This window comes from Myotis daubentonii, chromosome 3 (assembly GCF_963259705.1).
Source record: "Myotis daubentonii chromosome 3, mMyoDau2.1, whole genome shotgun sequence".
Taxonomy (NCBI): domain Eukaryota; kingdom Metazoa; phylum Chordata; class Mammalia; order Chiroptera; family Vespertilionidae; genus Myotis; species Myotis daubentonii.
The window spans coordinates 154,205,839-154,277,927 of record NC_081842.1 but is presented as its reverse complement, the minus strand read 5'-3'; positions in this window follow the sequence as shown (position 1 = coordinate 154,277,927).

The following is a 72,089-nucleotide window of genomic DNA, read 5'->3' as shown; positions in this document are numbered from 1 at the left end:
CTGAGCAGTTTTTATTGGTCTGCCTTTCCTTGTAGCAAAGCTTCATGGCAGGGGAAGAGAGGAACAGAAGGGCATGGGATTTGTTTCTTTTTCTCTTTTTACTCGCAATGTTTTTTAGCACTTTTGGCATTCTACTCAAGTAATACTGAAAGCATGATTTTGCATAGAGATTTCATATTCCTGGAGTTGCTTTGCGTTGTTTCAAGGAGGGACTGGGCTAAGAGGTTAGGCACCACACTCCTGTCATTGTCTTTAGCTGCTTTAAAGACCTCAAAGAACGCACGTTTTCATGTTAAAATAGCAATCTCAAACTTGCCAGTGGTTTGACTTACCACCTATACAACTGACGGCTCCCATATTTAAAATTTGAACCCAGACCTTCTTTTTCTAAAGCTTTAGATCCATATATCCAACTATAATAATACAACCTCATACTCACCAAGAACAAAACTCAACAATTTCCTTCCCTACAAGCTTGGCCTTCCCTCTCTCTGCAGACACATTCTATTTCTTGTTAAAAAGTAGCATTCTTCACTTGGAAACTCAAGGCAGAAATTTCAGAGTCATCTTGAATCATCTATCTCCCTTGCCAACGCATCTAATTGGTACTTAATAAATAGCTACTGGATGAGTGTCCTCACAATTTCTGGAAGAAGATGAAAAAGACGCAACACTTCTGTCTCTTGATGACACATGGCATAAGTCTCAGTAGTGTGTTCTTTGCTACTTAGGTGTCGATCTTGCTAGTGGCAGTAATAACAGCATAGAACACTTATAATTTGATGAGGCATTTGTATGATGATAAACTTCTTATTTGAGTCCAAGATTTTGGAAGCAGGAACGATGTCTTTTTTATCTGATAATTTTTCACAATATTTGGCAGAAAGCTTAATAAAGGTCATTAGGGATATTTTAATTAAATGAATGTATGACTATGATATCATTTGTGATAATATCACACATTTACTAATGCAAAGAAGAAATGGTCTTAAAGACTCAAAATTTTACATGCATTCGGAATGACACAAACAGTTAAGAACCCAGACAAACTGAAGACTCTAAAGGAGGGCTCTTCCCCATTTTTCGTGTGTGCCATGAACTCTGTTCACGTTTGGAGAAGCCTTTGGACACTGCTGAGAATAATGCTTCAAAATGCATAACATAAAAAAAAAACACGAAATCACAAAGGAAGCCAATTACATAGAAGTATAATTATCAAAGTATAAAAAACACACAAATGTGTAATATATATACATTATATATATTTCTTTACTACTGCATTAAACAACAAGATCTAGCAGCCAGAATAATAACCACCATATTAGCAACTAGTGGTGAATAGAAGCAAATTTTCAAGTTATCTACAACCACTGTAATGTGATATGAAAACCTCTGTGATTTGTGTTGGTGACGCAGTTAAGGCACTACTGATCCCACAGTAGTTTCTTGCCTATTTTATAATTGAATAAAATGATAAATTTCATGTAGACATTAGTAAAAATGAAATTGTATTTTCCCCAATCCAAGTTCATGGCCATCTGAATTCTACACACATGCTTACATCCATGAATTCCAGGTCAACAACCCCTTAGAAGGTGCAGCTGTTACTTAACACTGTCTGATGATAGCCCTGAAGAACTGGGAGCCTAGTGGCTTATAGGTCCTCAGTGACTTATGACCTAAACCTCTATGAAATTATGGGTCCATCATCTTATATTTGCTTTATAAGAGTTACCTTTATGGTAGAAAAATTAGGCTGTGACAGCTGAGTTGTCCCTTGGCAGACAGAAAATCCCATTTTGCCCAAGATAAAATGGACTTAAATTTTGCAAAGTTATAGATAATATCCAAAAGCCATTCTCTCTGAACACCAGTATTAAGGAGCTCTCAGAGGCTGGGCTGTGACAGAGGAGGGTGTGGAAGGTGATGGAAGAGGGCTGGAACCTGGAAAACACAGTCTACAACCTGTAGATAATAAATGAAAAGGGTAGGAACTTCCCACTGGCTGAGAGAAAGAAAATGTCACAAACAAGAAAACAATAAAGCTGAGTTTGAGTCCTTGGTGCCTTCCCTTCATGATTAATGATTGGTCTCAAATAGGATGGGTAAGGGAAAGTGAAGTTCCCTTGAAGTAGCTTTAAAAATGCCACCGCTTAAAAAAATTATTGTAACATCAATTTAAGGGGAAAAATGTAAAGGTCAAGAAAGATTTGGCTGTTTTTAAATGCTGTCTTGAAGAAATTCTCATAAAGGTTAAGATGTCATGTAGTTTCAGAGTTATGGGCATAGGAGGGGGGCCCTGGACAAAAGCAGTGTTACTGGGTGGCCCTTGGTAACTGTGACCCGTGCCAATAGTGTGTCACTGTGTCAGTGGGGAGACCCAGACACTGCTCTCTCAGAGCCTTTAACGGCATGGGCACATGTCACTCCCAGAGCTCTGTTCTGATTACACACAGGCTTTAAGATCATCTGCCCCCCACTCCTCCCCCCATACTCCTAAATAGCAGCGCTCAGAGCAGCACTTAAAGCCCCCAGGTGAGGGGATTGTAAGCTCCTGCTGTCTCTCTTGCCTTCTCTCACTGGGCCCTGAACTACCCAGCCCTTCGGCAGTACGTTTCCACAGAGAGAGCCTCTCCTGGTTTTTAGATGTGTGCGCGATGAAAGACTCTCCCGAGGTCGACATACAAAGTGCTCTGTGGAATGGCAGAGGTGTCCATGACTGCACCTAAGTGGGCTGGGAACAGGAGGCATCCATACAGCCTCAGGTGTTCTAGTCACAAGTTAACAGACCCCGAAGGGATGTCTCCTGGTCATGACAATCCTCCCTTGGGAATGCAGAGTAGCGTGCCTACACACCAGTGCATCTGAGCAAGACTCCACCTCAGGGATGTGGGGTGCCACCAGGTCATTGGAGGGTTTCTCAACAATTCCCCAGGAACAGGACACCTAAGTTACCTGGAAGTTATCCAATTGCACTTTTTTTTTGTTTTTGTTTTTTTGTTAATTCACTCAAGAATATTTTTTCCATTGATTTTTAGGAGAGTAGAAGGGAGGGGATGGGGGGAAGAGAGAGAGAGAGAGAGAGAGAAAGAGAGAGAGAGAGAGAGAGAGAGAGAGAAGGAGAGAGAGCGTTTTGTTGGCTCCTGCATGCTCCCCTACACGGCTGGGGGGATACAACTGTTGACCCTTTTGTAGGTATGTGGGCCAACACTCTAACTATTGAGCCACCGGCCAGGGTTCCAATTGCACCTTTTTAAAAAAATATATATATATTTTTAATTGATTTTTTAAAGAGAGGAAGGGAGAGGGATAGAGAGTTAGAAACATCGATGAGAGAGAAACATCAATTCAGCTGCCTCCTGCACACTCCTTACTGGGGATGTGCCTGCAACCAAGGTACATGCCCTTGACAAGAATCGAACCTGGGACCCTTCAGTCTACAGGCTGACACTCTATCCACTGAGCCAAACCAGTCAGGGCCGATTGCACCTTTTAATGTGGTCTGTGGAGCAGCAGCTTTGGCATCACCCGGGCGTCTGTTAGAAACAGAATCTCAGGCCTCACCCCAGGTCTACAGAACCAGAATCTGCATGATAACATCATGCCCCAGGGATGTGTAAGCCCATTAAAGTCTAAGAAGCACTGCTTGCTCAAGACATGCCTTCTGCAGGAGTGAGCGCATGCACACTGTGGCACGTGTAGTGCCTCGCCCACTGGGAAACTCTGTGGAATGACAGGAGCAGGTCATGGCCCTCAGAAGAAAAGGCTAGACACCGCCTTTGTAGAGCGTTCCCGCCTGTCAGGCCTCCATCCATGGAAGGAAACCAGAGCACCTGCTGGGGGTGGTTTTCACTGTGCACCCACCATGGGCGGTTACTTCGCCAGCTTTACCTGGGTGATGTGGGCCTTTGAAGAGCAAGCCAAGTCATTTGACCCCTCACACCACCTTTCCCCAAAGGGCTTTGTGACGTGAACTGATCTTACGTGGTAGGGTGAACTTTCAGGGAGGGAGCTAGACCTTCGCAAAACAATTTGTGGAGCATCCGAAAGCAACTATTAAAATGCACTCTAAGTGTCATTTTACTTGTCTGGAACCTGCCATTAAAGAACCAATCCTTTGGGTTAACTTAGTTTTCATTAAGTGCATAAGCCCTGCTGTTGCTGCTCAGGGCGCTATCCCTAGCACACTTTCCCATTCTTCTCCTCTGGTGTCTGTCCCAGACTCTCTTCCAAAGACAGCTTAATTGCCCTAACACTTCCTACTTATTATTGCTTTTGTTTCTGATTGTATGAATTTTATATATTCCATTCATTTAGCACTGAAAATATACTCTTTGGCTATTGCACATAAACCTGTCTTTCCAACTGTATTTTTAAACCCAAGGGCAGAGACATATCCTATTTCTTGTAGTCAAGCCCCAGATGAGGGTGCTATATATAGGAGTGGTCTCATAAACTTAAAACATTTAAAGTATCATCACCATTATTAATGGTCCTTGGTGTCAGTGCTTTCCAGGTGCTGGGCATGTCACACATGTCAGCTCACGTGATCTTCACAATTACCCCAGGTGGTTCCTGTGATCCCTGATCCAGGAGGAGGCTACCAAGACTCAGAGACCACAGGAGACTCTGCAAAGTCACATGGCTGGTGCAGGGCCAGGCCAGCTTTGAACTCAGATTTACCTGAATGTGTGTCCCTTCTTCATTAACACTGTTGTGGGAATGAGTTTTCCTTCTGCTGCCTGCTGAGTGCAACTCACATAAAGGCTCTGGAAGGAGGAGACAGCTTGGGAGAGAGATGGAACAGTAGTTCTCCACCAGCAGTCATCCCAGGTATGATAGTGGAAACATGTTTCTTTATCCACATCCCAGCTTCTCAATCTGTACCATGAGGGTGGTTATGCCTAGCTCACCGGGCACCTGAGGAGTTCACCACTCCAGTGGGGTTGAAGAAATATCAAGAAGGGAAAAGGCCTTGAATGCGAGAGCCACTCTCAGGGGCAGCCCTCAGGATTCGGTGTTCTTCCACACTCCCAGGGAAGGGGGCTATGTTACAGCCACCCCAGTTGCAGGAACTTGCTTTTTCTCTTACTCCTAGAGCAGTGATGGCGAACCTATGACACGCGTGTCAGAGGTGACACACGAACTCATTTTTTTTGGTTTATTTTTCTTTGTTAAATGGCATTTGAATATATAAAATAAATATCAAAAATATAAGTCTTTGTTTTACTATGGTTGCAAAGATCAAAAAATTTCTATATGTGACACGGCACCAGAGTTAAGTTAGGGTTTTTCAAAATGCTGACACGCCGAGCTCAGAAGGTTTGCCATCACTGTCCCAGAGTGTCAGCAGATCTCGAGGGCAGCCCTCACACCATGAATGAGCTGGCAAAGGTCTCCCTTCCACCTTCTGACATCAGGAAGAGCAGCTCTAGTCTTTACACTCAGGATGTGAAAGCCAGAAATTGCTCATTTACGAACCTGCTCACAAGGAAACAATTCATCTAAAGGGGCCTGGGTTACTTCTTTGACATTCACCGCAAAAACCTTTACTTTTTAAGACATCCACAAAACAAAACAAAACAAAAATCCCACAACACCCTGGATTCAGAAAGAATGTCTTTCTTCCCAATTAATAGTCAATGAGGGATTTTAATTCGTGAACACAATTACCATGATTACTCTGACCTATGGAGTCACTGCATTTTACTGCTCTCCCGTGGAACTGGATTTCCATATTTAGGAAGGAGAGCAAATGACATCAGGAATCTTGTGTAGCTACATAATATTCTTTCCTAAATATGTAGTGATTTACTAAGAACTCTTTCTGACTAAATGGGTCAATCCAATATTAAAATGTTTCACTAATATATAACTTATCACCCCAATCAAAACTTTAAGTAAGAGGAAACACAATGTTTACTCAGAACTGCTCCTACTGCACCTGAATGTGTGCGTCTTCTTTGAGCTGGCCTTAATGAGGGAGACTTGGGTTTGAAACAATTCTTACCATTGGACAATTTATTTGGGTTAAGGTATTGTCTCTAGAAGGAACCTATTAAAAATACAGGTTACTTGGGCTTAATAACACAGTTCCCACAATAACCATTATTCTAGCTGCATGAATTACTTTATCAGATTAATTAGCTGTCATCCATCAGACAATATGGCTCTGAGGAAATAAGGCATATTTTAATGGAGATCATTGTCTGAAATATGAAGCAGTTCTATGAGGGACAGACCTGCTTAGGGGCTCTATGCTGGTGGTCTGGGAGGCCAGAGGACAGAGAAAGAGGGGAGGAGAGGAAAGAGAAGTAAATCAAACTTCTGTCTCCTTCACCATTTTGTTTCTGGTCACCACAGTCTTTTTTTCTGTTTAAATGTTTTTTTGTTTTTTTTTTAATAAAAGTGACCGTATGATCTCTACTGGCCCAGGTCTCCAAAGTATTTGTCCTACTTGTATCAACATTAGAAGTGAAACGATACCCCTGTCCATCCCTCTGGCAATGTTCACCTATATCTGGTTCTCTTTTTTTGTCCTGGGCCTACGGCTCAACAGCATTTCCCAGCCCCGTATGTCTAGATGACCTAATGTGTCTGAGAACTAAACACTGGGCTGTGGTGGCCATTAAACATTTCACATGGACTTCTAACCATTCTCTGTTCCACCCGGGTGGCCAGAAACCAACAGCTGGAAGACACAAGAGAGATGGGAGAAGCTCCTTGACAGTAGATTCCTGGATCCCTGAGTTACCACTTGGAGGAGAGAGGTTCTTGCCAGACCGTGGCACTCACCTTGGACTCATCATCAGTGATAAAACAAACTTGATTGTGCTAAGACACTGAGATTAGGGTGTCTTTTATTATGTCCCAGAGTATTATTTACCCTGGCTGCTAAAACTTACCATCTGTATTGATATTTATCATGACTAGATTGCAGAATACTTAAATCTCCTGAACAAAATGGGGCATTAAGGTGATTTTTAAAAAGGATAGTGTATATTAGCAGCTCTAGTTAGCTAGGGGCTTTCTATCAGGTACTTTGAGTGCTTTGAATGCTTATTTAATCCTTACAACACTCTTTTGAGGTAGATTTATTATCTCCATTTTAAAGATGGGGAAAATGGACCTAGAAAGATTATTAAAGAACTTGCTCTAGGTCATAGTGCTAATGAGTGGCAGCATTGCGACGGTGATCTCAGACATTCAGTGCTGAGCATCGAGCTCCTTGCCCATGTGTGATTCTCAGAACTGCTCTGGGAAAACGGATCAGACCCTGGAATGACACAGCAAGGTCACACTGTGAACTGAGAAAAAGTCTTGGCCTTTAAGAGGAAAAGAAATTATCATATCTCCCTGCCCACAAAATAGTTGAGAGAACATTTCCTTTATCTCCATTCCACACCTGAAAAATCTTGAATTGATTTTCTGTGATTTTCCTTTTCTGCCCTCCATTGAAAGCCTTGATTATGCCCCAGTTAAATGCATAGGGAACATTCTTGATGGTGAGTTATAAATTCTGCAGATGAGGAGGTTCTAACTAGATTTCAACCGTGGGATATTTATCCCTCCATTGATCCATGCGTGTAACTCCCCTCAAGGGGGAGTTTTTCTTAGAGGAAACAGCATGCTGTTTCAATAGAGGCAAACGAGGGGAAAGGTGGACACAACGTGTGGTGGAAATATGCATCCTGAAGGGCTAGGAAACAAAGAACGAAACTAAGCAGAGGTAGTTACTGGCTGTTCTTGTAGCTAAAAAATGTCAACGTTCAAGTTTTCTTTTTGAAGCAGAGAAGGCAGAGTTTTGCCTGCCAACCCCTATAATGATTGTTGCCATTTGAGAGAATTCTTATGGAAGGAGCTTCAGCAAGGTATGATGCACCACACGTGATAGATATTCTGCTCACCGAAAACGGTTTGGCTCAGTGGATAGAGCGTCGGCTTGCGACTGAAAGGTCCCAGGTTCGATTCCGGTTAAGGGCATGTGCCTGGGTTGCGGGCACATCCCCAGTGGGAGATGTGCAGGAGGCAGCTGATCGATGTCTCTCTCATTGATGTTTCTAGCTCTCTATCTTTCTCCCTTCCTCTCTGTAAAAAATCAATAAAATGTATTAAAAAAAAAAGATACTCTGCTTGCAGCCTCTATTGATAGAAAATTAATTTGCATGTGGCACTGTGGTAGGTGGTCCCCCAGGAGCCCACAGCCCGATAAGATGAAAAAGAAGAACATGGCGGTCTAGAACAGGGTATGAGGCAGAACTATTGCCCGCACAATAGTTCGGGCAAGTTTTTAATCTTTCCAAGCTTCAGATTCCTCCGTCGTGAATGAGGAAACGTGTTATCTCTCTCATTGTGTTTTGAGAATGACACAGGATAATACATATAAGCTCTCATGAATTGTCACTTGTTTTGAGGATTATGATGATAATATTGACTCAGACACAAAAGACAGAAGAAAGATAAACTGGCCTATAATGAGGGCATCTTTACTTATCTGAATTTATTATATGAGTGAGCATCAGTTTCATAAATTGGAAGGATAAAAACAAAATCAGGCTAGAATCCTAGAGCGATTTAGCCAGGCGATGAAGCAGACAGCGGGTGTATACGGCTCCCTGCAGGAGTTGGGGCAGACTCGTAGGGTAGTAAAAGGAAATCACAAGTGAATCCAGTAATTTTTGCATGACACTTATTGTAGCTTGAGAGCTGGTCCAGGTCCCAGCAAGAACCAGCTCATCAGAGAGGGAATAACTTCTCCAAAACACAGCTGGAAGCAAAAGTGGGCTTGTAGAGGAAGATAAGGCTCGGTGTTGGCAGAGAGAGAGATGGATAACTCTGAGAAGAGTCTTGTAAGATCAGTTGCAGGTGTAGGGAGGGTTGGACCACCCTGGGCTTGTCCTGCAGGCCAATCCTTCATGTTCTGGTCATTTAATGTCCATCTTATTATAGGGACCATCATAGTTATTAGAATTCAGAAACAAAATTTCCATGTTGTTTATGCTGGGATTTGTCTTATCTTTTCAATATTCTACAAATTTCCCGCCAGCCTACTAAAGAAGATCACTTCTTTAAGGAACGGAATGCTGGGCTCTGATACTAAAAGTAAGATGTTTGTTTTTGAAGCAACATAGATTCAAATAGCAATAACAATTCTTTGTGGAAAATAAAAGCATCTTTATATTTGTTTGAGTAAACAGAAAAATAGCACCATTGAAATGATTTGCCACCTGCTAAACAACACCGTTTCCTTTTGTAAGCCGTGTTCCATATACGAGGGTGGTAAAAGCGCAGCGCTGCGCAAAGGGAATTGTGATGCATGCAGCTAGCGCAGCCACTGTGCCTGTCCGCAGGAGTCCACCTGGCTCCATTATGCTCCACCTCAGCCCACAGAGAGTCATCCTGCAGCCCCTGACTGACAGGCTCGGCTGCTTGGCAAAAGGTGTCAGTTCTCTTCTCCGACGGCCAGTGTTTTCCTTGGCAGGCAGGGGATTTGTGAGGCCTTCCTGCCTGTTGAATTGGGCCTCCACTCGAAGCTTAACTTCAGAGAAGCTGTCATGCAGCCCAGATGAAACCAGAAGTATTTACTGCAGCTTCTCCGGCGGCCAGACAGTTCTTGTCCTAGGAAGGGTTTGGGATTTTCCACTGAGGGGTGTGCTCCTACGTTGGGAGGCTGGTAGGGAGTACTGTACCTTCCTTCTCTTCTCCAGGTTCTCTTTACAGATCTGGCAAAGTTGACCCACCGGTTCTTCCCAGGATTCACCAGGCAGAACTCTGAAGGTCACAACGGTGACCTTTTACATCCTCACATTTGTACTATTTTCACTCCTCAATTTTTAGGCTTCCCAGACCTATCCAGAGACTCTGACTATCTCCTGGCCCCTGAGCCCTCTGCCAACACAGTGCCTAAGTTTACTTTAATTAAAAACAAACAAACAAACAAACAAACAAACAAACAAAAAATTGTACCATGGCCGGTATACTCAGTGGTTAGATCCCTGGCCTTAGTTGGGGTTGGGATGTATATGGGAGGCAACCAATTGATATTTCTCTCTCTCTTTCTCTCTCTCCCTCCTCCCCACTACCACTCTCTTTAAAAATCAATGGGGAAATATCCTTGGGTAAGGATTAACAAAAACAAACAAAACTGGTAATCATAACAGTCACGACAATTGCCATTTATTGGTTCTGTTTTACATGCCTGCCATCATGCTAGGCATTGTATTCACATTATCTCCCATGACTTTCCTTAGCGACTATATGAAGTGGCTACATATGTAGCAAATACTGTTGGTATTCTCTACCTCCTTGGCCTACCCCAGAAGGTCTCCTGCAAGCAGGCTGGTGTCCTCCATGACAGCCGTGTCCCTCTGCCTGAGGTGTGCTCTGACCTCATGGGAAGATGCTCAGCTCCGTAATGAGCTCACCTGGAAGTATCTGAGAGTCCCTGGCCCAGGAGTGCCCCTCAACATTGGAGGGATAGGAGTTCTTGCATAAATCTCCCAACTTCCTCTGCTTTGAGCAGGACAATTCTGAGCAGATCCCCACAGTCTCCCCAAGGTCCTCAAAGGGATTGCGAGCAGTTGACTACAGTGGTAACCTCACATTGAAGCCACTCCCTCCCATCTCACTTCTCAGCCCCTCTCAGTGTGCCCTGCCATTACCATCCAAAGGTGCTTCCTACCTTTGACTCAAAGTTTGCCCTCAGCAGAATCCAAAACAAGATACCACATGATTGTTCTCACATAACAGAGGAAAACTGGAGGCTTGGTGAGGTTGACTTGCCTGCTGACGAGTGGCCTATGAAAGGCCAGGCAGGACTTGAACCAGGAGTGTGCCCTCTGATTACATTTTCCTGCTTCCATCAGAAATGATCTCGACCTATTTTTCTAGTTTATTAATTAAATTAATTAATATAAAATTTCTTTTCAAAAGGACTTGAGGCTGAGGAACCCTTCTATTAGAATGTATTTGTCCTGTGTCCAGTTCCTTTGAGAGTCAGGATGTCACTACAATGTCATTAGAGACAAATTTAATAAATGAATTAAAATTGCAATGCTATTGTCTGGAAGCGACTAAATGTGGTGTGCCTATAAAGGTGTTTACACTTGTAGGGGGCTGTTGAGATTGTAAAGCCATAACTTAAAGAAAGGGCTCTTTGCAGGGGAATTTCCAGCATCGAGTGCTCGAGTCCTCCTTTCTGTGCCTGTGATGGGAATTTTCTCGAGTTGTTTATTTCATACATTTAGCCATTTGCTTACTCTGCCTACTGACGTCAGTGCTCTATGTAATCATCAACAAGATTCCTCTTGAACTGGAAGGCAAAGTTCAACCCTGAATGTGCGCTAGCCTGGCTCCTTCTGAGCGGCCAGAACATGGAGCCCTCCCTTTTGTGACTCCTGTTTCACTGGGGACACAAAAGACCTGTTTACCTGCTTTGGTTCCCCAGCCTGTAAAAGGAAGATAACATTTGCTCCAACTTGCTTCCCAGGGGGTACCGTGAAGATAAATGCGAGAATGTCTACAAAGTCCTTCGAATTCTTGGGGCGAAAGGCACAATGTAAAGAGGACAGTCGTGAATGCAGCAGCTCTCGGGCCTATAAAGGGTGTGTGGTCTGGCTGAAAGGCAGGGTCTCAGGGTTGTCCCCTCTAATCATTGCCCCCATGAGTCCACCACACAGTCGCCACATATTCAAAGCCCCATCCTTTCTGCTCATTCAACTTGGCTTTTATTTTCAAGAGTCCAGTTATGCAGCTTTTGCCCTTCACAGTCTTCAGATTTGGGGTCATGTTTTAGAAAACATGTATGTACAAACATACATGTGTCACCTAATAGGTGAGCCAACTTCTGGAGGGCCTGGGGGTTAAATCAGTAAACAGACATTTAGATATAAATTCTACTTTGAAAACAATATTCTTGACCCTCTGTATGTTTGCCTGTGGCCTGGTACACACTCAAGCAACTTTTCAAAACATCAAGCTATACAGTTTTCCTTTTTGTTACAGAATTGGAACTGATGGATTTCTCAGCAAAAGCAAAACAAAGCAACCATAGAAAAACACCACCTTTTTTTCCTCTCAAATTAATTCTTTCAGTTTATGTTCCCAACTCTATAAAAATGTGGTTTAGCTTTTGAAGTTTTTATTAATATTTATAATGCCCGTTTGTTGCCCTTGAACCTCACAGAAACAGAGCCTGGATATAAATACCCAGCTTCTAGGTGGTAGTATACTCAAGTTCAACCATAAACTTTAATGTGTGTGTGTATATATATATATTTAGCTTTGCTTTATTTCTCCTCTCTCAATGTAGAAGAGTTTTTAAAAATACTTTTAAAAATGCAAATTTTAATAGATTATATTTTAATTTCAAAAATAATGCATGCTTGTAAAAAAATACAAATGTGCCTATAGAAACAAAGAAAAATGCCCCTCTTTCCTGACCTGTTTCTAATATCCCAGTGCCAAGAAGTAAACCATGTACTTTCAAGCCTTTTAAATTCGGATCCTGTTAGTTTGAGAGATGGAAACTATCTTAAGAAGTTGTATAACCAGTCATATTTCTGTATAGGAATGTAATAAAAAATTGTAGAAAGTTTCAAAATTACAGTGAACTATAAGAAATTAAAATTAACCATAAGTCCACTGCCCCAAATAACCAATATTTAATGTTTTAGTGACCATTACAGAATTTTCCTCGGTAAATATGAATAACAATGGTACTCTACTTTCCCACCTCCTCAACATTATATTGTGACAATTTTTCAATGTCAAGAAAGTCTCCAAATATATATATATGCTTTTGAATGGCTATGAAATATTCTATTGCAATTGCTTCAGATTAAATTGCTTCCAAATAATAAGATGGGGTGGAATGGGGAAATCTATCTCTCACTTCTTGTTTCCATGGTAGGGGTGGGCCTGGGAGGGCTTCCCATCCACTGACCAGGAAGGAGACATAGAAGCAGAACACTTGCTTGTCACCTTTGGATGTCAAGGTCAAGTTATTCCTCTGGCAGGTGACATGAAGGTATCAGCTTGGTCATTCCTCACCAACATCCTGTGAAGTTCTGAGGCTTCCAGGTTCTGCCCCTCCCTTCTTAGAGCTGTTAGTGTCCAGGATGGTGTCCTTTTGTTTCTCTTGTTTTCCACATAAGACTGACTTTTTGGCTATGATTTTGACCACAGTTGAAGTACTGGTAAATAGGGGTTGTTTAATTCTGAAGTAGTGGTAGGCTTGTGGCCACAAGTTGAGCTGTTTTTCTAATCTGGTTTAATAACCATTAGGATTATATATAGGGACTCATCAGCTGAATTCTTATCTCTCCACCTGGTTTTTAACCCAGATGGAGAGAGACAGTGAGTCAAAAGAACATGTGTAATTAATTATACTCCTCTGCCCAACCCAATATTACTATAGTTAACATTTATTTAGTATTTACTCTGTCCCAGGGTGCATTTTCTCATTAAACTCTCATCCTAACCTACTGCCTTTCATCTACTCCATCTTATATAATAAAGAGGCAATATGCAAATTGACCATCACTCCAACACACAAGATGGTCACCTCCATGTGGACACAAGATGGCCACCACAAGATGGCCAGCAGGGGAGGGCAGTTGTGGGCAATCAGACCACTGGGGGAGGGCAGTTGGGAGGGACCAGGCCTGCAAGGGATGGCAGTTGGGGGGGACCAGGCCTGCAGGGGAGGGCAGTTGGGGGGGACCAGGCCAGCAGGGGAGGGCAGTTGGGGGGGACCAGGCCAGCAGGGGAGGGCAGTTAGGGGTGACTAAGCTGGCAGGGCAGGGCAGTTAGGGGAAATTGGGCTGGCAGGGGAGGGCAGTTAGGGGTGACCAGGCTGGCATGGGAGGGAAGTTAGGGGTGATCGGGCCAGTAAGGGAGGGCAGTTGGTGGTGACCAGGCCTGTAGGCAAGGACAGTTAGGGGCAACCAGGCTGGCAGGGGAGGGCAGTTTGGGGCAATCAGGCCGGCAGAAGAGCAGTTAGGCATCGATCAGGCTGGTAGGGGAGTGGTTGGGGGATGATCAGGCTGGCAGGCAGAAGAGGTTAGGGGCAATCAGGCAGGCAGGCAGGCTAGTGGTTGGGAGCCAGTAGTCCTGGATTGTGAGATGGATGTCCAACTGCTCATTTACATGGGCAGTCGGACATCCCTCAAGGGGTCCCAGATTGGAGAGGTTGCAGGCTAGGCTGAGGGACACCCCCACCCCCACACGTGCATGAATTTTGTGCACTGGGCCTCTAGTATCATAAATAATACATGAACTTTTTTGTACATAAATCTATTCTTATTTTCCTTTATGATTTATTTCATCTTAACTTTTTTGCTCTTGGCTTGTGTGTTTTGTCTTTGCCTACGCCAATAGATTTTCACCTATATTTTACTTTAAATTCCTATGGTTTTATTTTAAAAGTATAACACTTACAATCCAGATATTATTTGGTATATGAGAGCCCTTCGAATTGTTGGTGTTTTTTATTTTATTTTTCCAAACGGAAAAAAAAAAATCAGTTGAAACTTTTACAAGGAGTTTTTTTTTTTAAAGCCTTTGAAATTAAATTCCTGGGACTTCTTGGTTTCTAGAGTTAATATTAAGAATTTAATTTTCTGACTTGAATAAATTGTCAAATGTCTTCAAAGTTTAAAAAATCACAGTTGAGTCAGTGCCATTGTTTCTCCGCTTATTTATGATGCATATATTTGTTTTTGGTCTCTGGTTTCTTCCATATGCTGATTTTTTTTAATAATCTCATCCTGTTTTTGTTTTTTTGTTGAAGCTTTATAGTATATTTTAATATTCAGAAGGATTAAGTCCCTCCTCATTACTCTTATTTTTAGAAATTTGTTATCATCAGGTGATGTTCTTCCATATACATTTAAAAACTACTTTACCAAGTCTCTGTCCTAAAATCTTATTAGGAACTTAATTAGAATATACTTATTTTTGCCACTCAACTTGAAAAATATTAATATCTTTATAAAATTTATTTTTTATCTAGGAACATCTAATTTACTCTTTTTATTATTTTTTGAGTGTCTCAAAAGTATTGACTTTATCTTCATGTAGGTGGCATTCTTTTTTTGTTTAGGTTGTTTATACTATTTAAACTTTTTGAGACTGTTGGGAATAAAATAATAGAAATAGTGATTATGATTTAACATTGTTTAAAATAAATTATTGCTGGTATATAGGCATTAAACAAATATTCATTTTTGTGTGGCTTCTTTATTGAACTAATTATTTTTAAATATTTTCCTTCCATCCTCTTGAGTAATCTATGTATAACTATGCCATTTAAAATAATGATGATTTTTCACATAATTGTTACATGTTTCATTTTTTATTTCATTAACTATAACTTCTAGAATAATGTTAAATAAAAGCAGTCACAATGAACTTTATTTTGTTTCTAATTTTTAATGAGAATGTCTGTAGGATTTCATTGTAAATTATGATGTCACTTGTTATTTTATGGTACACATTTAATAGACTTAAATATATTCTAATTGATCAATTTAAATGAGACATTTAAGGAAATAATATTTCTCTTCACAAAAATGTTTCCTTTTTAACAACCTAGACTAGATGTTGAATTTTATTATATTGTTTTTCTTTTCCCTACTTACATTTTCAAACATTGAACTATCCTTGCATTAGAATAATGCCACTTAATGATGTGCTGGGAGGCAATTCTCCCTGGGACTCTCCCATTCTTATATATCCTGTAAGCAGAGCCTCTGACTGCCCTTTGTTTTGAAGTATCTTTTCAAGAATAGAGATGGTCTTTCCCTACAGAACAAAGGGCAGGTTTGCTTATAGCCTTGAAGATATAGCGTCTCCCCTCTGAACCAAACAGCAGGCATGCTTACTGTAATAAAGATAATGCCTCCCTTTGGGGCAATGGCAGATACTTGCTGCCTATTTCTGAAGAATCACGTCTCCAGAACTCAGAGTTCCTTTCCTAAAATGCAACACACTGAACATGCAGGCATCCACGTGGGCCCATATTGCATCACACCCCTGAGAATGGGGGGGAAAGGGCATTGACACATATACTGATGCTCAGGCTGCTTCCTGTGCTATAAGTCATAAAACCTTTATATCTGACCCCAAAGTCTCATATCTACTGCCACATGAAATTGTGGCAGGCTATCTTATCAGTTGGCAATCTTCAAACACTTCACAATTTTTATTGTTTGAGAGATTCCATTTTCTAAAAGTCTAGTTATGAATTTACATTTATACTCAAAAGTGATATCAATTTATAATTTTCCCATGCTATATTTATTAGGTTTTTATGGCTACATTGCCTATGAAAGGAATTTAAAAGTTTTCCATTATTTTTCTGCGCTGAAGTTGTATATATGAAGTGCATATTAAGACGTGCAAATAAATGTTTTTTTAAAAAAGTTTTGATTTAAAAATGTTATGGAATTAACTTTTCCCCCCAATTTCTTGCTGAGTTAATGGTAGCCATTTGTATTTTCCCAGAAAATCAGTGAATTTTGACAATTTAATAGTGTTTGGGGTTACCATATAATTTTAAGAGCGTTTTACATATCTATAGTTATATCTATATCTTATTTTACATATTTGTTGTTTTAAGCCCTTCCTCTTTTTAACTTTTTTTTCTGGACTTGTTAGAATATGCCAGACTCTTACATATTTATTGTTTTGCTTTTATTACTCTTTCTTTTTTTGTTTTGTTTTGTTATTTACTTTCTTCTGCTTCTAAATGATGTATTTATTTTCTAACATTTTAAAGCTTAATTCTTTTATTTGTGTTACTTCTGATGTAATAAAGCAAGCGTAGAAATCTACTTGTTCCAATGAATAGTTTTAGCTCCATTTTGTAAGATTTGATATGTAATGTTCTAATAATTATTTTTTTCACCAATTTGTAATCACAAAATTGATCTTTTCTTTGATCCAAGAGTTACTTATGTATGTTTTCTAATTTACAAATAGTTTCCTTGTCTTAAACTGTTTTTACTATATTCTAGTTTATTTTATTACAGTTGCAAAATGTAGGTTATATGTTTTTCTTTATGAATTTTATCAAAGTTTTAGTTTGTTCTACTACATGATTAACTTCTAAAATATTCTGCAGGTGTTTGAAAAGTATATGTATTCACGGAAGGGCATAAACTTTATAACAATTATATCCATTAAAATGATTAGTTAAATCTGCTTTATATTAGGCTTACTTGATTTAGCAAGGAAAAGTTTCAAGATCTCAGTTGTGTGCCTGCTTATTTTTTTTCAATATATCAAAGAGTTGTGTGCTTTATGTAGTTTAATGGCACTTACCAGCTGCATAACGGTTCCTACCTATTGCACTCTAATTGTGAAATCTATTCTTTAAACACTCTATATTTACATTCCTTGTTTTGCCCTGTGCCTTTGTCTATTTTTTGTGGTATTAATCTTTTTATTTAAATAAACTCAGCAGATCTTTAGCCATCTCTAACTTTTAATTTATATGTATATTTTAAATCCAGATATAGTTGAATTTTATTTCTTGATATACTCTCTGTGTCCTGGTAGACAAGCAATGACTCTGTTGCTCTGCCCAGAGGGTTCCATGAAAATGTAGGAATCTGTGGTATAACATGAAAATATACTTGGTCTTTGTCTTAGGTTTCTGGCACAGAACTTTTCAAATCCTTGAAATGCCTGAGAGAAAAGAGTGTCTTTGTTTATTCATAAGGAATCCCTTTCCATCACACTTAAGGTTATTTCAATGAGATTATTTAAGGTAGGCCCCCTAGATGGCCTCAGAATGGGGCTGGTCACCAGAAAGACCAAGTGATTAGAGAGTTAGAAACTTCAGCTCCTCCCACCAACTTCCAGAAAAGGGGTGGGGGGGGGGTGGGGTGGGGGAGCGCCTAGAAAAAAGAGCTCTATGGAAAATCTTGAACAATGAAATTCAGAAAGCTTCCTGGCTGGTGAACACATCCAGGTACTGGGAGGATGACAGGCCTGGAGAAGGTATGGAACTCTTATGCTCCTCCTGCCACCACATCTCACTCTATGCATCTCTTCCATTTAGTACATCTTGAGTTCTGTGAATCATTCTAGTGGGATCCCCTAATTTATAGTCAGTCAGTCAGAAGTATGAGTGGTTCAAGACTTGTGACTGCCATCAGAAGGGGATCCACATCTATACCCAGTTGGTTTCTAAGAGATGGGGCAGTAACATCATTAATAAGGATACCACCTATGTGTTGTTAGGAGGGAAAAAACCTCCTAGGATCAAAGGGTGTATCCATGTGCATGAAAGCCCAGCATCAGGCCCACTGTCCTCTGCCTCCCTGAAGGTCCATATCCTTAAGTTTACTGAGCTGAGTTTGGAAACCCTTGATATTGGGAAGAAAAACTGGCTTATTTCCTAATGTCAGAGCTTTTCTGGAATGATGTCCCCAAAAGTTACATTTATGAACTAAATAAAAATTACCAGCATTTTCATGTCAATCAGGAAACATTTAATGAAATGCTACTTGGGTTATAATTTACTTAATATCTCCCTTATTTGTCAAGTTTCATTTGGTGGCTAAATATTCACTCTTCAAATCAGCCTGATTTACATGTTAAATATCAACCTAAGTCCAAAATATTTTTACCAGATGGCTTCCTTACTAAAACTCAATAAAAGTGAACAAAAATCCAGAGCACAGGGGCAGCCAAATAACCTAAAGGCTCTACCTAAGTCCACTTCTAAGTGGGGCATAGTTTTGTTTTATGTTTATTTTAAGTGATAAGCTGTGTATTATCTCCTTGCTAAATCAAACACTCTTATCCTCTGCCATCATGCCTTTCCCTAAGCTGCAGAGCTCACTTCCTCCACCCACTTCCCCCCAGCCCTAAACAACCAGATTTGCTCACTGTTTCAACTGCTACTAGTAAAATATGTGATACACTAGAAAGAGTACTAGTTTGGGGGTCAAGAGACCAAATTTCTAGGTCTAATATTGTCTAATATTGCCACTAACTAGTATTAGGACCTGGAGTTAGTCACTTCAACTCTCTGAGGTTTTATTACTATAGGAATGCATTTGGTCTGGATGATTTTGAAGATCTAAGATTCCCTAGCAAACTTTTCTATAATTTTAGTGACATTAACTAGCTCCTGAAATTAAGCAGAGGTCTTAGGACTGTCCCATGATTAATACTTAAAAATAAAATTATTTTTTCCTGATAAGAAAATGGTTGATGCACACTAATTTCATCATCTAACAAAGAAAGAAGTCAATAGATTGTTTCATACTTGGCATTATTAAATATATGACTACATATGTTAATTACAATTTTAAGGAAACACAGGCAAGCATTCAATCATGAGAGGAAAAAGAGCAAAGGAAACTTAGTCCATATATCAAACAAAGAAAAAAAAGGCATTAACACAGAAGCAGAGAAAAAGAAATCACAAAATATGAAACAAGGAAAAGCATCAGTTATGAAAACAAATCTTAATAAATTAAGGTTCTTTATTAAAAGAAAAATACTCCCAGACTGGATTAAGAAATAAAATTCAATGATATCTGGATTTAATTCTTTTTTAAAAATATATTTTATTGATTTTACAGAGAGGAAGGGAGAGAGATAGAGAGTTAGAAACATCGATGAGAGAGAAACATTGATCAGCTGCCTCCTGCACACCTCCTACTGGGGATGTGCCCGCAACCAAGGTACATGCCCTTGACCTGAATCAAACCTGGGACCCTTCAATCTTCAGGCCGATGCTCTATCCACTGAGCCAAACTGGTTAGGGCTAGATTTAATTTTTAATCTAGACTCATTATCTCTAATTTAAGTTATCTTTGAATATTTTCATAGTGTTGCCATTCTTTCATTCAATATTTTTCCCCAGGGGAGAGAACTTAAATGTAAGTTAAATATCTTCCTCTCCTGAGCATTAGAGCAAAAATAGAATTTGAGAAGCAATGGGTTAACTGAATAATGCAGTTTTACCACATTAAAAGCTGACAAATGCTAACTGATTTTTTGAAAATTCACTTGCGATGCAGGCTGATTAGCACAGGCTGGTGTACTGAGAGAGGTGGAGGGAGAGTATGAAGTTAGCATAGCATTGGCAGACCTATAGGCTTAGGATCAAATTCTGACTCAACTGCATGATTCTAGGCAATCCTAGGCCTCAGTTCTGGATCTATTAAATAAGTCCTTTAATGGTTGTTGTTAGGTTAAAGAAAATAATATATGAATGATGCCTGGTACCTAGTAACATTATAGTTCTTACTTTTTGAGTGCTTATTTAAATTCCTGCCACTGGGCAGAGTATTAAAACTAACATTGGTCTTATGAGTAGGTGTTATAATTATGTCCATCTTAAAGATGAGAACCTGAGACTCAGAAGTTTACTAACTTGCCTGGGGTCTCAGAGGTAGTAAGAGGCTGAAATTGGAGTTCTGCCTCAGGCTTCATGACTACTATACTGTTTTTCAATAAATGACAGGTATCATTATTACCCCCATCCTCACTCAGAAGTCAGTATAACTTAGTGGGCAAGCATGTGGTCAAGGAGTCAGACTCAGGTTTTAATACAGTTTCTTCCATTTCAATAAATGACAGCTCTGTGACCTTGCGTGAGCTCTTTAATTTCTCTAATCCTTGGTTTCCTCATTTGTAAAATGAGGATAAAAAGCTGGTTTATAGGTATTTTGTGAGGATACCCAATAGGTAAGTCTTAATACGTCTTTTGCTTTTTTACACCTTAGTCGGGCTAACATGCTAAGTGAAAGTGAATGCTGTGTCATGCCTTGACCATGTTTTGAAGATTGTGTAGGAAGTGTTTTTTAGAACTTTTGTTGGTCTTTCCTTTAGCAGGGAAAGGTCCCCCTCAAGTTCTATAGCCCCCAAAACCTCCGAGGCTCCATAGGTTGAAGGGGAACACGGGCCAAATCTGCACACATCTTATCACCGCACCTGTGATGCATTTGGTAAGCACTCTCACAGAGAAGGAGTTCTGTGCTATGGACTTCTTACTGCTCCGCAGAGCAGCCTGGCTCTGAGGGGGCATTGACAGGGCGGCCAATGCAGAGATGATCCTTCTGATGTGATAGCTGAGGCACGGGGCCATTCATTCTGTACTGTCCACGCAAATGAGAGGTTTTGGAGTATAAAAACAGATGCTGCTAGTGACATCAAGGGGTGTGTGTGTGTGTGTGTGTGTGTGTGTGTGTGTGTTTGTGTTTACATGTTTACATGCTTTTAGCTTTTCCTCAAACTCATTCCATTTTGAAGGCTGGGTAAAGGCACATGTCACACCATGACACTATTTCTCCCTTGCACTTACCTGTCAATATCAAGAACTAAAACACACTCTCCTAAAGACATTAGGTTTCTTTTTGATACTAAATCTAAAGAGAGACCTTTTAAAGACCATTTTTATATATGTTAGCTTTCTGAAGGGGAAATACTGTCATTAGAAATATGAAATATCACTTACTATATTTGAGTTCGGAAACCTGAAGTTTGACAAATTTCCCATAGTCTCAGCTTTCCTAACAGAAGCAATGCCTGGGTCTCCTTCTAGGCCTTTGTAACACTTGGTTCTTTGTCATGCAAGAACGCATTGCAGCACTGTTTTTATCTCCCTCCTTCATGCACACTGTGCTCCTCATCCTGTGCCAAGATGAGGCTGAACCACAGCCTAGGGGTAGAGTTTCTATCTCAACCGAGCTGTTTCCTGCATCCTCCCACCTCACCTGAGAGCTGTACGCTTGACTGAGCTGTGCTTTACTTATCAGAGTTAAAATATATCCCACAACCAAAGTGTATCTTTATAATTTTAGTAATGAGCATTGCTTTAAGTACTGAATAAAGAATACATTTATAGGACAGCGATTTTACATGTCTATAAATACCTGGATCAGATATGTGATGAGCTAAATTTATAAAGTTGATAAAAAAAAAACTGGATGGTTATTTCAATTGCAAAGGAACCCGTTCACTTTTTTCAAATATTTCTTTAAAAGTACGATAGTAATAATCTTACATTTGCATAGTGGGGAAGGCTTTGCAGATGTTTTCAAAGCATTAGCTCATTTGTTCCTCTCAACAATCCTGTGAACTAAGTGGGTAGTGACTATTATTTGCATGATTTATGGATAAGAAAATACAAAGCATCCTTAGCACATTTGAAATGTAATCACCTATTCATAAATCAACTCACGACCGATTTAGAAGGGATGATCCATTGTTAAAAGTATGCCTACCTGTCTTTACTCATATGTGTAGTGAGTGTCCTGGCTATCTCTTGTGGTGTAACAAATTACCCCCAAACCTAGTCACTTAAAAGATCATTGAATTATATCTCATTATGCTTTTGGTTAATAGTTTGAATAGGGCTCTGATGGGTGATTCCTCTCTTCCATGTAGAGTCAACTGAGATCTCTTGGGTTACTCAGCTGGCAGATGAGCTGGTTTGGAGATTCTAAGATGGTTTCATTCACAAATTTTACACCTGGGCTGGAAGACTGATCTTGGCTGGAACTTTCAATTAGAGTGCTTACATGTAGTCTCTCCAACATGGTATCACGGTAGTTGGGGATTCAGGGCTTCTATAGACATATTCCAAGAGATTAAAGTGAAAGTTTGTCAGTAGCTTAAGCCCTGGCTGGGTCCAACAACTGGCCCAGCATCACTTCTGCCATATTCTGTTGATTATAGAAAATCATGAAGCCCACCCAGATTTGAGGATATACACACTACTTCGAAATAAAAGAGGTAGCAGAGAATATGTGGCAATCTTTAAACTGCTAAATTCCATTCTTGGGTTAATTATTCACATTCTTTAACCTGAAAACTTGTAAACTAAAGAAACAGATTATTATTTTTTGTCCTCTTCCCTCAACATGCAATATTAAGACAATAAGACAAATGGATGGGCATTCTCATTCAAAAATGGAGAAAATAGAAAGCACAGAGCAGTCCCTAGTCTACAGCACTTCTGAAATATTGCTAGCCATGTGTTGATATTCTTTGATTAGGTTTCAATCCTGCTTCCTAGGAATTATATAGTCATAATATATAATAATATTAATAATTTATCTATTGCAATTCCTTTTTCACCTTACTTTTCTCCATCTGTATTATATCATATATGCCTAAAATAAAAAATAAAAATGAACATTTTAGCATTCCTTGCAGAAATGAAACTTCAGCCCATTCATTAGGTCTATTTTCTATAGGCTACACTGCCACAGGCAAGGGTATTGCCAATATTTCTGCCACTTCATAACCAGAGTCACTTTTTCTCCAGCCTCCAATAGCAATTACTTTATTATCTTCTGAGTATTCACCAACAGTCTCCTCAGTTCCTTCCAGCCTTCACTAGCCAGTGTCCCCAGGGTCTTTCCAGCTTTTGCCCTGTCTGGCTCCAAACCACTGCTATATGTTTCCAGGCTTTGTTATGGCAGCACTCCACTTCTAGGTATAAAATTCTGTCTCCACTAGCTATTGCTGCACAGTAGATGACCCCTAAACTTAGCAGCTAAAATGACAATTGTTTTATGATATGAGGATTTTCTTACTCAGGAATTCAGGCCTAGCTCAACTCACTGATGTTGTGCTCCATGCTGAACTGAGTGAGGCCACTTAGTGGTCTTCCGCTGGTGAATGGGCTTGTCTCTAGGGTTTGGGGTGGCTTTACTCACATGATTACCACCATAACAGCTTGACCTGTAATGCAGGGCTCAGCTGGGACTGTTGACTGGAGTTGACACATGGCCTCTCTAGCATGGCAGCTTTAGGGTAGTAGGACTTCTTATTAGTGATCCAGGTTCCCAGAAGAAGTATTTCAAGAGGTAGGGTATGTAAATTTCCAGTTTCTGAAATCCCAGGCCTGGATTCTGGCCTAACTTCACTTTTGCTATATTTTATTAGCCGAATAATCACAGAGGCATCCAAATTCAAAGGCATGGAATACAGGCCCCATCTCTCTGGGAGAAGAATCTCAAAAATTTTAGTAGTATAGAAAAGTAATGTTTAGTTATTTTATTTTTTATTTTGACTCAATAAACAAACTCAAGATTAGCAATTAGATGCTCAAGGTTTTGTTTCCATTTCTCTCATTACTTGGCTATGTTTGAGCTAAGGTTTTAGCTTTTAGTTTCCATCCTAGACACAATGGAGATGTCGCTAACTGCTGGCACTCACTAGCTCATGGGGATGTTGTGCCTGTTAAAAAAAAATAGCATTCAAAAAAGTATGCTCTAAAGTGCTCTAGGAAGTAGGATAATAAATTATTATAACTAATTGCACCATTACAAATTCACCATGTTTTTCTAATGAGAGAAAATTGGGTTTCTGTATTGGGTAGAATTAACAGGCCACATAGACACTCTGGTAAACACACTTTAAACATACAATTTCATGCCATAGTGCATGTTTCATCTGTCTTTCCTGTGTGCTTGGTGATGTACATTTTCCTACTGAATCTTTGCAACACCACTTTGAGGCTGATGCCATTATTAACATCTTAATCATAGTTTCGGAAACATTTTTGTTCCGAAGTTTAAATTCTAACCATCTTTTGCATATTTATACATAATACATCTTAAAAGAACCTAATGAAATCTTTAGTAGAGTCTGTAGGGGTTTTGTTTAAATTCTACAGAAATCTTCCCTTTTTATTTTATACAAATATTCTTGCAAAATGAGATAAAAGCAGATTTATGAAGATATCAAAGTGATATAAGAGGAGAGAAAAAATAAAAGAAACAGAAGAATTAGCAGAAGCTAGCTTACATACAGAAGCCAGAAGGAAGATGAGGTGGTTGGTATTATGGGAGGAGAATGGGCTGGAGGCCAGGGCTCCTGGCCCTGCTATGCTATTAACTAAGAAATTAGGTGTGCAACCTTGAAAAGTTTCTTCTCTCCTCTAGACCAAAGTTTCCTTTTGTGTCAAGTGAGAGAATGGAACAAGAAAAATTCTAAACCCATGTCAAATTTAATATTCTTTAATCACTCAAAGAAAGGGGATGAAACACTAAATACACATAAATACACCCACCTATGAAGGAAGTGAAGATGCAGACTGGAGGATAAGTTTGGAAAATGACAACAACATTTTTGGACTTGAGAAATCATAAGTTGTAGAATGACCATAGAGACTGAAAAACTAATCGCAGGCATGAGGGAAATCAATATTTAAAAAGGAATACTGAGCCAAGACATCATGAAGGCAATTTGTTAAAAAAATTAATTATTCTTTTAATAAATGTTTGTTGAGGCTCCTATGTACCAGGTCCTATCCTAAGTATTTGGGGTGGAGAAAATTCAAAAAACAAAAAACCTTGTCTGCATGAAGCTTCCCTTCTAGGTTGGGGATACAGGCAGTAAAATAAATGCATGACCTGTTAGGTGATCACAGGTGTTTTGTAGAAGAATAAAGTGGGGAAGGAGGGTTGAACATGCTGTGTGGGGTTTTCAACATTAGATAAGGTGACCCGGGGAGACCTCACTGAACAAAGCTCTGAAGGAAGTCAGCAAAAGAGCTGTGGGGAATTTGCTTCCTATTTCATGGAGAAAATGAAAGCATGTATAAGAGCGTTCCAGGCAGAGGGAACAGCAAGTACAGAAGTGCTGAGATCACAGCACCTGATGTGTTTGAAGAATAACAAGGAAGCTAGCATAGGTGGAGTAGAGTAAGTGAAGGAAAGGGTAGTAGGAGGGGAGATTAGAGGAAAGAGTGGGAGGATGTTGAGCAGTGAGTGCCATCTGACATGTTTTAATGAAATACCTTTATTGCTATATAGAAAGTAGACTAAAAAAGGTCAAGGACAGAAAAAGGAAGAACAGTTCAGAGGCCACTGCACTAATCCAGGCAAGTGACAATGGTGGCTCAGACTAGAATGGTAGCAGGAGAAGCAATGAGGAGTGATGGGATTCCGGTTATATTTTGAAGGAAGAATGGACAGAATTTGCTGGATGGTTATTTATGATGGAGGTAATGAGGGGTCAGGGAAACTTCGAAGGGTTTTGACTTGAACTAAGAGTTGCTAATGCTGAGATGGCAAAGACTGTGGGAGGAACAGATTTGATGGTGGTGGTGGAGCTATTAGGAGTTTAGTTTTACAGATGTTAACTGTTAGGTGCCTATTAGGTATCTAATTTATGCATGTATTATGTGTCATGAATACATGATTGCGGATTTCAAGGGAGAAGTATAAATGCATTAAAGCCAGAAGATTGGGTCAGCTTAGAGTAAGCATAGGGTCCCAGGACTAAGCCTGAGGAGCCCCATGCAAAGATGAAGAGAAACATCAAGGGTAGACAAAGAGGAGTGCCCAGAGAAGTAGGAATAAAACCAAACAAGCAGAGAGTGAGAAAAGAAAAGTGTTTCAAAGATTAGACAATGATTGTGTCCCATGTTAAAGATTGATTGGGTAAGGTCAGGACTGAGACATGCCTGCTGGCTTAGGGCCTTTCAAAGAGTTTTGCTATACAGGAGATGAGAGAAAGGGGAGTAGCTAGAAGGGAATTGTAGTAAAGATATCTTTTTAAAAATACATGAGAAAACAAGTTTAAATGTTGAAGAGAGTGATCAAATAGAGAGAAAATTTCTGGAGCCATGCCTTTTAGTAGGTGTGTGTGTGCTGGGATCCAGTGGCAAATGGAGACGTTGGTCTTCATAGAAGAATGGCTAGGAGAGGGTTAAGTAAATGGCCACAGATGCAGGTAGGAGGGTGGATGTGGTGGCAGGTGAGTGAAGTTCTCTTGATTGCTGCCATTTTCTCAGTGAACTAGGAAGCAAAATCATCAGCCCAGAGTGAGGGTGACAAAGTTGGTTAGAGGTCTGAAGATAGAGGAGTGGGTATGAAATGGTTGTTTAGGGGAGTAGCAGGGCTTTTGGACTAGAGAAATACAATATAATTGCTGGAGGGTATTAAAGACATCTCTGAGGTAAACCCTTTAGTTTTCTTAAGTCAGATATTACCTGTCTTTTCTAAACTGGCGTTCTCATAGTGAGATATCCTTGTAGCACCAACTCTCCCCCTGATTCCTTTCCTTATTATGTGCTGAGATTCAACTAGTTGGTAGCCTATGGGTTTCAGGAAGCAGAACCACTGATGAGCTTGTTTTACTTTTGTATTGGGCAACTTTTTCTGTTTCTCTGATAGCAAATAACCCCGAGACCTCAGAGGCTTAGAAAAATCAGGATTTGTTTTTCTTTTTTTGTTACATATTGGTGGTAGACCAGTTGTTGTTCTGTTCCACATATCTTCATTCTGAGTCAACATTTAGGTCATATTATTCTCTGGGCAGAGGGAAAAGAACAATGGTAGAACTACAAGATGGTTTTCAAAGTTTTTGCATGGAAGTGGTAATTGTCACTTCTGCTCACTTTTCATTGGTCAAAGCAAGTCATATGGCCAAGCTTGATGGCAATGGGATGGGAAATATGAATTTTTTTTAGGGAGGAACAAATAGTTTGGAACAATTATATAATTAGTCACAACCTTTTCCATGTGTGGCAAGAGAAATCCTTCTCAAGCAACACAATGGGTCAAATTACTTCTTCCCAAACACAATTGACATTTAGACCCCAGGAGTAACCTCAGGGTGATTAGACACTGGGTATGAATTTCTGGGTGCAATTTTATGTCTAACCCTGTGGGTTAGATAATTTAGCTTTAGAATTTAGGAATTTAGGAAATATCTTACTTTCAGGGCAGCAGGCCAGGTGTTCTATCATATGCATTATAGGTATTATAATATCAAAAGCAACCATGCCGATTTTTATAAAATACATCTTCTAAGCTTAAAGAGCGAGTACCATCCAGAACTGTTTAATGGGAAGTTCTTAAGTTCTCTGGCCAATTTTGTAATGATATAAATGTAATATAATGGAGGAAAGACCTCTGCCTTCAACTCAGTAAAATAAAAATCCAGGGAAGGTAGAGAATTCCATATGTATTCTTTGTCTAAAAGGAAGAATTTTATAGCTTGATAAGGAGCTGGGACATTTCTTTAAGACACTGCGTAACTAAGGCCTATCACTCAAAACTCCTGTGTCAAGTATGGTGCTCTGCACGAAGCAGTGGGCTGTTCTGAGTGATCACCTTGCCACGGCCTCATAGAGATGAGAAGCCCGAGACCAGCCATGATGGTATCAAGGCTGACATGGATGCCTGGTATGTTGGCTTAAATATTTCCATGTTTCTCTGTTAACACAAAGGCACCAGGGTCAGCTGCTGTTTGTTCTTTAGTTTCACTTTAGTGAGTCTTTTCCTCTTTGTTTATGATTATGAAATTCTGACAGCTGACAAAGGACATTCCAAGAACTTAGCCAGAGCCCAAATTGTGCACTGCTGTGGGAATTTCTCCCCCTAAAGTTGTCCAATGACCCTGCTCTGGAGAAAACACTCAGGTAATGCATTCCCAGTGGTAGCTTAACTCCCATCAACTCACCACTGGTGCCCTCATTACGGTGTTTTTCTTGCTTTAGGTTGTAGTTTTGTGTGTGTGTGTGTGTGTGTGTGTGTGTGTGTGTGTGTGTGTGTGTGTGTTTTCCCCTAGTTTATCTCAACCTCCCACCACAGTGAATTTAGTGTCTGTGAAGGGGCCTGAGTAGCTGTCCCCTGAGACTTTCTTAGGTTTATTTTTAGTGCAGGCCATTTGGAAAAATTACTTTCCCTAGCTGACTATACCAGGACTGTCTTAACTCTGACTTAGAATTCTAGACTTCTCACATTGAACTGAGACGGAGCAGGTAACCCATACCTTCATTTTAAAGGTGGGGCAATCACATTACAATGAGGATATAAGATTTGCCAAGAATTACCCAGACACCCAATTCTAAGAGTATTTTTCTTTGGTCTGTTGGTCTCAGATCTGTAAAATGTTTAACTGTGTAAAATTGCAAATTAGTCTGACTAAATTGGACAGATTGCAGGTAAAAACCCTACTCCCTAAATCCCAATTGATCCCCTGAGCCATCCATATGCCTTAAAAGTGTTGTTATTACTATCAAGCTACATGCTCAAAAATTATTTCCCTTGGGAACACACACCTAACCCAGACGTAAGGATTACTACATTTTTACTCACTCCATACCCTTTGTTCTAAGTTTCTTGTTATGTTCTTTCTTCCCATCTTATGTCTCATTCAAAATGATATTGAAATGCTATGAACTCTGTAGTCTCCATCTAATTTTAAACCATATATAATTACCAACATTCAGCTGTTTTGGCCTATAAGGATGGCGATTTCATATGGTTCAGTCTAATCCAATTAGAAGAAATAGTAAATGGTAAAAATTCTCATGCAGAAAAATGCAGATTATTGACCAAGTTAATAGCAACTCATTGACAATATGTGAAAGAGTTGAATGTGTATCCAAGCTGTAATAAGATCCTTTGTAAAATGAAGGCTAGTTAGCATATTAAATGAGAATTATAATTTGGAAGAGCATTTTGACCTGTGATAGAAAAAAAAGGGGGGGAACTGAGATGCCCACATATATGTTAATGTGCCAAGTGTCTCTGGGTGCAATGGCTGTGACTGCTACTGGGCATGAACAACTTATTCTGGTCTTTAGAAAACTGGCTCTTTGTGTTTTATTATATTCTCTCTCTCTCTCTTTCTTTCCCATACTCTTTCCTCTGTTGGTTTTCATGGTCAGACTTTTGAAAGCAGTCTTAACTCACTCTGTCCACATTCTCCCTCTATTCATTGTGTAACATGCTGTAATCTGGTTTCTGTCCCCGACACTCCACTGAAACTATGTTTGCCAAGGTCACTAATAACCTTTGATAGACAAATTCAATGGAAGCTTTTCTGTCTTTATCTTACTTAACTTTCCTGTCGCATTTGACAGGATGGACCAAGATTTACTTCTTACTATTGCAGCCCTTTTTCAGACTTTCGCGATCTCTCTTTCTCTTTATTCAGTTGTGTGTCCCAGGGCCTACCTTAACATACTTGTCTATATTTGTTGAATGAATGAAAGAATGAATTAATGAAACTATAGCACTTTGTGTATATTAGTCATGGCAAATAATAAATTTAATCCCCACTTCCAGCAATTTATCTACCCCATCTTCTACTATATACATTTTAAATAATGTATAACTTGTAAAATGCCACATTCTTCACGTATTTATCTCAGAAATCCTACCTGATAGGTAGGGGGCAAGGCAGGCAAGATACAGGAGACTGTTGGCTCTTTCTCACATGGCTTCCTCTAATATCGAGCATTATAAATATGCTGGGTCATCAGTCATGTTTTTTAGTACCTCCTAACTCTTAGGAAAAAAGATTCATGTTCTTTTTCTTTCCTCCCCAGGATGTATCACTTAGAGATCCAATAAAGTGTGTCCACAAACAGCTACTTGTTGCTTGCTTAGACATATGACCTGACAAAAAGATTGGGGGGAAAAAAACCCACAAGACTCCAGGAAAACAAAAGAAATGAGCCAACAGAAAATGTGACATCCACGTACACACTTTATGCATGTTTAATTTCTGTTGTTTTGGTTGGAAAACAGCTGCAGGTGTCCTCTAATTATAACCCCATTTTCACAAATATCAACTGTCATATTTAATCTGTTATAGTCACCATATAGCCTACTGTTACAGCACATTTCTTTCATTACAAATTTAGTAGCAGAGTCTCGAATGCACAAGCTAACATTCAGGCTAGTCAATTAATGCATTATTTACAAGTTAAATGTTATTAAAAACAGGTTCTTAATTTGCTAATGATTTAGTAGACCCAAGGCAATATTCCAATTTTTTTTTAAATTGAAAAATGGAAAAACATTCAGAACAGTTGGGATAAGGAGGGATGTCAGGGATATTTTGGCCTCCCTCACCATTTTCTGAGTTCCTTTTTCACTTTCTTCTTTATTGTGTGTTGTTTTGATGCCTGTATTAACCAGTTGCAGCATGAGTGAGAAGAAAGATGTATGAAAAATAAAAACAGCATAAATAGTAATGTGAGTGGTGTTTTTAAAAACTACCAGGCAGTTTGGAATGACTCAATACACATGTTGCCCATACAATGCGGCATATTTTGATTTACAATGCCGTTCCAGCAGCACAGCAGGTTAAGAAGGTTAGAAGTCAAGGAAATTAAAGGTTATTAGCATTCCACTGTTGTCAGGCTGCACAAATGGAATATATGTCTTTTCAGATACACTTTGAAAAATTAAGAGTTTCTAGGGTTTAAAGGCCCCAGCGTCATCACTACAATCTGGATTTTGTTCTTTGTTTAATTTTTTTTTCTTCTTTTGCCTTTGACCTAGATCCTGTTCTAAATCCCCATCTTTCATGTTCCATAATTCCACGCCATGCTTCTTATTTATGAAAGATAACCTGGCTGAGCAACTGGTGACTCCATGAACGGGTTCAGCTCCCTGAGGCCAGTTACCACAGCTTCCCACTTTTCTCTCCAGCTGTCTTCTTGGCGTAGAGTCATCTCCTTTCTCCTCTCCATTTCTGCCCTGTCCTCTTATACTTTTAAAAAACTTAACCAAGATGCACCTTTTTAATGAAATCTTGTGAAAAAATTCTAATCCACAATGCTTTCTTGTCTCTGAATTATTTCATGTCTGCATTCACAGTCATTCAAATGTTACCCTGCACTTTCTCTATAGCTGTTTTCCGTGGGACAAGCTGTAGAGTCAGAAAGACCTGACATGTATTCATGGTGTGACCTAGGGAAAATTATTTCTTTTCTCTAGGTCTCACTTTTTTCTTCTCTTAAATGAAGACAAAAACCCTTATTTGATTGTTGGGAGGATAGGTGAGGTCATGTATGTGAAGAACCTAGTTAAATGGCAGAAACCCATACACAGCAGCTCCTCTTGCTGTAATGAAATAAGATAATTTATATCAATCACCTAGCACAGTGCCTAACTCATGTTTGGCACTCAATAAAATTTAATTCCCTTTGGTACAATAAATAGGTCATAAGCATTTCTTGTTTTCATTTTCACTCAGAGTAAAATTTTTTTCAAGGGCAAGCACTACATTTATTTTAAAACTTTTCAGTTTGTGTGGATTAATGTTCCATCCTCCATATTTTGGAAAGTATCCTGTGTATCTCTCAGGAAATCCAGGCAGAACTGAGTGCCCCCTGCCCACATGGGTGACCTGGGTAAGGCACACTTTTATTAGTTCCTCCTCATTCCTTGCCTCACTCTCGCTGTTCTGTCTACTCCTGGGATCACCTTCTAATAAACTACTGGTACTAAAGCCCTTGTTTCAAGCTCTACTTTTGGAAAACCCAAACTAAGTAAGCAAAAGCTTCAAATGACAGAGAAAGACAATAAACAGTGCGCCAAGAAGCAAAAGAAACTTCAGATCCACCCAAGGCAACTAGGATAGAAGAATGTCAATAGAATAAAGAAGAGAATGAAATCTATCATTCATTCATTTATAGTATTGAAAAAAATATTTATTGAGCATCTAGTATTGAGTACCACACCAGATATCAGTGATCAAAACAGACAAGATCTTTCTGCCCCATGGCACTTACATTTTAGTGAAGGAACGTGCAAGGAACAAACAAACAAATCAACATGCAAAGTCATGTTAAGGAGTGATAGGGGACAAAAAGGGAGGGTAAGAGTTCGATGGTGTGCAGGAGAGGCTGCTAATTTTGATAGTGTGATCTATTTAAAATAAGCCAAGAAGGCCTGTCTGAGAAGGTGATCTTTGAACAGAGACTTGGCTGGAGTGAGAATGGCCCATCCTGTGTCCACTGTCTACCATCTTCTGGAGTGAAACCAGAAAAAAAAAAATCTTTCTAGCCTGGGAAAGGGGTTATAAGATAAGATAAAAAAAATCCTGCTGGTTAGAAAAAATGGAGTGAAGAGACTTCTCAAGGTGCAACTTTCCAAGCAGAGTGCTATTTGCTCCCAAAGGGCCCTAAAGACCTGACCTTGGCTTGCAGGTCCTGTATAAGCCCTTCCTTTAGGAATTCCTGTGGGGGGCCTTCATCCTTTTATCTTCTCTCCTGGTCACTGCATCCTTCTCTTCAATTTCTCAAATAAAAAGAATACCTTTCTTTCTTTCTTTCTTTCTTTCTTTCTTTCTTTCTTTCTTTCTTTCTTTCTTTCTTTCTTTCTTTCTTTCTTTCTTTCTTTCTTCCTTTCTCTCTCTCTCTCTCTCTCTCTCTCTCTCTCTCTCTCTCTCTCTCTCTTTCTTTAAAATATATTTTTATTGATTTCAGAGAGGAAGAGGGAGAAAGAGATAGAAACACAATGATGAGAGAGAACCATTGATCTGCTGCTTCCTGCATGCCCCACAATGGGGATCGAGCCAGCAACCCGGGCATGTGCCCTGACCAGGAATCAAACCATGACCTCCTAGTTCAAAGGTTGATTGTTGCTCAAACACTGAGCAATACTGGCTGGGCAGAATGGCATTAAATGGCATTGCTCTTAAAATGTTGGAAATTTATATAAAATTTTAAAGTATATACAGAGCACGCTTTGATTTAATTTCCATACAACTTTGTCCATTACTATTTGAAATTTTTTTTTCATAGCAGTTGAACATCACATTAGTTCCATGTGTATAGCATAGTGGTTGGACATGGTCCATTAAGTATTTTTATCCTATTTTAGAGATGAGGAAACTGGGACTTGGGGACTTAGCTTGGGAACACCCAGCTATATTAGTGGAGCTTGGACTCAAACTCAGTCTCTTAGTTACAATGCAATGTTCATTTCAAAGCAGAGTCTATGGGCCCCTAAAGTGATTTTCGTCTCTTCTCCCACCATCACCAACCCCTACCCTAACCACGGCAGCTGACTTTATGGGTGGATCATCTTCTCTTTTATCATTCTGACTTCCCATCATAGGCACAGGATCCAATCTTAGAAAATTCAGAAGCTTAGAACTGGAATGTCTGAGGACAAGTATTTCAAGAAACTCTGTCTTCAATATTCTGAATTAGCCCGGTGCTGTGCTTGGTTTTTTTTGTTTTGTTTTGTTTTGTTTTGTTTTGTTTTGTTAATCCTCATCTGAGGATATTTTCCCATTGATTCTTAGAGAGAGTGGAAAGGAGGGCGAGAGACAGAGAGAGAGAGATAAATGTCGATATGAGAGAAACACATCGATTCTTGCCTCTCGCATGTGCCCCGATCTGAGCTGGGGATCGAGCCTGCAACTGAAGTATGTGCCCTTGACCAGAATTGAACCCAGGACCCTTCAGTCCATGGGCTGCTGCTCTTATCCACTCAGCCAAACCAGCTAGAGCCTAGTGCTGTTCTCTTGATTGTGTTTTCTCACTGCCACATTAAGATATCAAGGTTTTCTTACAGATAATATTTAGTGTTAAGTATGTGCTAAGGTATCCTTAATGCTCCTCCCTTTGAGAAAACATGGGGTGAAATTTGATATAATTGCTTCTGGATCAGAGACAATTTCCTCTGTGGGGTGAACTCTGCTATTCAGTTTGGAGTGTCAAGCTGAATGGGCCTCTGCCTGTGGCTTGCAGTTGGAAACTGTAGATTTTTTAAAGTTTAAAACCCAATGTTCTATGTCAGCATCTCAAAGAATATATGGAAAGCTACAGCACTTTTAGGAGATTGCTCTTAAAATGTTGGAAATTCAAGATGATGAATGTCCACTTAAGGCCATTTCTTCTGACGTACAGGTTGACAATGCTGAACATTTTTAAAGGTTGTTTTTGATATACAAACACTGCAACTAATATTTTTAAATTCTTACTATAATTCCGTGTGAGGTGGGTATTTTTCTCATTCTCATTTTATGCTTCAGTAGCACTTTCTATTTCTCCTTCAAAACACTTTGCTCACTGGTAATTATTTAACAACAGAGTGGTTGTAATTATTTGTTTAATGCGCAGGAGTTAAAAAGGTACATTCTGGAACCAGACAGAACAATTATGATTTCTGGCTCTAAAAGCTGTACTCCTGGTGACCTTGGGAAGGTGTCATAATGCAAGCCTGTCTCAGTTTCCTCATATGTAAAATGTAAACAATGACAGTATTGGCCTCATACAGTTGTTGTGAATTTGAGAGGTGATAATGTGGACAAGGCTCAGCACAGTGCCTAGCATACTATAAGCATTCCATGACCATCTTTCATGTTTTGCCAGGGACAGTCCTCATTAGCCAGTTGTCCTGCAATAATTATTAATAGTGTCTGCCTTTGCTCTCAACAGTGCCCAGTTTGGAAAAAGTACAGCAATGGAGGACTGAGTAGTGGTTGCCTGGGTGAGGGAAGCAAACCTGGGAAAATCTGAATAAGATTAATGGATTGCATCAATGTCCATATATTGGTTGTGATGCTGTACTATTGTTTTGCAAGCTGTTAGTATTGGGGGAAATTGGGTAGGAGGTACATGGGATCTCTCTGTGTTATTTCTTCCAACTCTTGTGAATACACAAGGATTTCAAAATAAAAAAGGTTAATTAAAAGAAGAAGAATTTAAACAGTTGCAGTTTGAAAGCTAAAAAAATAGTGTGGTCAGTCCAGAAACAATGATCATTGTCTCACCAGGATATGACCACCTTCTATAAAAAGAACTGCTATTGGTTCCCTTGATTTCCTTTACCCGGTTTAATTTTTCTTCACTGTACTTATCTCCACTTGGCACATTATATTTATTTGCTTATTCCCTCAACAACTATTCATTAAGTGACTACTAGGTTCCAGCTTTATATCAATGAGCAAGTCCCTTGTGAAACTTACATTTTATTGGAGGAAATAAATAATAAACCAAGAATATAATAGATGAGTTAATATGTTGGAAAGTGATGTGAGATGGAGAAAAGACAGACACATTACTTAAGAGTTCTTTAGAGAAAAAGAACCCACAGGATGCACATAGGTACTTATAAGGATTGGCTCACATGATTATGAAGGCTGAGAAGTCCTGAGATTGGCAATCAGCAAGCTGGAGACACAGAAAGCCAATGGTGTAGTTTTCGCCTGAGAGCTGACAGGCTCCAGACCCATAAAGAGCCAATGTTTCAATACAAGTCCAAAGGCAGGCAGAAGCTGACGTCCCAGTCTGAGGGTGGTCGGTCAGGAAGGAGGATTCCTTGTCACTCAAGAAAGGGTCTGCATTGTCATTCGATTCAGGGCTTTAGCTGATTGGATGAGGCCCACCCACATTAGGGTGGGGAATCTGCCTTACTCAGTCCACTGACTCAAATGTTAATCTCATCCCCAAACATCCTCACACCCAGAATAATGTTTGAAAAACTATTTGGCCACCTCGTGGCCCAGTCAAGATGGTACAGAAAATTAACCATCACAACAGGATAAAGGGGAATGGACACTGGGCAGTGGTTGAAATTTTAACCAGGGTAGTCATGTGGCCTTTTTGAGAAAGGGATATTTGAGGGAAGATTTGAAGGAGGTGAGCCATTTATTGGCTTATTGTTTACCTTTCCTGATCAGAATAAAAGCTTTATGAAGCAGGAGATTTAATCTTTTATTTGTTATACTAGAGGCCCGATGCATGAAATTTGTGCAAGGGGCTTGGCCCTTGCAGCCCCTACTTCATCCAGAAGGTCATTCTGCTGTCCGGTCTAATTAGCATATTATGCTTTTGTTATTATAGATTTCCAGTGCCTGATGCAATAGATCACGACAAATATTTTTTGAGTGAATGAGTGAAGATGGAGACTATGGTTTGGGTGCATTTATAGCTTTTGTCCGTAGCTCAATGTTTGGCACATCTTAGCACTCAGAAAGTATTTCTCTTTTAATTTCTATGATCGTTTATAATAAACATCACTGGGCATGGACTTACTTATTTTGTTTGACAATGTGTCCCCCACACTTCAGGGTTGAGAACAGTGCCTGTCACACACATACTCTTATTATTGACTATGGGCTCAGATAAGAAGTGGCCCGACCATGGCCTCACGGCCAGAAAGCAGTAGGGCTGCAGCCTTCACTCTGGTTATCTTACTCTTTAGTCACAATATTAATCTATATCAAACTGCTTTTAAAATTGTCCTGGGGTCCCTCATTTGGCCTGTCACCTGCTCTGCTGGTCCCTCACTTGCCCACATCAGGCCACGTTATGATGTCTCCAGAGTGACAGGCAGGCAGGTATATTGAGTTGCCAGCACACACACTCTCGGAGGGGCCGCCTCCGCCAGTTGCCACAGTGTCAGAGGACAACCCCTCACATTAACAGAAGTGGAAGGTAATGCGACCTTTGGGCACCCATCGCCTTGTCAGACAATAGTGCATTCAGTTTGAAAGACTCCACCGGGAAGTTGCAGACTTTTAAAACTAATTTGGTGTTTATTCAACTTTGCAATCACTTCTATGTACTATCTGTGTTCCACACACCGTGAAACGGCGCTACACTGTGCAATTGAATTAGTTCTACAGTGACTCAAAGGCATTAAACAATGACTTTGATATTTTAAGTACTGACTAGGAGGGATTTTTAATTCCTTCCTTATAATGAAAGCCACAAAAAAACCCAGTTACACAACCCTGGAACACTTATTCTCTTTTCTATTCTGGGTGGACCCCACTGAGACAGGAAAAAAATCTCTGAGCATTTAGTTTGCTTAATGGCAGAAGAAAAATTAAACAAGCATAGACGTGCAACCTTAATGACACCCAGCAACACTAGAATAACAGTTCTCGGCTTCTAAAACCTGTTATTTAATACAATGGGTAAATCTTGCGGGAGCTTTTCAGGTGCTGCTGAGTCTGACAAAACAGCTACTTTGTGAGGAAGGGCGGGGGTAGAGGCAGGGTGTGCGCCCTGCTTCTGCTCCTTTGCTCCGGAGGGTCTCCCTGTGCAATCCATAGGGGCAGCTGCGGGGTGCAGTGGGGCTCTAGCTGGGCAGTCCCTGGAGGCCGTGACCCCTCTGCAGACACCACCAGGGCTATACCAGACACAGCTGCTGTCAGTTCTGCCGGTGACACTGTGGCACTTTTCATTCAGACCCTTCTGGAGGCGGCATTGACAGAAAGCAACAAGAGGGGGAAAAGATCCCAACAGAAACCACAGCCAGTGAATTAGTGCCATGAAACTACAAGCATTAGCTGGTAATAGTTCAGGGCAAAGCACCTAAGTGATGATTCACATCTAACAATAAATATATGAATAGCTGTTGAAAGCTTGTTTGATTTTCACAAAGAGGTTTAAACAAACATTCGTTTGCTCATTAGTCTTAAGCAACACTTTTATGGCAGGGGATGCATTAAAGCTAACAGATGTCTGTGACCAAGATATTTGGTAGTTTTAAAGATGAAGACACAAAGCCATGCATATCGTTTATGCAGAGCGGCCTTGAAGTACCTGTAATGGAGTGAGATACAGTTATTATGTATTAATGCTGTGAATCTTCATCCAGCGAGAGAAAACGGATAGGCGAGAAGGAATGCCGTGTCTTTGGAGATAAAGACTTAGAGGGCCCCGTTCTGCAATTGGTCCTGTGTTTGCATAAACTCATTTTGTTGTTGTTGTTGCATAATTTCTAAAAACACAAGTGGTTTAAATCTGTTCCCTGAGGAAGTTTATGCTAAACTGGCATTCTAACACCATAAATTCCCAGTTTATGGCAATCTCAGCTTGGGTGTCAGGTCGGGCTGGGTTACTGAGGAAATGGCCGCTTCAAAATTTTAGGGTAATTGCCTCTAAAACTCATTTAGCGTGGGCCCTGTCAGGAAATCTCTAATTGTCATGGAGGCCCTGTTCCCTTTTCCCTTCGCCTTGTTTTCCACACAGGTTTTGTACTGATGGCCGCTCTCTGTGAAGAATGGCATCGGGCCTTTCATCTTCTGGAGCACGTGGCTTTCGTCACTGTCAAAGCCTTTGCGAGTGACAAGCCTTTGCTTGTGATGTCATCCTTGATGAGGCCCAGAGGGCAGTGGTTTGGCTGAGCACATTTTTGCCCCAGCCAGGCCCCATCCTTGCCCAGGAAACCAGCAGTTAACAGAGGATGGGTCATGGTGATGAGGTTGGTGTACAATGAAGAGCAAATGACCCTAAGCCCGATTGTCCCAAGTTTTTTATGCATGTCGGGTTACTGATGTCTACCCAAATGGTGTGAGCAATTTCAGCAGCATGCCCTGATGTCCTCTCTCATCTTGTGTGCGGGAGCCTTGGTAGGAAGGATGTCATTGGGTTTGTATATCAGCTCACAGCTTCGAGCTTCTATTGATACGTCTCTACCGATGGGGATTTTTCATCAAACTGCATTATAAAATATGTTAAATACTCAGCTCCTAAATCCAATTCATTCATTATCTTGCTTAAAATACCTTCCAAATATATCACATTTGACACCCTATGTCACTGATAGTAGAGAAAGATGATTACACATAAAAATCAATAAATGTTTTGAATTTATTTTACTTATTATCGTTGTCGTAATATTTTGACACGGAGGGCTGACATGTCAACAGTGCCATTGTCACGATGTGAACCAATGGCATTAAACTGTCTCACCTTCCTTCTGTGTTGCTGTTTCAGGGTAAAATGGGCCCCAGAGAGAATACAGCTAGATCGCCACGGAGGCACCTGCTCAAGGAGTCAGTTCAGATCATCCCTGAATAAAGCAGCCTCGCGTGAAACAAAAGCTGGGGGGCAAAGTCCTCAGTCTAATCTGTGACCTGGCTCCCAGGGGCCTCAAAAATAATAGCAGCTCAAGTGCCTGGAGTGCTTTCTATGTGCCAGACCTTGGGCAAAGTGCTGCAGGTATTTTATCTCATTTCAACCTTTGAGGTGAGGTGCATTCACCCTGATTTAGAGATGAGAAAACAGAGGCTCCCAAAGGAACATGTACAAGGTCACAAATCTCATAGGTGGCAAGGCTGGGATTTGGATGGGTCAATGACTGGCTCGTCTCAGACACCAAAGCCACCACTGTTCTGTGTGGTTTAGAACTAAAGTTGATTCTGGCTCCTGGCTCATCCTGACTTCCCACCAGAATTCTGTCTCTTGTCCAGGTTCTCACCTGGGAATCATACAGCAGTCATGATTCTGCAGTAGCACTTGCATGTGGACAGTGGGTTGGAGTTTACAAAATGCTTTCATACCCCTGGAGAAGATAGGCTTGGAGGCAGTCTACACTCTTCTCTTCGTCTCCAAGCTTTAGAGGTTAAAGGCAGGTTCAAAGAAAACTTCAAGAAAGGAGGTTTTGAGAGCCATGTTTTTTCCTGTTATTTAGGACACAGGCAAAGCCAGATTTTTTAAAAGGCTAAATGTAGGTTTGACCCTGCGTGAACTAAGCACCAAAGCAATGGGTAATAGATGTGACTTGGAATCATTCACAGCAGCGGTATTCTCTATGCCCAGCTAATTAAAGTCCAGCAAAGAGCTCCCGGTGGGCAGGGCTGATGTCTTCTCAACTCAGTCTCCGTTTTGTGCAGAGTGGGTGCCCAACCAATATTTGTTGAATGTGGTTATTCATCCACAGCCAGAGATCAGCAACGTGTTACTTTCTTAACCCCTCTCTTCTCAGCTATTGATTTGTTTATAGTGTGTTTTTGTTTTTATCAGCAGGCCTACACTAACATCTGAACAATTAGCCTTGGCAACTAAAAACTAGTCATTTGTTCAAGTAATATGTATTTACTATTATTTTTATGGACAAAGCTCTTTGTTACTCACTGGAAATATAGCAGAAGCGAATAAAATAGACAATTGTGGGAGATATACGTTAGTCATAAATAATCCAATTAGTGATTATTTAATTATCATGGTGGCAAGTCTTACAAGGTATAAGTGGTATGGGTGCACATAATAACGACTTGATCTAGATTGAGAGCTTTCTTGGAGAATTGATGTTTGAGCTGAATTGTTAAGGGTGAATGCGAATGAACCGGGCAGGCAGAGTAGGGAAATGATGGGAGGAAAGGTGTTGAGCAAATAGTCCAGGGAGAGAGAGTGCATCGGTGAGAACAGTGCAAGCAGAAGAAGCTCAGTAGTGTTCTGAAACAGAAGCCAGGTCAGTTTGACTGGAATGGGGGCTGAGGAAGTAGGGAAAAGTGCAGCAAAATATGACTTTCTTTTTTTGACTAGTTAAGACGTTTTGGTTGCAATAATAAAGGAAATGTATAGGCTGAGTAAAAAGGAAAATCCAGAGGTAGGATGGCACCAGTCATAACTTTATTAGAACTCTTTATTCCTCTTTAGTTTTCTTGGCTCTAATCTTCCTCACATATTGACTTGTTACCCCTAAGGTAGTGAAGTAGTTGCTGCAGCTCCAGCCCTCACAACTGCCTTCCACATCAAATTTGTCACAGCGTTCCTATCAGAGGCCTGAGATTTAACCTGACGGGAGCAGTGGAGTCACATGCCCTGCCCTGAACACAATATTGAGAAGGCAGAAAGGGTCTGCTTACCTTGGCCTGGGCCAGGTGGTCTGTCTCTGGAGCTGGAGCCAAGGGAAGAGTGAGCTATCCTGGAAGCACAGAGATTATAAAACAGAAATCAGGGCTTCAGGGGAGGTAGAATTGGTGATGGAGAGGCCACAGTGTCCTCTACAAGGCTGAAGAGAAGATAGGCCTGTGCTATCTTCTGTGGATTTGGGGCTTATTATAACCACAGGGAGTCATTAAAGATTATTTATTTATTTTTATGATTATTTTTTAAAGATATATTTTTATTGATTTCAGAGAGGAAGAGAGAGGGAGAGAGAGATGGGAACATCAATGATGAGAGATGCCTCGCACTAGAGATCAAACCTGCAACCTGGGCATGTGCCCTGACCAGGAATCGAACCATGATCTCCGGGTTCATAGGTCAATACTCAACCACTGATCCACATCGGCTGGGCCATTAAAGGATTTTGAACAGGTCAGTAAGGTCATTAAACTAAAATTACACATTTAAAAACATCACTAGGAACTCTACCTTGTATCTATAGCTCCCAAGAAGACAGTCATTGTCAGGTAAATATACAAAACACTACTTGGTAGGTTAGGACCCAAAATGTAAATCATTTTTCTAGTCTTCCTAATAGTATTAATAGCTAATTCTTATTTAGTCTTAAACATAGCTAATGATACAAATGCCACTCTGAAAATAGTTTTATAAGCATTATCTTGTACAATTTAGGAGGTAGGTCCCACTATTTATTATTCCCATATTACTGATGGGGAAGTTGAGTTATAGTTTAACTTAGCCAAGATTATATAACTAGTAAATAGCACGACTTCTAGCTGCCTGAATTGAAATATTGTGTTATTTTCATTAAACTCTGGAATATCATAGAGGTAGGGAAAACTTTGTCTTTATTTAATTGGTAAACAATTATTGAACAAAGCCTTGTGCCAAGATTCAGGAATCTCAACTGGCCAGCCAAATCATGTGGAATCTGCCAGCATTAAAAAGAAATGGTGGTAAAATATATATAATATAAAATTTGTCATTTTAAACTTTTTCAGTGTACAATTCAGTGGCATTAATTACATTTACAATGTTGTATAACCATCACCACTATCTATTTCCCAAACTTTTTAAACACTACAAACAGAAACAATTCAGCAACGACTAATTCCCCATTCCCTCTCCCCCTAGCCTCTGATAAACTCTGCATTTATGAATTTCCCTATTCTAGATATTTTATATAAATGCAACTGTACAGTATCTGTTCCTTTGTGTCTTATTTTATTTTGCACTTATTTCATTTAGCATAATTAAAAAAATTTCTTTATCTTTTTTTTAGCACAATATTTTCAAGGTTAATCCATGTTGTAATATATTTGAGAACTTCATTCCTTTTCAAGGATTAATAATCTACCAGAAATTTGACAAAACTGTTCTTGTTAGTACAATGGTTACAAAATATTTGAAGCTGAATAATACATTTTTATGCAAGCATTGCATTCTCTAATTTCCACTATCCCTGTGGTACTTCATTGCCCTAAAATCAGGAGCCCACTTCCATTTAATAACGTTTCCTGCCTGGCTCACAAGGCATTTGCAACTGCACACATTGCCCTTGTCATCTGTGGTGATGGAGCTCGAGGAGATTGATAGACTGAGTTCTCTCCTCAAGAAGGTAGCGACTTGTCTCTATACCTTCTTGCCATTACCTATTAGCATGGTGACTCACATAGTAGGTGCTTAATATATATATTTGTGAATTCGAATTTGAATTCAATGTAGCATATCTTAATCCAACATGTATAATGTTCCCGGCACTGCGCTGAGGGACATGGGCACAAAGAAAGCAAAAGAAATGTGGTTGTTGTTCTGTTGGAGAGTATGCTCCAGGTAAAAAAGATGATAAGAGCCAATGATCTTAAACATACTGATGTCTGCTACTTTTATGGTTTTTTGTTTCCAAAGAATGTTCACATATATTAGCTCATTTAGTGCTATGGTGTTTGGCATGCATTTACTTTGGAAAATGAATGGCTATTTCTTAGTATATTTCAAATGGAACAAGTTGGAAGAGGTTATTGGTTAACCAAGATTTTAAGGTTTCATTTAATGGGTGGTAAGTGATGAATTAATTCTTTAAGAAAAAGATTTCTTTAACTCTAAAAATAGTTTGTACAAAGTACATTGTTCCTCAGCCAAGTTGGGAGAGGTGCCAATTTTTGCCATGCTCTAAGAATCCTCACCAACTTTCATGCCATTTCATGAACTTAACTCTCTGGATAGCTCCGGGATTTAAGTTAAAAGGGTGACTTAAAACAAAATCCAGAGCACATTACCCTTGTCTCTTCATGTGTACAATATGTCCCTGGCTCTGCCGGGAAGGCTTTTAGAGAGTGAATAATTTCAGAGTTTCCTTAAGCGGGTTTCCTGAGTTCACCAGACTTGTTGTCACCTGGACCTGTCCCACTTTTTTGGTTGTCAACAACATGCTAATGGGAAAGGGGATAATGCAGCAAGAGCGGCCACGCAGATCTCAACAACTGTCCGTCTTGCGATGGAGCTGACAGTGTGGGTCTCTGTCTTCATTTGTCACAAGCCTCCCCGCCCCAGAGATCTGTGGGAAGAACATAAGCGGAGAGAGCCAGCATTTAGTCAGTACGATGACTAGAGGAGATGGTGTCTTTCTGAATCTTCTATTAAGCACTTATAAAGATAAAAGGGGCCCATGAGGAGCAGTGGACTAGCATCCCTCAAAGAATCCGCATGCAAATCACAGTTACAGAAAGTGCTGTTTGTCAAACATTAGGGAAGAACATTGCTACATTCCAACAAACCTACCTAAGAACACTGTAGGAGGCAGAGAAAGAGACTCTTGGAATGGGAGGAAATTCCAGTTCAGTCTGGTTTATAGAAACTTCAACCACAAGCTCCTTTCAAAAGGATATCAGGATTCAAGCATTACGTCACTTAAAGAAATTCTCATTGGTGTTCAGACCCTCTCTGGCTGGAATCTGGGTCTCTGTATTTAATCCCGTCTCAGCAGAGGCATTGCCTGTTTAACTTTGGGAATATACTTTTCCTGTTGTTGCTACAGCAGTTAGCATTGGAAGGAAGTTATTTTCTATACTTACTCATCTCAGAGTAAGTTTTTATATTTAGAGTGTCAAAGGTTATTTCAAATGCTTTGTAACTATATAATGTAAAAGCAGCATTACCAAGAGAAATGCTTCAATAAAAGCCTTTGAAAAATAGAGAACACAAGTCATTGTATGATTAACTTCCCCACACCTCAGTCCTCTTTCTCTTAATCTGCCCCCCCCCCGATTTATTGAGATATAAGTGACACATAATATTGTCTAAGTTTAAGGTATACAATGTGATGGTTTGATATACGTATATATTGCAAAATGATGATTGCAGTAAGTTTAGTTAATGCTCCATTATCTCACTTAACTACCATTTTCTTTTTGTAGTGAGAATATTTAAGAGTTATTCTAGTAACTTTAAAGTATATAATATACTAGAGGCCTGGTGCACAAAATCTGTGCATGGGTGGAGTCCCTAGGCTTGGCTGATGATCAGAGCCAATTGGGGCCTTCCTGCAGCCGCCAGCTGCTGGCCTGGGCCTTCTTGCCTTCTGCTGGCTGGGGAGGGACCAGGGGAGGTTGGCTGGCCTGGGAGGTTGGCATTAAGAGCACATTGACCATGAGGGGACAGCTCCTGTGTTGAGCGTCTGCCCCCTGGTGGTCAGTACATGTCATAGCAACTGGTCGTTCCAGTTGTTCCAGCGTTCTGGTTGCTTAGGCATATATGTATGTATGTATGTATGTATATATATATATATATATATATATATATATATATATATATATATATATATATATATATATATTATAGTTAACTGTAGTTACCCCGCTGTACTTAGCACCCCAGAACTTATTCATCTTGTAACTGGAAGTTTATACCCTTTGGCCAACAACTCCCAATTCCCCCTACTCTCCAGTAACTGGAAACCATCATTCTATTCCTTGTTTCCATACCTCCGCTATTGTGAGTAATGAATACTGCAATAAACATGGGAGTGCAAATATCTCTTCAAGATAGGGATTTCATTTCCTTCAGATGCATAACCAGAGGTGAGATTGTTGGATCATATGGTAGCTCTATTTTTAATTTTTTGAGGACCTTCCATACTGTTTTTCATAATGGCTATGACAATTTACACTCCCACCAACAGTACAAAAGGGTTACCTTTTCTCCACATATTCACCAACACTTATTTCTTGTCTTTTTTCTGACTGCCATTGTAGCAGGTGTGAGGTGATATCTCATTGTTGTTTTGATGTATATTTCCTTGATTACAGTGAAGCTGAGCATCTTTTCATGTGTACATTGGCCATTTGTATGTCTCTTAGAAAAATGTATATCCAGGTTCTCTGCCCATTTTAAAACTGGACTATTTGCTGTTGTTTTTTGCTAGTTAATATTTTGGATATTAACCTTGTATCAGATATATGGTTCACAAATATTTTCTCCCATCCATAGGTTAACTTTTCATTTTGTTGATTGTTTCCTTTGCTGCATAGAAGCTTTTAATTTGATATAGTCCCACTTGTTTATTTTTACTTTTATTGCTTATGCTTTTGGTATCTTTTTCAAAAAAATTGTTGCCAAGATCAATGCAAGGAGATTTTCCCCCCCTATATTTTCTTCTAGGAGTCTTATAGTTTCAGGTCTTATATCTAAGTATTTGATTTTTTTCAATTTAATTTTTGCAGGTGAATATCCAGTTATCTCAGCACCATTTATTGAAGAGACTATTCTTTGCCCATTGAGTATTCTTGGCTTCCTTGTGAAATATTAGTTGGCCATGCATAAATGGGCTTATTTCTGGAATCTTGATTCTGTTCCATTGCTCTGTGTGTCTGTTTTTATGCCAGTACCATACTGTTTTTATTACTATAGCATTGTGATATTGTTTGAAATCAGGAAGTGTGATGCTTCTAGATTTGGTCTTCTTTCTCAGGATTGCTTTGGCTATTTGTGGTCCTACGTAGTTTCCCACAAATTTTAGGATTCTTTTTTCCATTTCTATGAAAAATGCCTTTAAAATTTTGATAGGGATTGCACTGAATCTATAGATAACTTTAGGTAGTATAATCAGTCCCTTTCTGTTATAATCATACTCTTAACATTTGGATCAACAGGTATGTTAGATTGTTGCTTTACCCTGTCATTATGGAAGAATATTATAGGCTTATAACTAAGCAGCTATCTACAAAAATGGAAGTAACATACCATGGCCACCAAAGAGACATGTAAGTATTTTGGCTAAATGGTGACAATATTATTTCAGTATTTTCCACTTTATCTAGAAAAGGGCATTGATATAGTTAATGATTTAAAAAATATACCATTCTGGAATTGGCTTGTAGTCTTCCCACTGGATTCTTGAATGGAACCAGATAGATACAGATAGTAATTGTGGGTCAGAGTGGTAAAATGACTCATAGCAGCTTGGGAATTGTGAAACTGTTATCTTGATTTCATATCTCTGTCCCTTATTTCTAATGGTGATGTAGATAATATATGTTTTCCAGTAAACAAATTAAAACCCTTTCTAGTTCAAACATGTTTGTTCTTTATAACATCCCTGGAGATAAATGGAGACCATACCAGAGGAAGGAAAGATAGGCAGAGAAATGAAGAATTATAAAGGATAGAGGAACATAGGGAAGAGAACATGGGCCCCCATTTGCAGGAGGAATGGGGCTGAGACATAACTACCAGCCAGTACATTAGGGAGCAAGGGGGTACTTCTTGGGCTTCTCAAACCCGATGTGCTTATTCTCTCTTCTGGTTCTATTACTCCCCCCATAAATAATAAGATTTTTTACGTCCTTAGTCAGGATTTTGTCTCTAAAGATATGAAAGGGAGGGCAGTGTAAAACCCCCAAATGGCTGACCTTCAGAGAAGGCAGGAAGTTCATAAAAAGAGTGCATATGAGTAGTTGAAGTGTATTAGCTCTCTCTTTACCCATTGCACACAAGGACCTACATTTCAACTGGTACAGAATTGGCCGTTGACTCCAAACGATATACTGGTTAATACTGTAAAATTAGTTGTATTTCAAGGAGTAACACATATATTTCTTACCTAGCTCGCCAATGTTCCCTTGTCACTTTTGAAACCATTTTCTAGAATGAAGGCTCTCTCTAGCTCAAAGCTCAAAATTATCAGTCACATTGAAAAGAAGAGTAAAAACAAGCCAACAAACTGTGCAGTATCTTTCAAATATCGATATTGTAAGTCAGGTTCCTCAGGACTCAGAGAAGGGCCTGCCTTTGGGGGAAAAGAAAAGTCTGGGGGAAGTCAAACTGTGGTGCAGTTCCACCAATAAAGGCCTCAGGATCCTGTGACCCTTATCATGTGGCCCTTTAAGGATCTCTAATACTGGCTTAGACTTGCAGAGAGGGCCTCAGCTGAGAGCTGTAGCGCTCAACACCGCTGGTCGATGAGGGAATGAGTCTTTCAGTCTCAGATCTGGGCAGCACACCACAGCACCCACTACAATGCAGATAAAAGGTCTCAGCAAAATGGACTTCTAAGATTATCCATTTCTTTGAAAGATTGCCAAAGTAAACTTAGGATGATCAAGATTTCAAAGACAGCCCTCACTGGGCCAGTGATGGCAGATTCTTTACAAGTTTTGAGGCAAGGCTCTTGCTTGGTGCCTTGCCACTGAGGTCATCCCAGGAGCTGCTTTTCCATATATCAGTCATAGCAGCAAGGACACAGGGGCTGCTCTGATTTTTGATGTGTAGGATGGTGGGCATAGGGGTAGGAGTGTTGCCACCTTCACCTCAATCTACTTGAAAGATTGACCTTAACCTTCTCCACTCCAGTTTGAGTCCACATTCTTACAGGATGAGGGAAAGGTTGCATTTCAAATCTTTCTGTGGAAGAGGGGGCTCAAATTTTCTGCCAAGTACAGGAGTATCAGAGCCCTGAAATGGTACCTAAAAACCGGTTGTGCATTTGGAACAATGCCTAATGTGGCATCATTGCTCAGAGCCACTTCAGGGAGCTGGGGGATCACCGTGGCATTGCCCGTGATAATCAAGGGCTGTCTGAGATTCAGGAGGTGAAGCAAGAAGATATGTGTGCCTGATGTTGAAGAAAAGCATTTTTATGTCTGTTAACATTTATGGTGTCCGATTGAGTGGGTTAGCAAAATAAAGACAGATGGCAACAGATTAATGCGAACACTTACAATACCTACAATATTGCACCCGCTCCAGCTGAAGCTCTCCTACTCAACTTCCTCTACAACTCACAGTCAAATGTCGCTTAGTGACCCTGAAGAGAAGAGCAATTTATGATGGATCAGGAATCAGGATTAACCATGCATTTATCATGGAATGAAGAATCAGAAACTTTATTTAATGTATAACTGTGATGTTTGTCTGGGTCTGGTGGATCATTACTTTGCAATCACTCCTTGTGTTAGGAAGCAGGAATTGATTAGCCTAGGGTCATTAAGTCCATCCCCTGCCTCCAGGCTGTACAGTCGGTGTAAATGGTTCCAGCTGGATATGCCCTTATGCGATTCTTAAGGAGCTCCTGAAGAGGAAATTACGAGATGTCCCAGCAGAGCACATTGTGAGGGTCTCACAGCCTCAAGCTTTGAGAAGTTCTTTTCCATATTTAAGGAGCACTGGACTAGAGAGTCATGAAACCTGGGCTTTTCTGTCAGCCCTAATTCTTAGCAGTGGTTATACCTTGGCATAGCCATTTTTTGACTTTTTTTTTTTTTTCAACAGAAGAGGAGAACAATAGTATTTCTCCTGACACAGCTGACACCTCCCACAAGACTGTCAGAGGATCAAAGGAGACAGTGATAGGTAGAGCGCTGTTGCGTTTCTGAATTAAGTTGTGATTTACCAGTTCTAGGGGACAAATTGAGATCAGTTAGACACAATTAAGGCCTGATTAGGACATGGAGAAGCAGATGCGATTAAGAGTGTAAAGCCTCAGTGAGTTTAGATGGAGAGAATAGGTATAAGGTGGAATCTATCCTGCTTATGGTTGAACATAAACTTCATTTGACTTGATCATGTTCAAGCCTATTGCCCTCATCACAATGCAATACCAACGGTTAAGTTGTCTGATATGGGGGTTTCAGTTTTCATTGTATTTAAGTAGCATTTGGAATGATTTTTGTTTCTAGCTTTAAGATGTTGGATGACCTGGAGTGCCCTGTCCTATATTTGGCTGAACCCAATTACTAGTAGTCTAGTGTGGATTTGATGTTGTAGAGAAACCCAGCCACTCGTTGCACATGTGTTTCCATATCACATAATGAAAAATACATTGTAGCTTCAAGCTTCTGATTAGTGATGATAAATTTTTTCCAATGTTGGAATTTTTTAATGTGTGATAAATGTCTTTCATAATTCACCCAAGCTTTCTGAGTACAAGAGAACATCCATTATCAAGCAGATATATGAATTTTCCTTGTATATGCCTTCTGCCATGATCCCACCTTTGCTTTGGGGGTGTTTGAGTTGAGGTCGGTTTGTTGTTGCTGCCCCATGGGTTACGTGGCTGCACTGGAAGAGTTGTGACCCTTTCTCCCGCCACACTCGGACACAATTTGTCCTGTGTCTTTCACCCTTGGAGAGCCTCACAGCTGGTCTGCATGATACCGATATCATTTTCATGATAAATGAAGGCCTTTTGAAAAGCATAGTGTCTCTATCCTGCTATGGTGAATGAAATGCCTCCTCCAAGGACAATGCACTGCCTATTAGTTGCAGCAGTTGCACAGCCATTTCTGCTCTTTGATTTTCGCCTCTCTGAGTTTGGGTATGTTTCTTTGCTTCCTTTTCTATTTGATTCCTGGGGCTTTCCAGAAGAGTTTGCTTGAGACTCCTGTCCTTCAGAGGCTTTTTAAAGTTTTTGTTTGTTTTGTTTTTTAAGTAGTGAATGGAGGCTATGGCTCAATGAACTCACTGTTTTGTTTATTTTCATATTTCTAGCAAGTAATGGTGCCAGGATTCAAACTCAAGTCTTCTGATTATTCATCCATGTCCTTTGAACTTGAACACAGTGTTTAGCACAAACTAAAACTTATAATAATGTTTATTTGACACATTTAACTACATAACTACATGAATATTGGTGATTGGGCTGCCTAGCCATTAGGCATCCATGGTAGGTTGCAGAAATGAAAAGGGTGGATGTGTTTGAGGCACAAAGTCAACATTTGTAGGCTGAGGGGTGAGCAGAGAAGGAGAATAAAGAGACTGTGGCTCCCCACAGGGCTTCCCTGCAGGCACCGGGGGCTCTTTTTAGGGAGCTGTAGTCCTGCAGGCTGGGGCCTCAGGCTTGGGAAGTGAGACAAGGCAGAGGCTGGGAGTGGCGAACATCTTCCATTTCACAGCACTTGCTCTGGGACGCCATCATTAAGTTCTAGGGGGAAAAAAGAAAGTATGGTAAATGCCTCAGAGAAGCAATAGCTGAGAGCTAAAACAATGAATATTTAGGCAGGTGGCTAAGGTGACAAGTTCATACTGTGCTGATTAGTTTTACCTGTCACCTTGACTGGGCCACCGAGTACCCAGATACTGGGTTAAACGTTATTCTGGGCGTGTCTATGTTATAGTTAGGATTGTATGAGTATGTAGCGACCCCCATATTTCAATATTAAGTTGTAACCCAATGTGAGACCCACAAAACCCGAATGTGCTTTCCCAAATGAGTGAAGGCCCAGAACTTGTACCCTAGACCCATATCGCACCAGTACAGCACACCACAGCCGGCGGCCACCGATAAGGACCGTCGTGTTTACTCGACCACATAAAAAGCCCGGACTTTTGACACTCGGTGTCCCCTGTCCCAAGAGAAGAGCACTCCACATCACTTTGCAAGATGACCCCGAGACGCTCCGCCGAGACGGAGACCGGCTGCTCCCGTTTTCATCTTCGTCCTTGTCGGTGTGCATCGCCGGGTGGCCGCGCTGGTGCTAGGATCCACCAGGAACTGGTAATAAACCCCTGTGTGGTGGCAGATTGACGCCTGCCTCTGTGTGTTGATGTTTATGACTTGGCTCTGTTGCCTTAGGCCTTAAAGATCCGAGGGGGACGTTGTTATCCTGACCCTCGGACACCTGCGCTTGTCCCGACCAGGCTAAGGCAGAATAAGAAATTAATAGAATTTGGGGTCAACTGGGATAGTCTCTGAGGGTGTTTTGAGGTAAAATTAACATTTGAATCATAAGACTGAGTAAGGCACATTGCTCTCCCGAACAAGGGTGGGCTCATTCAATCAGTCAAAGAACTGAATGGAACAAAAAGGCTGCCCCTGCCCCTCGGAAGGGGAGTAAGAGAGAATGTGCCCTGCCAGACCGCCTTCACACTGGGACCCCAGCTTTTGCCCGTCTTTAGACTTGATGTGAAACATCAGCTCTTCCTGGGTCTCAAGCCTGCAGTCTTCTAACTGAACGTATATCATCACTTCTCCAGGTTTTCAAGCCCTCAGACTGGGACTGGACTGGAATTACACTATCAGCTCCCCTGAATCCCCTGCTCTCTGACTGCAGATCTGGGGACTTCTCAGTGTCACATTCACATGAGCCAATTCTTATATTTAATATTTTTCTCTATGTACATCCTACTGGTTCTATTTCTTTGGAGAACCCTGAGTCATATAACATCCCTCCTGTACGGTAAGCGGTAAATAGTGAATGATAAGGCAGAAGAGGAAGTAGTGCATAGGCTATGGAGATCTGGGGGAGAGAAGTTGGGGTCCTGGCAGAGAAAACACTCCAGAAACAGGTCACAAAAATACAGGATGAGCTATATTCTTCCTACAATGTATGGGAGTGATTTCTTAACTTTGCTATGACCTTTCAGGACAGGAAATGTAATGGGGAGGGGGTAAATGGAAGGGGCTAACGAGTGAAGGCAATCTGGGAGCTTGATAAGAAAATCTGGGCCAGAGTGTAAGACAAGGGTTTTGAGCAATCATACAACTATGTGAAATGTGCTGGGGAACAAAGAATGAGAGAAAACTCGAGAGGCAGGGAGGGTGAGGGAAAGACATTCTGAGAGGGTAAGAGAAGGGCATCCAGAGAGGACATCTCAAAGACTAAGAACGATGCCTTCAGCCAGTCTTGCTTGCTCCTCTCTAAAGATGAAAACAAGTGCCATTTCACTTTATTACATAAAATTTTGCCTATTTTTAACTCACTCCGGCCAACATTTCTTATTCATTTATTTAACAAATATTTATTGAGTGCTTACTCTGTACCAGGCCCTGGTCAAAAGTGCACAGGATATAGCTGTAAACCAAACAGTCAAAATTCCCTGCCCTCCTGACAGTCAGATCGTGCCTCCTGCTCCAGTAAAACCAAAATTTTGAACAAAAAAGACAATCCCTGCTCTGAAGGAGCTTATTGTCCAAGAGGATGATTTACACACGCACAATTAATGATAACAGGACAATGTGACACACGGGAAAAGGCTTCAGGAAATGAGAATTACTCCCTCCTAATTTTTTTGACCCACTTTGAGATCCTGCCATTAAACCACATGATTATTTAGTGCCTAACAAATTACAAACTGCATCTGACATATATTATCTTACTTCATGCTCTGAAAATAATTTCAAGTGAGATAAAAACAGATTATTAATTGCAAATTTGAGAAGATAAAAGCTCAATTGTTTAAAAATATGTTTTTATTGATTTTTAGAGAGAGAAAGGAAGGGAGAGGGATAGTGAGAAACATCGATGAGAGAGAAACATCATCTATAGACTGCCTCCTGCATACTCCACACTGGGGATTGAGCCTGCAACTAGGCATGTTTACTGACTGGGAATAAAACAGGTGACCTGTTGGGTCCTGGATTGACCCTCAATCTCTGAGCAACACCAGCCGGGCTCAATTATTGACAGACCTGTTTTTATGGAGAATTCTGTTTTTCTCTTTCCATTTACGGCAAGCCACACGTCCTGCCTTTTCTAACCTCTCCTACTGGTGGGAGAAGTGAAGTATTGAGTACACGGGACTGGGTAGCCAGTGGCAGAGCTGGTTGTGAGTGGTTATGAATCAAGGATAACCAGGTGGTTGCAAAAGGAAGTATGGGTGGTGGATACAGGAGTGGTATTTTGTACTAGAATTGACCATGCATGTCCAATTTATGTGTAATGCCATGTGAGGACGAGTGTTATATGATATTAAAAATTTCTAGGGAGCATTTCCCCTGTATCTACAGACAACTTTACTGTGCACAGATGTATGTTTTCCTGCCTGTCAAGCTGGTCTCACAAAGGGGAGGCTGAATAGAGGGAATGGAAGGCACCCACCAGAAAAGGGGCAGGTTTCTTAGCAGTCCTCTCTCAGGAAACTCAGCCAGCCTTTCCAAAAACGCTGGATAAGAGGACCTGTTCTCCCAGGATACTTACAGGACAGAACCAAGGAATTGCTGCAGGCCCAAAGTCAAGGGGACTGCAGAACAAAGCCTCAGATTTTCCTCTAGCAGCATGTATTTAGAAGAGTTTGTCAGTCCTTTCCATCTTCATCCTCCCCCTGAGAGTTGGGCAGGGTAAGTACTGATGTTCTCACTCTATGGATGAGGAACCAAGGCTGACATGTTTAGTATTTATGGAGATTACAAACAAGTGACATGTGGAGTAGAGTTCTGATTTCAAGTATGTTTGATTTTTAAATCACAGGTTTCTTTTTCTATGATACAATTTTCCCCCTATGAATAAAAAGTGAGGGGGAAATTGAAGTTTATATATATAAACTTCAATTTCCCCCTCACTATATAACTATATATATATAAATTTAATGATGTAGCCAGTCAGTGGAGCTTACTTACAGTACTGTTTTTATTATTCACAATTAAGACTGCATGCACAGTCTTAACATAACAAATCTCAGCCTTGTTTTTCATCTAAACTTTTCAAAAACATAGATATGTCATCTCTGTGTGTGCATGTGTGCATGTGGGGGTGTGGTGGAGGGAGTTAGCTATATATTCTATATTGAATCAGAATATCTAGGAGTTAGACTACAGGAATTTCCAGGTTATTCTGATGGGTAGCCAGGGTTGGAAACTACTATTAGGTCTTCTGCTTAAGCAGAGTCTGGTTCTGATGGCGTAGCTTGACCAGGTCTCTTCGAATGGTGTCCAAACACTGATCATGCTTGCATATGGTTATAACTTCACAAGGTTCCTATTGGTTGGCATACATGGAACAATCTATTTATGATAGTCAGAATTATGTGATAACCCAATAACCTATATCCTCTATATTTCTCTCCCCTTGAGTAAGATCATGGTTTTTTTTAAATACATCCTGCCAATCTTTGTCTTTTTATTGGAATGTTTAATTCATTTACATTTAATGTACTAACTGATAATGTAGGATTTCCATTTTTCTATTTGTTTTCTATATGTCTTATATTTTTTCTGTTCCTATGTTATTTTCACTAATAAATTCTGAGTTACATAGTTTCAAGTGTGGCATCTTAATCCCTTTGCTCCTTTTGCTATATTTTGGAGTTATTTTCTTAATGTTTTCCATGGGTATTACACTTAACATCATAATTTATCACAATTTAGTTTATTTTAATACCCACTTAATTTCAATAATTTATAAAAACTTTGTTCCTAGCTGAATTTCCTCCTTTCTCCTTTGTCATATTATTGTTATACAAATTACTCCATTATACATTATTTGCCTATCAAAAGATTTATAATTATTACTTTATACAGTTGTATTTAAAATGTTATAGAAGAAAATAATTACAAAGGCTTTATAATGCCTTTATATTTACCTCTGTACCTATATTTATCTTTACTAATGCTCTCCATTTCTTCATGTAGGTTTTATTTACTGTCAAGTGTCCTTTAATTTTCTCATGAAGAACTCTCTCTAGTATTTCTTATAAGGTAGGTCAGCTAGCGACAAATTCTGTTTTTGTCCACCTGGGAATGTTTTATGTATTTCTCTCTCTCTCTCTCTCTCTCTCTCTCTCTCTCTCTCTCTCTTTTTTAAGGATAGTTTGGCTGGGTATAGAATTCTTGCTTAATAAGCCTGAGTCAGTTCAAATAAAGACAACCCTTCACATGAGAGTTGGTAGAAAACTGAACTGGTCAAATAATAACAGTTCTCTGGGAACCCACTAGTAGCTGCTAGATTGCTCATATTTACTGAAATTGTGAGGCTGTTAGTTTTCAAGTGTATATCAGCACTGAGAAGAAAGGGATGGAACTTAAAACACCATATAGTTTGTTTTTCTTATAGAGATTATTGAGTAAAAATTCCTTGTTGCAAGCTTTTGATTAATTTCCAGATTCCTGAAAAGTTTTTGCTTTTTGTTCTGTTGGTTTTTATGAAGGAGCAGATTTTTCGAAGTCCTTATTCTGCCTTTTTCTCTAACATTATCTTCCTTAGCTTATGTTAATTCTTCAAACAAGTTTTAAAAGATTCTTTACATTATCTCTTTGAAAGTGGAATAATAATATCTGACCTGTCTCATTTTAGTTTATGGTAAGAACTAAAAGGGATAATATAGCTAAAACATAAGTAAGCAAAATAAGGGCAAATTGAAATGAAATATATACTGTTATAGTTCTTTTGTTAAGATATATACCGGTATTAGTCTAGTGTTCTGGCAGAGATGCCTGGCTCTCCTCAACATTTGTGCTTCCTCTTCCAACATGTAAAGTTATTGCTGAGAGATGATTTTCTAGCCATGGACTATATCTTTAGCTCTCTACCCCTTACTAGTATATCTAGGAGGGATCATGCAATTGGTTTTCACCAATGGATTGTACACAGGATGTTAATGCTTAGTCAGAGGGGTTAAGGAATGTTTGTACATCTCTTTTCCCTTCTTTCAGTTTGATGCAAAAGGGCATGGTGACCTTGGGGGCCATGTGTTGAAGACAATAGAGCTGTTAAGATGGAAATCCTTACTCAAAAGAGCACCATTCTAGATTTATTTATTTATTTATTTATTTACTTATTTATTTATTTGAATGAGAAGTAAACTTCTGTTGTGCTTGATCTAAATGCAAGAGGCACTCCTACAAGATAAGGCTAACATCTGGGTTAATATATTATCCTGTATGCAATAGCAAGACTTTGGGTAAAATTATTTCACTTGGCCATGTTAATTTGAGGATCTGAGAGTGAGAGCTTCTACTAAAGTCAGCCAATGTGGGCTTACCTCGATATGACAATCTGGGCTGGCACTAATAGCTGATGAAATGCTCTGTGGTCAGAAGAGACAATTTATAGCTGTCAGGTTGGGGGTTGATGATGTGTCCCCTAAGGAGTAGACCTTCCAATGAATAAGTGACTAGCCTTTAACTTCCTAGATAGTATGTTAGACTGGAAAGTCCGGGTTCCTTTTATGTAGGTCGGGGAAAACTTCCACAGGCCAAGGTCAGACTCTTAAAAGAGGCTATTTGGGTGGAAATATCTGGCTTGAACATTGATGTCAGTTATAACATCCGGAGAGTCATTCTGGGAGTCAGGAATGACAGAGAAAACGCCATACTGTGGAAACAGAGGACACTTGCAGTGATTTTGGACACATGATATACCCCAGGAACCCTTTGAATCAGAAAATGGGCTAGGGAATCTTGAAATTTTGCCAGTGACTGTTCTATAAAGGATAGTTCTTTAGTTGCTCCATTGTGGCATACATTTATCATTGAACCATCAGACTTTTGAAACCTGAGGAAATGCAGCCTACACACATATGCTATGATGAGCTGGGCTATGCAGCTTATAATGGAGGCAGAAAAAGATGCTGTGATTTGCGTCTCTCCCTTGCTCATTCTCTTTTACTGTCTGAATTTCACTTTTTTCCCCCCTCCCTAATTGTATGACCACTGGGACTGGAGACCCTGTGGATGGAGTTCTGAGAAATCGAGGGGAATGTTGTAATGAGAAACTGTTTCCCATTGATCTTCTCTCCCAGTAAGCTCCGTGTTTGGACTGCATTGGGCATGGGGGGAATCGGGCAAGGGCAAACATCCAGGAACTTACATTGTCAGGAGCTTTGTGGTTTAGACTCAGAAATGCAGTGAACTGATAATGATGGCAAGCAGAGGTTAAATCTCCATCTCATCATCAAACTGGGAAGAATAAAGGATTTGTATTCAGTCACACAATGTGGAATGAGGGCAGCTCTTAAAATGATTGCTTAGGGTTCTTTTTAGCACAGCTTCTGTTTAGCTGTATGTGACAAAGTCTGCTCAAAAAGAAACTTTTGACTAGATATATAATAAATGAGAGATGCCCTTGGGAAAAGAGAAACACCTGTTTTCCCCTCACTTAGTTCAATTCCTACCCATTAATTACTTAGGAATATTTAGGTGGCAGGCACGCAAAACACAGAACCCCCGAGCCCTAGCCTTTGCCCCAACAAAACTCCCTTTGGCATTTTAAAATTAAGGGTTATTTTTGTTTTCTCCTTTGGCTAACTGGTTTGCTTTTATACTACCTCTATGGGGCCTGGGGGAATACCCATCCCTGAACATACACAAATCCAAGTTTGAAAAGCCTGGTGTGAGAATGATCCATAGAAACAGGAGAAGGCCTTTGCTTTTGACCATACATGGACCTTGGCACTGTGATGTGGGGAATTTGCACGGGCTCTTACACAACTTCTGCCCTGTGCCCTCAGCGGGCAGCTGTGCTTTCTTTAGCATGGATGCTTCCGGAGAGTGACAGCCCCTAAACCTTGGGAAGTTTCCCCCTCAACAGAAGAGCCCTGTCCAGGACGTTAGCCAGAGCAGACATCACTCAAAAGGAGATGTTTCCTGAACATATTCTCCTCTTAAATCCACTCCACTCCTCACCATAGCTTTGCAAGAACCCCTTTTATTGCCACCTCTCACAAAAGTTTTTAGAATGTTTCTTTTCCACTTAATTGACTTTCCAATTTCTTACTCACACTTGGCTTCTGTCTTTGTTTTACTTCTGTGCGAGTTGAAAGCAGTATTATTTAATAGTCACATATATACCTTCCCGTAGGGCTACATCCTTGTTACAAGTCCACAGCTCCCTATTTTATTCCTTGAAATCAAGAGGAAATCCCCCACCAAAAGAGTTAGATAATTAGCTTGGCTACTGTTTGCTGCAGAAAGCATTTTGGGTTGGCTCTGGTCATTGTGCCTCAGCTTTAGGGCTGGGCCTCCCTTTCGGTGCAAGGGGCAGTCAGCACTAGTGCCAGCCAACCCCTGCTCCCTCACCACAAGCCCCTAATTGTTTATTAATGAAGCTTTCGCCAACCAATTCTACACATTGTCTAAACCTTCTTCCCCCAGAGAACATTCCAGCCCGCCCACGAAAGTGCATGGTGGGGCCGCTCTCCAAAAAGCCTCATTCCGTCCTTGGTAGAGTTGGTTAGAATTCAAACTTTTTTTTTTTTTTTTTTTTTTTTTTTTTTTTTTTACTTTTATTGGCAGCACCAACTAAATATGAGATCATTTCTGACCCCTTCTAACTGGCAGCACAGGTGTCACCACTCAAAGCTGAGCTCGCTTCTCTGCCCAGTGCCCCCTAAGAACCGTGTCCCTCTCCGCTCCACAGTTGGCCTCCCGGCCTAGGAGACAGGACAGCCCTGGTGGGAACTCCTCCCAAACACCCAGTGGATGCAGCAGCCCAGCAGGAATAAGCCAACAGTTTCTGCTTGGTATTTGAACATCATTTAATGAGTGCCCAGAATTCATCTGTAAATGCACATTGTTAATTTAGGGCCTGCTATTCATTAATTAGGGCTTTAGTGGCAAGTGCCATTGAGCTATCTGCAATGTTTAAGGTTATGTCAAGCCCTAGTAAACGGCTTGCTGATAACAAGCTGCATCCATCTTCATTACTCCGCCACTCCTGTCTGACTTTGCTCAGCATCTTCGAAGGGCTATGCCTCTTGGAACTGAAGAATTAAACTTTTATCCAAACCAGATTCTGCTCTTTCACCTCTTCTGATTCCCTGAGTACTTCCCATTTATTTTGCCTAAATGACATCTGATTACCTAACATGGAGTGGAGCAAGGTCTTAACCTAAAACAGCCTGCAGACCTCGGTTCTCAGCTGCAGAATTCCAGTGGGTTCACGCTAAGGAAATCCTTACATTTCCATTTCATCTGATACTGGGCTCAGTGTAAAAGAAATAGTTTCTGATTTTTTTCCTCTCATAAGGTTGCAGTTTCAACAGATTTTTTTTTTAAAGCCAGAGAAATACAGGAAATTAATTTTAAGCCTAGAGAATAAATGTCTCTATTGGTTTGAGTTTACTTTTGCAGTATTTTTCTCTCTGAAAATATGTATCATTTGAGTCAATCATGGTGCCAAATGAAATAATTCCAACCATCTAAAGGGCCCGGCATGGCAAGTCTCAGCTGCACATTTGCCGTCATGTTGGAGGTACCAGAGGGGCTCCGCAATGGACTTGTTTCGCCCGCAATGGAAGCAGGCAGCTAGCACGGACATTTAGGGAAATACTGCTCTTAAGGAAAAGTATGTAAGTGCAAGTTTGTTTATCCTTCAAATGCGAGGTTAGAGGACTTGCATAAAAACTAACTTCCATTGACAGATGGTCTCCATAAGTAGTCGATTCTGAGAAGGCAGAGCGCTACCTGGCATGGCTGTTTAACACATGAGGGTGCTTGCAGGGAGGACCTACTGCTCCCCTGAACCATGGTTCAATTTTAAGCATCACTGGCCGGGATGGGTTATTGTAACGATGTTGAGAAGTGAGCCCGAGAGCCTGATGCTCAGTGTGTGCGAGGGGAGTGGGGGAGGAGGAGGAGACTGATAGCCCAAGGGAGGGTATCTGAAAACCTGTGCACCACTGAGCTGGCACACTTATCACAGGGTGACAGTCCATACAGCGGCCTGCAGTGCATCGCTGTTTGGGGCGCCTGCTGCCAACTGGCTTAGAAAATGCAGATCCCCTTTCAGATAGAGAAAGCAGGAGGCAGAATGGCAGCTGACTGACATTCCCAACAATAGGTCTTCCTGAGCTCTGGGCGCAGGAGGGTGGATCTGAGCCACGTCCAGGTCCGAGGGGTCAGGAGTGGCTCCTCCTGGGGAAGGGCCTCCTCTCCTTCTCCCGGCTCTCACCAGGAGCCCGCCGACCTGGCATTGGGCTGGAGGCCAGCCTCCTACCCCATCTCACAGGCTGGCAGGAATGCCATCTTGCCTTTTTCTTCCTTTTAATTTTTTAATTAAACAGCACAATACAGATTTTTTTAAGTGAATTTATTTGTGGATGATGTTGTCCTACATCTTCACACACTCAATATAGCACATGCCCCAGGAAATCCCCCACAAAACAAACAAAAGGCTTGGTTTATACCAGTTAGTGACGAAGTTATCTACATGCTATGTGATTGAAGGAGACAATCGTAGGCTGAGGATTTCTTAACTTTACCATAACGATGCACTGGGCACTTGAAGCAAGAGCCCTCAGAAGTGGACGTGCTGCAGGAGAAAGCACACGCTCTCTTTGGAAGAGAGAAAGCCAGGATATTGTGGTGGCAGGAGGAACAATGGAGCCAATGAAACAGAGGTCAAAGCTGAAGGTTTCTGCTAGAATCCAGCTCTATACAGGTATTTTAATTATTTTATTCCAGCAGAAAGTCTGCTCTAGCGCTTGGAGTACTGCATGCAGACCGCTGGGAAGAAAAGCACTCAATTGTTCAATTTTTATTATTCTATATTGTATTAAAAAATTTTTAGGCTCTTTGGGTCAAGGCTACTTTTAAAAGGTTAAAAGCTATTCAGAAGGGTTACCATATCCATAAAAGCAAATGAGATTAAGCCTAAAGACCGATGGAGAAAAAACAGTAATTTAGATAAACTGCTACCGTCTAAAAAGTGTTTTGACTTTTACAGGAGAAAGAGAATTCAGAGATTCTTGGATTGGTTGTCATATCAAAGAAAGATTCATTAAATTTGAAGCAATTATTTTTGTGCTTTTTATTGTTTGGTGTGTTTTAGTCCAGCGTCTACCTTTCTTCGGTTACATTCTTTAAAATGGTTTGGGAATTGTAATTACGTGGCTCCAAGCATCCATCTGTCAACTCTTGACCTTGCTGGTTGGGCATCTGTAACATCAGACACTGTTGTCATGGAAAGAATTATGATGTTTCAATCGAATGTATCGCAAAGTTAACAAATCCATAACATGATCCGGATCACATGGAAGAGTTTAGGAAATGTGTTTCAGAGACCTCAGGGGGAAGTGAATAGGTTATTCCCATTAATGTTTATCTCCAGCGCTGGCCATTAATTGGGGTAGTTTTCTATTACAACAGAAGGGCTAAATTTCAACCTCGAGCTTGAAGTGAGTACTCCAGATCAAAACGTGGGGTTCAGCAACTGAGACAAAAGCCATTATATGCTTCCAATGTCAAGTTGTGCGTTCATTTATCATTGATTGACTTGGTGGCAACTTTGGAATGTCTGCCCTTCTTGGATCGCTTTAGTTTTTGCTTAAAATACCCAGAGATATGCTTTAGTCTGGTTTTGTTGTTGATGTCAGAAAACTGAACCTGCCAAAGGATGGATGGGATTCTCAGAGCTGGTAGGTCCGTGAAAGAGGTGATTATAGCCATCAGGACTGGCTGAAATTTACTTAAAAGTCTAAAAAGCATATAGAACAGAAAATTTCTTGACATTAAAGTGAATAGTGAGTTGATATAAAAGTTTAATTTTATCTTTTATGAAACGGTTTGGCTTGACAAAATTAAAATTAATAGAAATACAGTAATATTCTGGACACTTATACTTTATTTTCACTGTCCTGTGTCTGAACAAATAAGCATTCCAAGCAAGTAAGAGGAGCTAACATCTCCATTTTGTGAGAAATATTCTAACAAAGAGTTTTTGTGCTGCATACCTTTCATTTTTACACACTCTAAAAGGAGAATGGTTGTTGTAATAATCAGATTTCTTGGATCACAGTGTCAAAGCAATGCAGATGCATCTGAGAAGAGCTAAAACAACATGATTCAAGGTGGCCGTGTCTGAAGAAAATCTGTAAAATGAAGAAATTCATTTTACAGATGAATAAATTAGGGGGTGATTATTCATATTGTGAAGGAGTCTTTAAAGGATTCCCCTAGGATCCTTTTAAAGGCTGAGCTCCACTAGTTCACATAAGTGTTTGTGTGCAGATCATTAACTATTTGACAGGCAGGCCGGAAATGCAGGTAGAGCCAAGGGGAAGAGAGAGAATGTTCAAGAGGTAGAGGAATCATTGACACTTGAGGCTCACCTACTCTCAAGATAGAAGTTGATGAAACAATAATGATAGTCAAAGTAAAAATACGATACTTACAAGATATGCTGTTTACAGTAGAGTTCTTGGGGACAGACTGCTTGGGTTTAAACGCCATCTCCACCACTTCTTTAGCTGTGTGACTTTGGATATTAACAAAATCTACTTTCCTAAAGGTAGGCCCCTCTGTATATTAACCTTCTAGGAATGTATGAGTATTATATGAGTTAGTATATGTAAGTATTTAGGGTACTGGCATGTAGTAAATGCTGTGCTCATGTTTCTAAGATGATTCTGGAACACGCTATTATAAAATACCAGGTGCTCTCCAAAGCAGAAAATTATTGGTGTTAATGTAAGACTTAAGACTGGAAGGGATTTAATAAACCAAATACATTTTATCCCTCCAAAAGAAAAAACAAACTAACATTGATAAATACAAATAAATACTGCTTTCTTTTTGGGGTTCCCAAGGAAGTCAATCTGAAATTTGACCTTCTTTGAAATTATTGTCCTAATTTTAGTTTTCTAGTGGTTTGGTAAAATTTCCAAAATCGGGAAGCACATAGAGGCAATTAGCAATCTAATATCTGTTGACTTTTTAAATGTTAAATGTCTTTAATTCACCTATTATTAAATTTGCATTTTAAGAACAATAGTGTACTGGTTGAAATAACTTTATTTGTGGGAAAAATTTCTTGCTTAGTTGACTTTGCTTGGATGGCACAAGAATAAACTCGTTCCATATATTCTATCCAGTGAATCTACCTATAGACTTTTGGGGTTGAAATAGACATTAATTGATACTTTCCAAAGGAACAACCAGTCAGAAAGTGTCCCAGTTTGATTAAATGCATGAGCTTAACAGGTTGCCAAACCAGAACCACTGAGAATGGGCATGAAAGTTGGGGAGTGTGTGAGTGCAGACAGGATGGCATAGGAATCTCAGTTGGGTAGATGTAAGGAGGGTGCTGTCGGTTCATTGTATGCAATGAGCTTTCCATTCTGGGGTCCCAGCAGGTGACAATTGGCTTGACCATTTTAATTTTGCCATGGCACATAAGAAAACCCAGACTGTTTTAAGGGCCAGTAATGACAGTTCTATTACATTATAAAATGGTCTTCTAACTATCTAATGTACTCTCCTTTTGTGCCCCTTGAAACTCCTCTTCTGCTCAGGTCAGGCCTCCCTGGCAGGCCAGCCCTCTGGTCACATCAGAAGACCCACAACTCTCTCACACTCTATTCCATATCCCAGTTGGATACAGGTTGAATAAAAATGTACTTTCTGGCCCTCACACTTAGTTTATGTGAGTGAATGCTGATGGAAATGGGTAAGTAAATAGTTTTTAAGTGCAGGAGATCAAATTACTTCCTTCACAACTTGAAGTTCTTGACAGCTCTGAAAAAAATCTGCTTTTTTTTTTCAAATGTTAAAGTGGGTTGATCTTCACCTTGCCTCACAGCAGATTGCCAAATTGTCAGCTTTCAATATATTATTTTTTGGAAAAAAATTTTTAAGTGATTTGATTCATTTGGGGGAGAAATTTCTCAAGTTCAGAAAACTTAAAACAATGAAAATCTGTAAATGCTTTTATTTCTGACTTGAGTTATATTGAATAAAAGACAGAACTTAGCTTAAGTGGGAGCTATTTTAGTTGCCTTTAGTTGAACATTTGTGTCTCTTACTGATTATTTTCTGTGGATCCAATAGCCTTTATATGTCAGTACCAAGAAATCAAATTTTGTTATACTGCTTATGATACAACTTTGCCCAAAGCAGTCTGGACTCTCAGGTTTAAATTCCCATTATATTTTCTCATTATACACATATTCTTTAGAGTATATAACACAAGTATATGAACAATTACTTGTGTAATTATTTATTTAATGTCTGTCTTTATTGGTAGACAATAAGCTCTATCATGGTAAGCTCTACCATGTTTGGCTCAATGTTATAGACCCAGTGCTTAGCATAAGAGCACACATAGTAGATGCTCAAAAAATGTATTGAATCAACCAAATTACTAGTAAATTTTCAGTCCTTATTCGGCTTAGTGGTAACTACATATCTAATATATGTAAACATTACATATGTAATGGTTAAAATATTCAAGCTTGTAGAGATGGGAAATGGATAAAACATAAATTTATCCTCACTGTCCTCTACTGATCTCCAAAGGTTTCCAAAGACAACTTTGATTGCTTTTCTTTTTAGCTATTCTGATATTTAGCATCATATTTCTAAATAACATTGTACTCTTGGTTTTGTTAAGACTTCAGACAATACCTACTGGTTTAATACATTCGTACTCTTACTTTTCCCCTCTGTCTCAGGTGTGTTTTGGTTTTGGTGTTGTTATTGTTTGTTTTAGCTTTTCTATTAGTTATCTTTACTGCTTGATATTATCCTCTATGGTTTTCAATCACCAGCTTTAGACTGGCTCCATTTTCTCTATACTAGACGAAATGAAGAAATCAGTGCACCTACAATTTTTCTTTTTTTCTTATCCCCACTGACTTCTCTCACAAATGAATAATTGTATTTTATATTTTTACAGTTTAGAGCAAAATATACATAAATATCATTATTATTATCATCATAACTAGAGGCCCGGTGCACAAAAATTTGTGCACTCGGGGGGAAGGGGGGTCCCTCAGCCTGGCCTGTGCCCTCTCGCAGTCTGGGACCCCTTGGGAGATAACGCCCTGCTGGCTTAGGCCTGCTCCCGGGTGGCAGAGGGCAGGCCCAATCCCTAGGTGCAGCCCCTGGTCGGGCTCAGAGCAGGGCCAATTAGGGTGTTGGGGCACCACACCCTGTCACACACAGAGCCGCAGGGCGATCAGAGGTTGGGGAGCTCCCCCATATCAGGCACAGAGCAGGGCTGATCAGGAGGTTGTGGCCCTGCCCCCTGTCACACACAGAGCTGCAGGGTGATCAGGGGGTTTGGGCGCTGCCCCTGTCACGCTGATCCTGGTGCCGGGAGGCCTCGTGGCTCCGCTGATCCCGGTGCTGGGAGGCATATTACCCTTTTACTATATAGGGTAGAGGCATGGTGCATGGGTGGGGCTGGCTGGTTTTCCCTGAAGGGTGTCCTGGATCAGGGTGGGGGTCCCCACTGGGGTGCCTGGCCAGCCTGGGTGAGGGGCTGAGGGCTGTTTGCAGCTGGTCACACACCCTTCAGTGTGGGGGTCCCCACTAGGGTGCCTGGCCAGTCTGGGTGAGGGGCTGAGGGCTGTTTTCAGGCTGGCGGGTGATGGAAGCTCCCAACCGCTCCTTTTTTTCTTTTTTCTTTTTTAATTCTGGGTCAGCTTTAGCTCTGAGGCTCCAGCTCTTAGGCCTTGGCTGCTGAAAGTAGGTATCTGGTTTGTTTCGGTTTGAAACAATGTATAACTCCAGCTCTGACTCCAGCTCTGAGATATATTTGTTAAAATGTTTCAAACTGCAAGCTCAGAGGCCTGCAAGGCAGGTGGGGAACGTTGGTTTCCTCCGTCACTGAAGCAAGCAAGCCTCATGTTAGTTTCAAGCTGCCTGGCTGCCAGCTGCCATCTTGGCTGACAGTTAATTTGCATATCACCCTGATTAGCCAATGGGAAGGGTAGCGGTCGTACGCCAATTACCATGTTTCTCTTTTATTAGAAAGGATTTGCACTTATGCATTGGTATCATTCCATTTGTACCATTTACATTTTAGTTATGTATTCAATGTGTTTTATGAATTGTATAAGTTTGATAAAATATAAGTTTATGAAATAATCAGTATTTAAAAATGAAGAATATTACTTTTTCTAGAATCTTGTATGACAAGGCACATAGAGAAAGCAATGTAATCCTATGTAGTTCTAAGCACTAAAGTCCAAAAGGATTAATATATATAACTTATTAATTATGAATATAATAATAAAGAAACAAAATTTATATTATACATATTATATATATCAATAATTATTCAAAATAATATCACATTTCAGCTTGCTTAATATTTACCATGACTTTCTTTTGCATCTGTTTTCCCATGCACACTACCATCTAATGTGCATGGGAAAACCCACCTCCAACTAATATAAGTCTTTTTTTATGCTCATTACTTTTGCGGCCTATTGTTCATGCTGAAATTTCTTTCAGTGTACCACTGGATTATATTAAACTGTTCTTAGATGCATTTTCTTCCTCTTTCTTAGACTATTTTTTTCATGTTACTGGAGTATATTCTAATAATACTTCCTTTAGAAAAGGTATATGAGAGGAAAATTTTTTGAGTCCTTTCATGTCTAAAAATGCCTTTATTCTTCAATTAAGTCCTATTTACAACTACATTTGATATAGAATTCTGGGTTTAAAGTTGCTTTATAGTTTTTAATAGGCTATGTTGTTAATAAGATATTGATACCAGTCTGGTGATCATGACTTTTTGAGTAATCACTCTTTTTCCTCTCTGAAAGTTTTTAGAATTTTTCTCTTCATGCTTAGTGTTCTGAAATTTTACAAAGATGTGTCTACTATTGTTGTTTCCTTCTCTTGATTTTTAGATGGGTTTGTGAATTTTGGGGTTGACATTTTTTCCAGTGTGAGAAAATGTTATTATCTATTTTCTTTTGTTATTTCTTTGGTTATTCTAACTCCTTCAATGTTTATATTGTTTTCTTATAAATCACCTTTTTGATAAGTTTTGGACTTTCTGGATCTATGCACTATATCAGTGCTTCTCAAATTTTAATGCGTACAAACACCTGGGATCTTATTAAAATTAAGATTCTGATTCAATAGATCTGGGTGAGGCCTATGATTTTGCTGATTCTGCTGGTGTGTGGACCACATTTTGAGCATTGAGGCTTTACATTTCGTTTTAAAAATGTGTTTTTATTGATTTCAGAGAGAGAGCGCGAAAGAAATATTGATGAGAGAAACACCGATGGGAGAGAAACATCAATCAGCTGCCGCCTGCACCCCTGCTACTGGGGATTGAGCCCGAAACCCAGGTATGTGCTCTGATCAGGAATTGAGCCCGTGATCTCTTGGTGCATGAAATGATGCTCAATCCACTGAGCAACACTTGCTAGGCAGCTTTATATTTCTTGAAATAATTTTTTGCTCACGCTATTTTCCCATTATGAAAAATTTTATTAATTCCATCTTCTAAATTAAACTTTAGTCTTTGCTTGCTAATGTTTAGTCCACTATTTAATTTATTTTTAGATGGTTGTATTTTTTTATTTTCAAAAATTCATAGCAGTCTTTTTAAATATTACAAATACACTATATTCTTGAAATTTTGAGGATATTAATAGAAATTTTTAATGTTTTCTTTTATTGGTTCCATTGTAACTGTCTCTTTTGTGGTCAATTTTGTTTATTCGCCGTTGTCCTTTTTTTCTACTTAGTTTCTCTTAAGTGTCTGCTAATTTTAGGTTGATAACTGAAATTTGAGCACAGGGTTATGTTTATTAATTTAGATAGCTGGCCTGAGTATCCTTTCAGGTCAAAAGGACCATTTTGAACAAAGGTCGCTGTACTGAATGGGAGAGCTGCCTCTAGGCTCTGTGTATGAACCCGGTTGACAAGTGGCTTTTTATAAACAGGCTTGGGGCACTACAACCGCCAAATAAGCCAGCTGCTCCATATCCAGAGAAAAGAGAGAAGTTGCCTAGTCCAGCTGCTTTAAGGATGGTCTTCCAGTTACAAACCCTTATTGCTGTCCCTGGTCAACTTCTAGCTGTCCCTGTTTGGAGTCTCTCAAGAGATCTTTTAAGAAAAGTGATTATACCTCTGCTACTATTTTCTATGCGTGTATTTTGAGTTGTGATTTACTCTTCTGGAGTTTATCGAACAATACAGTCCAATCTGCCTCCTACCTTCTAAGATTTCATCAAACTTTCTGGTGTACTAATGTCCACCCCTTTTCTCTTCCCTTTTTCTGGTTTGTTTCAAGTGCTGCCAAGGATTTATTTATTTTTATATGTGTGGTCATTTCAATCGGAATTTAGAATGGAGAGTAGGCAATGTAGTTCCTATCTATCACCCTGAACTAAGAAACTATATAGCCATTTTAGAGTTGCTCTAAATGCTTACCTGAATTTGCTTAATGCTTCATCTGGCTGTTCACAAACAGGCAGACCTAACTGTAAATAGATAAATTCCCATACAAGTTCCCTCGACCTTGCTAATTATTCTTCATGGATCAAATAGGATTTAGCAGTGTTAAGAGCTTTAGATGATTTTAAATTGTTCCCTGAGCCTCTTGGCAGTTTCATGTGTGTTAGAAGTGCCTGATCATAAAACAAAGTAACTATAGAGAGGTGCCTAAACTAAGAAGACTAAGATAAAAGTTAAAGTGACAGCAGAATTTGAACTGGCCTACAATTTACTTTGGAGTGTTACATATTTTGTGTTAGTTGAGCTTGACCAACTCTACCTTGGATTTGCCAAAAAAATAATTGATGTAATCACAGAGCCAAGAATGATAACATGTGAATATCTGTGGAGGATTGGCAGGACCCCAGATCACTGGGAAAAATCCAACAGAGTACCTATTTTTAAAAAGCAATAAAAAGTTGTTTGAGAATTAATGACCTTTTATAGAGTGAAAAAGCAGTGCATACTTATTACCTTGACCCAAATAGGTTTTAGACAGTCTTATACTGTAATGGCAATAATGAATAGAAGAAGAATGTATTTATGTATTGTACCAACATAACATTAAGTATTCAAAATTGGATAAACGTTTTTTGATATAAAACTATTAGATTTTTATTTATGGCTATCATTTTATTAGAATTTAAATCCATATCTTACCAAACATCTATATAATTCAAGACATCTGCATTTTGGCCACATGTCTCCATTTTTACTCACATATATGTTATCATTTAGATGTTCCGAGTAACACAGATGTATAATATTAAATTAAGAATATTAACAGTCATTATTCAGATGCCAAATTCTTCTTTGATGTGTGTGTTGGATGTATGTTGAAAACCTGCCTTACTCTTGAATTTAAAATTAAATTAGAAATGATTTCAATAAACGAAGTTATTGTTCTAAAAATCAAGCAAATTAAAAAGAAACAAGTGCTGATATAGGATGCTTTAATTAAGAAGGAGAAAAGAACTCTCACATTTCTGAAGTGGGCAAAAGCTATTTAGATAACAATGAGCCAGAAGAAAAAGAGCAGGAGTCCCTACGAGTGCCTGAGCAGCAGGGCCATGGACTCAATCATTTGCTGAGATCTTTCAGGCCTCTGACCTTGGTCTATAACGCTTCCACTTCTGGCATCTACTATTTTTCCTTCTTTATCTTGCCAGTTCTCCTCTGATCCTTCCAGTCTGAACGCTGTGAAGCCTTACTTGCCTTACATTTTTACTTAGTTCTCTGTTTTCTCTGTTTCCTTAGTATTTTGTAGATCCGGATTCAGCCAACATTTGTTGAGTGCCTACTAACTACCACGCACTACATTATGAAATAATAGCTGTATCACAGGGGCATGACCTCAGTGTGATCATATTTATTTAACCAGTTGAAGAAGCTGAGACCTTGAGAAGGTATATGAGTTGTCCAAGGAATTCCTGCCTCCATACTTTACTCTGATTTTGGTTTAGGTAGGAGCATGCTGATGGTTTGTTTAAATACCCCATACAATATTGAGAAATAATTTTGGCCACATTTCTCCATTTTTACTCATATATATGTTATCATTTAGATGTTCTCAGTAACATAGATGTATATTAAATTGAAGATATTAGTTTTACTTGTTAATAAATAAAATCTATTAGATATTTATTTATATAAGGCACATCATCAGTCATTATGGGGTAATAAAGTATAAAGACACAGTCTCTGACTTTGAGTCCTTGACTTCAGCATAAGACAAGAGGTAAGAGAGGCATATCCATAATGACAATACAAGGTAGTATGTATCAGTGCTACAGGAGTCAGAAAATAATGTGCCAAGTGATGAGGGAAGAGTCTATAAAGGGTTGGTATGTGAGTCGGGCCTTCGACAAGGTTTGTTAGGTGGTAGAGGTGCTCAATGTTTGCAGACTGTTGAGTGGTATTTTGAAAGTTGACGTTTAAGGGAAGGTTTTACTCATTAATTTATTCATTCACTCAACACATTTTTGAATACATACTAGATGCCAGACATTCTCCCAGAAACTGGGAAATTATTTATTAACCCAGGTATGGATCTGTCTTCAAATACATTCTCATTGTGTTAGAGTCTTAAATAAGAATCAAATTTCAGGGTTGGCACGGATTTTTAAAAATTATGAGGCCCACCTGGTCTTTAGTTCTAACTTCTAGAATAATAGTAGCTCCTAGAAAATTAATATAACCCTGGATTTTAAGCATGCATTCCTCACTCCATTTTTACCAAAACAGCAATAAGAGATAAACCACAAATATGACCTAGCGCTCTCTTTCACACACTTCCAGCCCCATAGATAACCACATAAGTGAGAAATTAAAGCTGAAATAGAGGATCAGCTGTACACTAATAAATGAATTGACAACTTTTTTTGATATTAGGTCCTGGTGACTAGGTAAATAAGTTTAAAAAGAATCATCTGTCACCTTGAGAGAATTTGAAAAATATTAATATATAGCCAAGATGATTTTAAGGCAATGATGAGAATATCATCCATCAGTTCTAGCTATTTCCTGACTGGAAATGAGAACAACTGGCTGAATGTGAGAAGGTCCCACTGCATCAGGATGACTCAAACACCACAGACATTTTGAGAGAGGGTAGAGGCTCTGGAAGAATTGGGATAAAATCACCACTGGGTTTGAGACTCTCTTTATGAGAGCTCATATAGCCACAGTTTTTGATGCTGGGCTGGGAGTAAACACTCTAATTTCTTCCTGCCATCAACATTCATAAAAGAAAAAGAGTCTTTGATGCCTCAAAACAAGGCTTATCTAACAAAAATTATTTTGTGAAAATAAATGTTTATGTTTAGACTGAAAACCTGCCTCGTTTCACATTAGCCCAGTATGTCTTTAAAATAGCAAAATACATGACAATTGAAAAATGATTACCAAGTAGGAAAATGCTTATTGAAACACTTCTCTGTGGAGCATCATACAGGAGGGGTGGATGTATTTGAAGGCCCAGGTCAAAATGTCTGTCAATTGTTTTAGTTATTCTACGGACAACTGTTGAGGAAAAAGCACCCAACGTCTGTGTCCACTTGGCTTCATTTCTTTTACTTTTCCTGGAGTGATACTATGAATCTCCTGGTTACTGTGTTCATTCTGTGGCCAGTTCCTCCCTCTTTTCGCAAAAGAGCTGGTCCTGCTGTCACCCTAGTATGGTGCTCCCCTTCCCACCTGAACCCCCAAGAGGTTATTCCTTTTCCCTACTCCAACATTCAGAAAGGAGCAGCTCATTGCTTATGCTGCAATTTTGATAACCTAACTGGCAGAACAGTTATTCAAATT